Raw genomic sequence first — 71,662 nt, forward strand, 5'->3', positions numbered from 1 at the left:
ATACTTTATCAGTTACACTTCTTTCCCCCCTTTTGGTCAGGATCGAATTGTTGGTCCCACGATGCCAGGGCCGGACTCATCCCTGGGAGTCATCTCTCCCACTCCACCTGGGAGACTTTCACCCCTGTTGCCGGCTGATTTGATGGCCTGTGCATTATTGGGCAGAAGGGGGAGAGGAGGTATGGATGGCCAAGGGACAAGGCTTCCAGGTTTGATGCTCATACCAGCGCCCCCCAACCCCCCCAACCATACCCCCACCCCTAGCCCCCGGCCCCCGCACAGCCTCGGGACCCGCCGAAGCCCTCAGGCGGGGCAGACGAAGGAGAGGAGCATGTCCACCTCGTTGCGGACGATGAGCCGCCCTGGGTGGATGCTGTCCGGCAGGGCCAGGCTGGACGTCATTTCCCAGGCGTCCACCCAGGCCACGGGGAGGTCGGCGAAGGCGGCGCGCAGGAGCCGGTTGAGCTGGAGGGTGAACCAGTCGCTGCCGTACGCAGACTTGTAGCCCGTGTTGGCCAGTTTGACGACCACGAGCGTGCGGGGCGCGCGGGCCAGCAGCGCAGCCACGGCCGCCCGGATCCCCGCCAGCCGCCGGGCGAAGACGGACGGAGGGAACGTGGTGAAGTGGGCGCCCAGGCCCAGCACCACCACGGTGTGGGGGCCCCCGGCCAGGCCCCCCAGCTCCCGGGTCACGGAGTGCAGGGAGGCCACGGGCGTGCGCAGGGAGCGCAGGGGCCAGCCGTGGGCCCTCCAGTGCAGCACGATGCCCCGGGAGGTGTCCACCGCCATCAGGGGCCCGGTCTGATAAGTGACATGTAGATCCACCGGTTTCAGGGCTGTGGGGGGGGGGGGGGGGGGCGAGAGGGGAGGTTAGTAATGGGCTGTGCATCCTCACTGAATACCAAAGCTCTACCGTGCCTTGCCTTTTTGGGCACTTTTATGACCCAGATCATTTGATTTGTCTCCACCCAGTATGGCCAGTGACTTCCTAATTCCCAAACCTGAAGCATTACTCTCAGTCTTCATTCTCTTTGGCCCCTCTTGCAGCATTTTGCCTCATCGGGTTTTCCTAACCTTTTATCCTGAGCTGCCATCTATCCTTGAAAACATCTCTGGCTTGAGGAACTCATCCACTCTACCATGCGCGGAGCACAGTTATCCCAAAGCTCACGGCCGTTGCCTGATCACTGATTTAGCTGGTTCCTGAGCTCTTCTTTCTCCCAGAGGCGGGCACTGCAGCCAGGCTCCAGCTCCAGTGAGGCTAGGGGCCTGGATCCTTCCAGAAGGAGAGTACATGGCATTCCAAAGGCCTCTCCGGGTGGGGGGCAACTGGTGTTTTCAGATAACCCCTGTAAACAAATGGTAGCCCAAATCCAGACTGTTTCATGGGATTTCCTTCACCCTTGTAGGTAAGAAGGGAATGCGGTGGGAGGAGCAGAGTTTCCCACAGAGACCAGCACCCGCCCCCACCCCCACCCCAGCACTGTCTATGGTGTGATGGGGGGAGGGGTTGCTCATGTTCTTTCTTCTCTCCTGCGTCCTTGGATCATTTGTTTCCCCTTTCTCCCAGAAAGTATACTCCTTAATCCATGCTTTGTTGTATTGTAGAATTTGTTCTAAATCCTGGTGCATGAAAGACTCAGACGGGACTCCGTCATATGACAATCTTCCCTCTTTGATTAACTTTCATCCTTAGACAATACCTACCAAAATTTTGTTTTCAGTTCTTACCCATGAAGGGTTTTAAAATAAATATTATACCATCTTCCTCCATCCTCCCCTGCCACTACATCCTGTCACTCACCCTAGTACTTTCCATTTCATGTTCCTTTCCTCAGGTATCCAGTCATCCTCCTTCATTCTTGAACCATGATACTATTTCTTTACCAATTTATCCTCTCATTACCTCACTTGTTGACTCTACAGTTGTCTCATAACTGGATTTTGATCTTGCTTTTCACTCCAATCCACCCTACAAACTCAAGACTCTGCTCAAAAACACTCTGGGTCACCTAATGGCCGCAAGATAACCCCTAAACCCTGATTTCCCTACAATTCCTTTCTGAAATTCCAACTCTATTGCTTCACTCCCCCCAAACAAATCGTCACTTCCATTCAAGCTTATTGATTCATTGTTCTCCAAACACACCTGCTCTCCTGTGAGAGCTGTTGATATCCTACTAGATTGTGGTGATTATGCACAATCCCTAGCACAATGGATTCATCCGGCAGCCTGTTCCTCAGCCCTCCCCCTGACCCAAACCTAGGGGTCCCTCCCGCTCTTCCACGTCACTCTCCTGAAGTCCAGGCCTTGTGCCCCATTGACAAGGGACATGTTTTCTGCCTTCTCAAAGCCCTGCTTCTCTTCTTCTATTAGTAATCCAAAGCCCCCCGCCTGCCCCCGCGGCCACTCACAGGGCACAGTGTCACGCAGGAACTCCCACCACTGCCGCAGCGTGGAGTCCCCCATCATGTGGACCACGCGGCCAGCCAGGCAGCCCAGGATGCTGTCGGCCGTGGGGAAGGAGCGGCTGGAGCAGGACAGCGAGTGCCACATGGCTTGGTGGTAGAAGCCGGAGGGCTTTGAGGCCGGGAGCCCAGGGTGGCACGGGGGCCGCGGGGACAGGGCTGTAAGCAGTGGGGACAGAAGAGCCTAATGGGATAATTGCTGCTTTTTGAAAAAGCTTTTATTATTTTTTATTGTAAAACTTCATTTTGAAATAATTTCAAACCTAGAGGACAGTTGCAAAAATAATATAAAACTTAGGCAGGGAACTCCAACATGCCTCCCTCCCCCACCCCAGATACCCAGATCCACCAACTTTTAACATTTTGCCACATTTGCCATATCATTCCATCCATCCATCTATCTATCTGTCTATCTATCTATCTATCTGTCTGTCCATCTATCTATCTGTCTATCTATCTATCTGTCTGTCTGTCTACCTACCTGTCTGTCTGTCTACTTAACATTTGATAGTAGGTTGTATACATCATGCTCCTTGAACACTCAATACTTCTATATATATTTCCTAAGAACAAGGATTTTTCATTTAGGAATTAACCACCTTAAGTACAGTTGTCAAACTCAAGAGACTTAACACTGATATAAAGCTTACAGTGTATATTCCAGCCTTTCATATGCTCCAATAATGTCTTCTTGGGCATTTTCTACTCCATGAATAGATCCAGTCCAGGGTCATGGGTTGTATTTAATTGTCATTGTCTCTTTAATCACTCTCTCTCTCTTTTAATTGTGCAAACATTTATTTTCCACACTTTTTGAAAAATTTTCAACAATTTTCCCATCTGTACCACTCCCAAGCCTATCACTCAGTACATGAAGCCGTCTCTGCAAGCCCCAGCACCACTTACCCAGATCCCTGCCGCTCTCCTTGGCCACCCAGATTGGAATAAGTCCCTGAGCGAGGATCTTGTCTGTCACATTCCTGCAAAGAAACAATGGACAAGAAGGGGGTCCTCAATGAACGTGGATGAGGGGAAGGAATCCTGGGTTAAGATGAAACGGAGGTTCTTGAGGGAGAAGAGGTTCTCAAAAGCCAAGGGTTTCTGCTCCAGCATCAGCCTTCCCGGAAGACAGTGAGGGATTGGGTGGGGGTGGGGGTGGGGGTGGGGGTGGGGGTGGGGAGGGTGGAGGCAGAAAAGGGGTTGGAAGATGGAGTTCAGTCCAGGTTCTTCCTAGTTCCTTCCTTCAGGATTTCCTCAGCTCAGAAAGCAGAAGGTGTCAGGAGCTTTTTGTAAAACATCTTATCTCTTCTGTCTGTCTCACTGAGCCCAGTCCAGCTGGGCTCTCACTCCCTCCACTCCAGTGAAATGACTAAATCCAACGTCAGTTCCCATTTCTTGCCTTCCCTCATCATCATCAGCCTCTGGCCTGGCTGATCGTTCCCTGAGATACACTCTTCACCTGGCTTCCACGAAGCCACACAGACGCAGAGCCCCTCCTCCTTCCCTGGTGCTCCTTCTGTCTCCTTTTGCGACTCCTCTCCTTCCCTCTAACCTCTCTATCAGACTTTACCCCTTTTTGCTGTTTACACCCACTCTCTTGGTGATTTCACTCAGCCTCCTGGCTTTAACTTCCACATTTATATCTCCAGCCCAGAATTCTCTGCAAAATTCCGAATTTGTATAGCTAATTCCATACTCAATATCACCATTTGATGTCTAATATGCATTTGCAAACCTGGATTCCTAATTTCCACCCCCAGTTGCCTTACCTCTAATGTTCCCCATTTCAGTTGATGGCAACTCCATCCTTCAGCTGAAGACCCCAAACCCTGCAGCCATCCATGGTTTCTCTCCTTTTGTCACATTCTGCATTCAGTCTATCAGGAAATCCTATGGACTTTGCCTTCAGGATGTGCCCAGAACTGTATCACTTTAAACCACCTCCCCTGCTATATGATATACCATCATTTCTGTCCTGATTACTGGAAAACCTATCTACCATAACTCTGCTTTTCCCTTAACCTTCTGCAGCTCATTCTCAGCACAGCAGCCTGAGTGGCCTTTTAGAATGTAAAAAATCACGTCATACCCCTCTTCTGCTCAGAATCCTGCTGTGGCTTCCTTTGCACTGAGAGGAAAAGCCAAAGTACTTACAAAGCCCTTCCTGGTAGCTCCATGCCCTCCCCTTGATGTCACTGATCCTCCCTCCGTCTTCTCTCCATCATAACCATTTATCTTCCTTGCTATGCCTCATAAGCAAAAGGTAGGTTGGGGAGACTCATACTTTTATAGCTTTGCCATCACTGTTCTCTCTGCTCCAAAAGTCCTTGCTTCCTCCATACTTTTCTCAACTCCTAGCTCTCCTTCAAGCTTCAGTTCAGTTGCCACCTGACACAGATGGGTTAGGGAGCCCTTTCTCTGTGTCCTCAAGCCACTCAATTTCTACCGTTGTTAAGCACTTATCAAATTGCATGTTTTAAAAAGTCATGTGCCCCCAACTTAACTATAATAGAGAAGACTGATTGGACTTTCTGGGGATGTGGTACCCCAGATATGTTTTCAGGGGTGGAGATGGAGATGGAGAGAGTGCGAGCAAGAGAATATACCAGCAATCTGGGAAGATGCCCAAGGGGAGTGGGGGCTGCCCTGGGAGTATCCAGGCCCACGCCCCCATAGAGAATCAACTATAGGATGATTCCAGCTATTATATATGAATTGTGCCTCCCCCAAAGAAAAGTTTAAGTCTCCTCCTCCTTCTGTGAATGTGACCTTATTAGGAAATAGGGTCATTGCAGATAAGTTAAATTAAAATGAAGTCACATTGGATTAGGGTGGACCCTTGATCCAATATGACTAGTGTCCTTATAAGAAGAAGAGAAGAGAAACAGACAAAATACACACAGAGACAAGAAGGCCATGTGATGAGGAGGCAGAGATTGGAGTGATGCATCTGCAAGCTGAGGTACACCAAAGATTGTTGGCAACCTCCAGAAACTAGAAGAGGCAAGGACAGGTTCTCTCCCAGAGCCTTCAGAGGAGCACAGCCCTCCCCACACCTTGATTTCAGACTTCTCGCCTCCACAATTGTAAGATCATAAATTTCTGCTGTTTTAAGCTACCCAGTTTGTGGCACATTTTTTTATGGCAACCCCAGAAAACGAAGACACCAGGGAAACTGGACCCAGGTGGAGATTCCTGAACACCCCACAGTGGCCACACAGGCTTGGAGAAGGGGGCCCTTTGGGGTGACCAGTGTAGCGAGGACTAAAGGAGACCCCTGATGGACAAGGTGTCAGTTCCTTTGCAGGGCCCGAGGTGAAAGGAACCCTCCACCCAACACCAGAAAGCAGAGGACCTCAGGATTAGATTAAAGTTGACGTAAAGAAAACACTTGACTTTGGCATTGCAAAATTCATTTCCATCGCAATTGGCCACATGTCTAATCATTTGTTTAATGTCTACCCACAGACTGTTAATTCCCACAGGATAAAGCCACTTCTGCTCTCCCCTCCCCATATGCCCAAGACTGGCAGGACCTTGGACAGTGCCAGAATTGTCCCAGACACCTGCGATGACTGTGTACTAGCGCAGTCAGAGCCTGTGGTGCACTGGCCCTGCTGGAAGCACATTAACTACCACAACTCTGTGCGGTGGGTCTTGTTACTATCCCTATTTCACAAATGAGAAAACTGAGGCCGCAGAAGGTCAGTATCGTGTCAGAGACCAAATAAACAGTAACTCTGATCTTGGTTGCCTTTCTGGTAGGACACCTGCTTCGAATCATTCAATTTATTCCCGATCCACTGGTGCAAAGGGGACATGTAGTTCTCATTTTCTGACCTGAGGGGGCATAAAAATCTTGTCTGTAAAGACCAAGGTTTCCTGGTGCAAAATTCTCAGATCAGGAAATGGATGTTATTGGGCAACCCCTCCCAGGCACAAAGGGCTGTGGAGAACCCCCAAAGATGGGCGTCTAGCATGAGATGGGGCCACGAGTGTCTCCAGCTCTGCATGCCTCAGTGCTATGGGCCCACTCCAGCTAGATCGCTCCGTTCCTCATAGCAGCAAGTGATAAACCTGTATGCTTTTTGGAGTTCACTTCTTCCCAGTGTCCCTTCCCTTGTCCTCTTCCCACTTCACAGGTCACAGAGCAGTGACCATCTCACCTGCCAGCCCTCTCACCTGCACCCCACTGCCTCTCTGACAGTCCCTGCTCCCCAATTTCACCTTGGAGGGTATGGTCCTTTACTTCTGCTCTGCCCCCTCCCGGCCATGCCCTGTGGACCTGTTTTTGCCTCTTTCCCCTTTGCCTTTAACAGGAGACCACATACCTTGGTGTATTAGTCAGGGTTCTCTAGGGAAACAACCAACTGGAGATATCTGCAAATATGAGATTTTATATATGTGTCTCAAGCGACTGTAGGGATGCATGAGTCCAAGTTCCATAGAGCAGGCCACGAGCTGACAGGTCTGATAAAGCTCTTCAATGAATCACCCAGGAGGGGCTGGCTGCCTGAAGCCGAGAGTGAGAGTCTCTCTTCTGATTTCTCCTTTAAAGCCTTCCGCTGATTAGATTAAACATCGCTAATTGCGAAAGGCTTGGCCGGCCGCAGATGTGATCCACCACGGATGCAAGCCATATGCTGCTGATTTAATAAACCAGCCTTCCGGTTTTAACCAGCCGCAAAAGGTGCTTGCAGTAACGATTAGGCCCGTGCTTGCTTGACAATACAGCTGGGTGCCCTCTGGCCAAGTTGACACATAAACCTAACCAACACACTGGTTTTCCCATCTTAAAAAAATGCCTCCCTCGTCTTCAGGGTCAACTCCAGCCCTGGTCCGGCTCCCCTTCCAGTCTGTGATCAGCCTCTGCTCCCTTGCCCTACTTCTGACCATCTGGGGAGATGGACTTCACTGAGACTGGACTCGTCGCAGCCCTTATTTTGCCCGACTTCCAGTCTGCAGTCTCTGCTCCCCACATGGGGTCACACCGAGCCTTCCCTACTCCCTAACCGCCTCCGTGCAGACTATTGGCAAATCAGCATCTCTCCTTGCAGGGGCCATTAGAAGTTCAGGGAGGATTGAGACCCTTGTCTTCTTCCAGAGGCCAGTAATGTAACAATGGAAGCTGACAGGCAATTGTCTGCACCATTCCAAGTACTTTGTCTGTGCTAACATATTTCTTTCTCACAATGAACCTATAAGGTGGACTTTATTTTTAATCCGCATTTTACAGATGAAGGCACTGAGGCTCAGAGCAGAAAATGAATTTGCCCAAACACAGAGCCGGTGGAAGCAGGACTGGAGAGAGCAGAGTGTGTCCCAGACGCTGGGTACAGGTGTCAGTGATTGGAGAACAACTGTGCAAGTGGGAGCACCTAGGTCTCCACTAGACTAAACTTGGTCTCCTTAGAGAAACCTTAAAAGGCAGCAGAACAGGGTGTCAGGCCCAGAAGGAAAAACACGGTGGTATATCTTAAATGTTTGTATCTAAGATACAGACACTTTTAACACACCAATATTTAATGCACCGACATTACGACTCTATGTTTAAAGTCTTTAAGGAATTCTGCCATAAGTCCTAATATGAGGCCTGAGAAAGAGAGGCCAGGCCAAGGGTTCTCCTGCCCCCCCACTCCTAGGCTGATGCTGGGATTCAAATCTTTCCTGTTAGGGTCCTTTTGTTCTCTGAGGCAGCAGAGCAGGGTGACTCTGAAGTCAGACTTGGCTTTAAATCTTACTAGCTCCATGACCCCAAAGAAACCACTTAACCCTTCAGAACTTGAGACTTTTCGTTGATGAAACAGAGATGACCATAACCATCTGCAGCATCGTCGTCAGCCCTCAGCGATATGCCATCTCTCCAGTTCCGCCCAGTGTCCCACCTTCATAGCAAAAGGTCCCAAACAGCAACCATCCTCAATGGCTCCTATGGTTGCCAACATCACCTCCTGTGGCCAAAGCCAGGGTTATCCTTGATTCTTCTTTCCTCCCTGGTCCCCCAGAGTCTACCAGTCACCAAGCGCTACTTGGTCTTCTCCCTTCACCTTTCATGAATCTTGCCCCTTTACTGTCTATCCATTGCCACCAGCCGAGCCCAAGTCTCCAGAATGGGCTCTTCACCAGCCGCCCTGCCTCCACTCGGATCCTGCCCAGTCCATTCTCCACATTGCAGCCAGAGCGAGCTGTCAGAAATGCCAACCTGGTCTTAACACTTAAGACTCTCTCATGGCTTTCAGTTGCTTTCAGATCAGCACCTTAACTCCTTAGCATGTGGTACAGGGTTCCCCAATATCTGAGCCCTGCCTACACTTCAAGCCTCATCACTTGCACAATTGTTCTCCAGTCTCTGACACCTGTACCCAGCATCTGGGACACACTCTGCTCCCTCATACTTCCATAGCTTTGCCCTTTACCATTCCATCTATTCCCAAAGTCCTCACCTCCCAGCTACACCCCTCAACTCCTAGCGCTCCCTCCAGCTTCAGTTCAGTTGCCACGTGCCCTGACCATCATAGGCAGGTCGGGGAGCCCTTTCTCTGCATCCTCAAGTCACTCAGTACCTACTACAGCTAGGCACTCATCACACTGCATGTTTTAAAAAGCCGTGTGGGGAGCATAAGGGTAGTTCAGTGGTAGAATTCTCGCCTGCCATGCGAGAGACCTGCGTTCGATTCCTGGTCCATCCACTTCCCCCCAAAACAAACAAGCAAGCAAAACAGACGATCAAAAAATAAGCAAACATTCGGCATTCCAGTGCCTGCCCAAGCAAAAATAAAGAAAGAAATAAGCAAACAAAAATTCAACAAATGGTGCTGCAATAACGGGACACTTACATGGAAAAATAATGAAATGTGACCCCGCCATAGAGCATGCAAAAAAAAAAAAAATAGTCGTATGCCCCCAACTTATCTATAAACAGCATTTAGCATGAGGCCCGGCATAGAGCAATTGTTCTCTAGAATAGAAGTGTTCACTCATAGAAGGGAAGAAATGAATGATGAGAGGAGAGGTTCAGGCGGGACAGCCACAGGACCAGGATTCAGGGGTTAGGGTGTGCGTCCCAGTTGAAAGCTGGGCTTCTTACCAAGCCATCAGGGCCTCGTCAGAGGATGTGATCACTTTCCAGTAACTTCCACCTGAGTGCTCGACCAGCGAGTTGCAGGGCAGGGTAGGGGGCCTGGCACAGAACCAGAGCTCACCTGAATCTTCATCCCTGTAGTGACAGGTAGACGCTTCCTTCCCGATCAGCAAGGGGTTAACATTGCAAATTGCACTTTCTTCATATCCTGTGGGTCCCCGGAAATACCCCTTAAAATCAACGGTGGCTCCTCTCTCTCTCCAGATTCTCCGCAGAACCCCGACTGCCTCGCTGGAGTGAACCAGCCGCACTTGCACCCGGGCCTGCCCAGCCCAGAGCAGGGCAAAGGACAGCAGGTATGTGCCATTCTCCAGATCCTGGATATCCCCGGGGACCCCTGTCTTCCGGCCAGGACCCAGCAGCTGCGCCCGAAACAGATCCCCACCGTGGGTCTTGGGCCTGCCCCGGTGGTCTCTGGCCACCAGCACGGCCTCCAGGTAGCCCCCCAGGGCATAGCTGTCCTGGGCAGGTCCCCTGAGGTGGTAGGTGGAGGTCTGGGGGCTGGTGGAGGCCAGAAAGTCTCCCCTGTCGCCCGGGGTCGGAGGCCAGTACAGCAGGTGGGTCAGGTTGAAGAGCCCCTGGGGGAGGGAGCTGGGGGACTGGTAGGCGGGGCGGGGCCTTGGAGGCAGAGGGATGCTGCTGTCAGGCCAGGAAATCTTGAAACAGAAGACCTGCAGATAGAGAAAGAGGTGTCCTTTATTTTCCTTCTATTCACCAAACTTGGTCCTTCTCTGCCCGGGGAGTCTCAGGCAGGAGGCCAACCCTTGTGCTAGCATCTGAGTCGCCACCATGCCCATCTTCAGGGACCATGCCTTGCTTAGAATTGTATAGCTGGACACTGTGCTAGGACCAAGAAACTAAAGCACATCTGTTTCTTGGTCCCTGTCAGCTTTTGTCCCACCCGGATGCCAAATGTCCCATCCTGAGAGTGAGACCCCCCAATGCCACCAGAGTGGAGTCTAGGTTTGGACTCAACCTTCCAGTCTCTCTTTCTTTCCCCACCCTTACAAGTCCTGCTTCTCTCTCTGGATGCCAAAACCCTGAGTAAATCTTTCCACCCCTCCTATCTCCTTCAACCCACCTCCACCCTTTCTCTTCTGGATTTAGAATGAGGAGATCCTTTACACACAAGAAAAAGGAGCTAGCTTCACAAAAGAGTGAAACTGGTCATCTGCTATCTGGAGGATTCCCTGCACCACAGGCAAAAAAGAAAGAGTGTGTGGGAAGACACACAACCCCCAAAAGGAAAGGCTGTATAAATGCACAGATCTAAGGAAGAGTCAGCAAGGGAACGGGCTGTGGCACTTGCTCTAAGCCACCAACCAAAACACAAGTCTCAGGTTAGCACAAGCCCTAAGTTGGCCTTGCCTCATGGGAACGATGCCCATATAGCTCAAAATCACAACACACGCGCTCAGCAGTTCCTTCCAGGGAAGGAAGCTGTCTTGTCCCAGGCTTGCGTGCATGGCCTTATGAATTCCCCAACCCCTATTCACACAGATGCCATGTGAAAACTCAGTCTTTCCCCCTGGTCTCAGGCACCATATTGTGTGTCTTAATCCTTTGCCACAAGCAGGCTGCGCTTGGATTGTTTTTCTGCAATATTCTAGCTGCCCTGTGAGCCATTTCTACTTCTAGAGGAAATTCTGGGACCAGCGATAGAAGGACAAGCAGCCTGGTTCAGTCCTTCAGGCTGCCCCCAGATGGACCGATGCAGACAGATGTGCACCCAATATGCAAATAACGGCATTCTGCTCCCTCCAGAACTGGGACTGGAGATCTCCATTGGGAGCATGGGCTAGCTCCACCCCGAGCTGGGGAAGGGGCCAGGGAAGAGCCTGCAAAGGTGCCATGGGTTTTTTCTGCTGTTTTTAAGTTGCCTTTTTCTTTGATTTGGTGCTCGCCCAGTTGCTGCAACCATTAATTGTTTTCTGGAGCTCTGCAAAAGATCATTTTGCTAGTTTGGGCTTGTTGTTCAAAAATTCTGTGGGTAAACAGAACCCTGCCGTCTTGCTGATGTCATCACCCTAATATCTTTTTTTTTACTGAATCTTTCAGGAATGAAGGAAAAACGCTTCTTTCCTAGTACTTAAAGGGATCCTGCTCGTAACTCTGGAGGTGTGTTACATTGTTAATGTATCCATATAGTATATATATTGTAAATGTATCTATATAGTGCATTTCCCTAATGTTAACCACTCATAAAATATTAAAATTCCAGACAACTAGGTGAATTGAAGGGGTATCTCAGGATTAAAAGTAAGAAGTTATTTCTATACTCACCTGCAGATTCAAGCTTGAGAGAGGAAAATCATGTATGGAAATCCCCTCATACACAGTAGATCTTAGACAAATGTTAATTCCCTTCTTAGCCACACCTAACATCTACTGAGGCCCTACTATGTGCTGAGAATTGGTGATACAAAGATGAATGGGAAATGGCTCAACCAAAGGTAACAGGCAGGAAATCTGTGCTTACAGTGTAAGATGATGAGAGAAGCAATGAGGGTGTGAGGCAAAGAGTCTGTAAGGATGACAGCATTCTCACTGAGCTGGGAGAGAGAGACAGAAGATTTGCCGAGAGGTAGATATCAGCAGCCAAAACTCGGGCAAGTTCTGGATGCTGACATAAGACAGTAGATGAGGAAGATGAATTTCATGTTAAGATGAAACACCTGGTCGATGGGATGTAAAGGAAAAGGTCAGAAACAGAGGGATGCAGGAGGAGAGCACAGCTTTGGGGTGCTATTATCTTCCTACAGGGCTCAGATCCCCAAGAAATACAACTTTGGGGCAAACGTACACTCCATTCTGAAGTAACGCTTCTTGACCGAATACCCACCTTCCATTCTCTGATAGAGACCTTAGTTGGACTAGAAAACAAGAAAGGGTTTTTGGGAAAAGACTTTTAGTTTCACCAGAAATAGTCACAGCTGCCCCATAAACTGACCTCAGGTTAAACACTGAGAACTTTGAACTAACACCCGGAAGAAGGAGCTGTGGGGGCCATTCTGTTTGCCTCCACTTGCTATTTATCTTAACATATTCGTCCTCTTGAAATGCATAGATTACTATCTTTGAGGTTTCTGTTACTCTGTTTCCCTATTGTATTCCTGTTAAAGCCCCATTTTGAAGAATTACAATTTTTGTGTGTGTGGCAGAACCAAGGGGAATAGGAAATTTCCACATTTGCATAGAGATAAGGTATCGAGGCAATGGTGCCTTCTTAGTTTAAAAACTGGAAAAGAGCCAGCTGAGCTGGAGCAGAAATATAACAGCTTGGGGGAAGAGAAAACATGGACAGCTTTGACTTTCTAATACCTTCCTCTCAGACAAACTCTTCTGGGCTTGTGCGTTGGACTCCCTTTCGGATGTGCTCATTCTTTTGCTAACTTCTTGTCCCACCCTGACAAGTAATTCCTGAATTAGAAGCAGGAAATTCGGATGAGGAGACACATTCCCTCCACCTCCTTCTCTCAGATTAAACCAAGCAGAGTAACCAACCCAAACCCTGCGGGTGGACAGAGATGGAAAGAAAGAGTAGCGCTCACCCAAATTGCCACAGCCAACACTGCAGCCACAATCTTGCACCATTTGATCTGGCTGTTGACCAGCTGTGTAGAAGCCTGGGGTTGTTGATTAGACATCTGGCATGAATGAGGACTCTAGATAGAGAGATTTTTAAGCCCAAGAATCAATAAGAAACTGTCCACGTTGAATTTATACATCGATAATGGCAGTTTCTGAAATGTCCTGTTGCATGAAGAAATATTTAAAAGCTATACTCAGCAGTGTGGCCCATGTCTGACTGACCCCATTATATCCAGTTCCTGCACCACCCTCTTGGAGCCCCAACCCCTTGGAAAGCTTCATAACTGAACTCTGAGCTACTCTGATACATTTCTGAGTATCTTCAAGGACTCAGTGTTATAAAAATGCTGATCTTCCCCAAATTACTCCATAGATTCAATACAATTGAATATTATTATAAAATGTATATGGACATGCAAAGGGGACAATAATAGCCAAAACAATCTTGAAAAAGACAAAAAAATGGTAGGACCCACACAACGGGATATCAAGACCTGTCATAAAACTACTGTAATTAAGAAAGTGTATTAGTGGCTTAAGGAAAGTCATATAGGTTGATAGAGTGGAGCAGAGTTCAATCATTACAAAAGAAAGATTGTGAAGTGAGCAAATTGTCTCCAATGTGTTTGTGTGAGGATTGCATATGTTGTGTAAGTGCAGTGATAATTAGGAGACCCCATAAAAGTATATAGCACCTGGATGCGTCACTCCTACCTCCTTGTACCTAAAATGTTGGACGGACTTCTTCAGGATCCCAGGTCCTCCGACACTGCTCTGCTGAATCCAGCCACCCTCCGCCATCAGGCATCTGCCTCCAGCATTACTGTCACCACATCATGTATATTCAACGTCTTATCAAACCCGAAGTCAGTCTCTTCAGCTTGAGACAGGGCCAGAAAAGAGGACAAATTGATCTCTTCTTTGGCTTTTAAAGCAGCCGATGCCCACTTTCTAATTCCTACCCCCTCCAGTGCTTCCTTTAATAGGGAGCTTCTGTCCTTCCTTTAATAGGGAGCTTCTGTCCTTCCTTTGATAAGGAGCTTCTGTCCTTCCTTTAATAGGGAGCTTCTTGTCTCAGGGCTACTGGAAGGCCCAGGAATCCAGACCCTTAGAAACTCCAAACATCTTACCTTTCATGATTCTTTTTATTCCTGCGACTAGGTTGAAGGCTCCATATTCTCTCCCACGCAGCCCTAGGACCTAGGCATATGCATTCAGCTACAGCAGACCAAGAAGAGGAATGAATCTACCTAATTATAAATGAGCCCAGGTCAGAGTCAAGTTGGCTTCACAACCTAAACCCAAAGAGGAGCTTGTTTGGCCAATGGATGAACAAGTCACTGCTATACTTAGACCTGAACTTACTGTTGGTCTTTTTTTAAAAAAACTGTTGTTTATTTATTTATTTATTAAACATAACAACATACAAGCACCAGCATTCTTGCCATATAATTCCACCCTTGATATAAAATCAATAACTCACAATATCATCACGTAGTTGTATATTCATCATCATGATCATTTCTTAGAATGTTTGCATCAATTCAGAACGTTTGCATCGATTCAGAAAAAGAAATGAAAATAAAACAGAAAAAAATTCATGCATACCACACCCCCCTACCCCTCCTGTTTATTGATCACTAGCATTTCAATCTACTAAATTTATTTTAACATTTGTTCCCCCATTATTTATTTATTTTTAATCCATATGTTTTACTTGTCTGTCAATGAGGTAGATAAAAGGAGCATCAAACACAAGGTTTTCACAATCACACAGTAACATTGTGAAAGCTGTATCATTATACAATCATCTTCAAGAAACATGGCTACTGGAACACAGTTCTACATTTTCAGGCAGTTCCCTCCAGCCTCTCCATTACACCTTAACTAAATAGGTGATCTCTATTTAATGCATAAGAATAACCTCCAGGATAACCTCTCCACTCTGTTTGGAATCTCTCAGCCTTTGACACTTTATTTTGTCTCATTTCTCTCTTCCCCCTTTTGGTCAAGAAGGTTTTCTCAATCCCTTGATGCTGAGTCCCAGCTCATTCCAGGATTTCTGTCCCATGTTGCCAGGAAGGTCCACACCCCTGGGAGTCATGTCCCACATAGAGAGGGGGCAGGCAGTGAGTTTGCTTGTGGTGTTGGCTGAAAGAGAGGCCACATCTGAGCAACAAAAGAGGTTCTCTCAGGGGTGACTCTTAAGCCTAATTTTAAGTAAGCTTAGTCTATCTTTTGCAGGATTAAGTTTCATACGTACAAACCCCAAGATTAGGGGCTCAGCCTATAGCTTTGGTTGTCCCCACTGCTTGTGAGAATATCAAGAATTCTCCACTTGGGGAAGTTGAATTTCCCCCCTTTCTCCCCATTCCCTCAAGGGGACTTTACTTTGGTCTTTAGGTGATACCTAACATGGACAATAGAGGCAAAAGTAAAATGGGAACCATAGTGACTGAGCTCCTTGCCATTGCCCAAAGCCATCCCCTTTCTCGTCTGGCCCAGCTCGTGGTCCACAGAGTACAGGGGTGGGCAACAGAACCACAGGGCCAGCTCTGGGTCTATTGTTGTAGCACCACACCCCGACACCTCAGCCACCATCTCTGACTCTGCCTAGTTAGACACTGGTTACTGGCTTCTGGGTTGGTCACTCAACATCCTATCCTAGAGATACTCTGCATCCTCTAGCAAAACAAAAGATCTGGCCCACCCAGCACCCACCTACCCCCACCCCAATCATGAATCTACTCCCTGCTCTCCTCAAGGTTGCCAATTCTAATTGTCATCTCCCAGGGCTTTTAATTGTTTATCTTTCTTAAGTTGTCAGCAGTGTTTTAAACATTGATCATGTTCTTTCCTAAGCCCTTTCTCATTCTTATTTTTATGACTACCTGACTCACCCATCTTCCTGACCACCCAGACTCAGATTCATGCCTCCATCTGTGAGCATTACCCAGAGTTCTATTTTTTTAAGCCCTGCATGAATCACTCTCAAAAGCAGGCACTGTACCTTGTACTCTTCTTTATATTCCATAGAGTATTAAAGACAGTAATTTGCCCAGATTGTGTGATATGTAGATGTAAGGGTCCTGTTTCCTAAACTTGAGTCTGCCCAGGTGTCTGTGTCCTATGCTTACATTTCCCTACTGAAGCCTAAGTCCTTCTGCGCCATCATGGGGTGCCTCTGAAATCTTGTCCTTTCTCCCCACCTCTATAAAGTTAAAAGGATCTAGTTTTCTTGGATCATAGCAACTCACAAGGCAATGTCTCCAGTGCTTCAACTACTGCCAAAGTATGGCATCTCCAAATACCTGGATGTTGTGGCCAGTCGGACACCCAGGATGAGGTCAAATGTGGAGAAAGGGCTGATGCTGTAGGAGAGAGAACTCTGCTTCCTAGCAGAATCAGCTTAGAGACTGGGACTGCAACAGCAAAGAAGAACTGTGGGAATAAATCGACAAGCAAGAGGAGCTTAATTACTGGAGAACGTTATGGTCCAAACTCCCAGGCAAGGAATAATAGCCTCCTTCTTCCACCCACCAGCAAAGCTCTTTCTATTGGATGTTTGAGGAATGAAGCAATGCCTTGAGGGCAGTTCTTATTTCTGGAAAGAAATTAGACTTGAAGTCAATACCTGGCTTATGAGGGAGATGAGCAGGGCATGCTTTATTGCATTCTTGTTTGAGAGACTGCATGCTTTTTTCAGCTTGGGTTTTCATTGCCTTCTATGTAGCATTCAAAGGAGAAGGGAGGCTCAAGCTGGGGGTGGGTGGGGAGAAGGCGGGTAGGAAAAGGATTCCAAATGCCATGGCTTTAAGCAATGAGCAAGAGTCCGGGAAGAAAAAGAAACTTTGAAATCCAGAGTTTACATAGGAAACCATTATTTTTACTCTACCTAATTCCAAAATAAATTATACAAAGTAATTGATTGGACAAGGCAGTGAAGAACGATTTGCAAAAAAAAAGAAAACTCAAAAAGAAGAGAGGGCTGTGTGTCAATCAGGGTCCAGTCAGGAGACCAAAATCACACCAGAGGAAATTTAATATAAAGAATAGTTATCTGGGCCTACAGGGCTGTTAATAGGTAACGGAAAAAGTAGGAAGAGAAACCTAAGGCATCATGAAGGTAGCATCTGCAGGAAATGACTACTGCCCCTGGGGCTGAGGAGATAAAGGGAAGATGTTAGAATTATTAACACTTTGAAACTCACAGGAGAGGTTCCATGGAGCTAAAACCCAGACCCCTGTGGAGGCTGCAGCTCAGCTGGTTCTGCAAGTGTTGGAAAAAACACAAACTGAATTCAGCTTCTGCTCCTGGAAGGAGCAGCTGCTGTGCGTGTAAAGACTGCTGGGGTGATGCTCACAGAAACGGGACACAGGCAGGAATCCCAAAGGAAGCAGACAGGAAAGAGCAAGCCCCTTTCTAGTTCCTTCAGCCTTGCAGTCTTCTTCCAGCATCCCCAGTTGGAAGAGCCTAGTACAGAACCAACTGGTAGAGCAGAAAGTCACATTGCAAGTCCCAGAGTCCCAGCCCCAGCATCACAAAATAGGGCTTAAAGGGTGGATTTGGAGCTGAGAGACAATATCTTAGTTACTGGGAGAGGAAGTTCTACTAGCATTTGAACTGGGATCTTAGAAGACCATACTTGCTTGCAATTAGCAGTAAGGCTCAAGTAAAAGGACATAAAATATTTTCTTTTCCAGTACAAGTGTGTCTGGAGAAAAACTCCCAGTTAACTAGATTGTGGAAGACACAAGGAAGGAAGGAGGATGGTTTGGGAAGAACTCAAGACAATAAGAGACTTGAGGGGAATGTTGTTTGGCTGAGCAGGGTCCTGGATTCCTGGACTGAGGAAGGAGAATTGTGCTCAGGGGGTTGCAAAGGGGAGTCCCAGCACGCTGGTTTCTTTCCAGGTCAGTCGATCTCACTGTGGACTCGGTCTCCTTCAGCTAGCGTGTTCAGGCCGATCTGGGAACCGAACATAAAAACAAGACCTCACCTGAAGCCGTAGCCAGGTCGTGTCCTCAGGGTCCACATGGCTTTGGTCATGCTACTAATCCAAGAAACAACTTTACACAAATTAGAAAAAGCTACTCCTTCCTCCAGGCACTTTATTTCCGTTTGCCAAGAGATCACCTTGAAAACGAACAAGGCTTTTTAGAGAATCAAGCCTGAACTCCAGGTGAGAAGCTAAGGGACCCGGACCTGGCAGCCGCCCCACTGCTGTGGCTGCCCGGAAGTGGGCCTGGCAATGACAACAGCAACGATGACACTGAAGATGCTTCGGTGTTTGATGCCGAAGAGGAGACTACAAATAGGCAAAAAAAGAAAAAAAAGAAAGAAAATCAGACACCCAGTGGCATAATTTCTCCATCTATTCTTCTGAGTCAGTGCAAGGATAGGCTGTCTCCTCTGGGAATCATTCAGCAGGAGCTTGATTGCCTGTATGGTGACAGTTATCTTTGTTGCTGTCATATGGCTTTTGGGCAGTGAAGAGCATCACAGGAGGCTAATGGTTGGCCTTCGGTGGTGGAATCATCACGATGAAGACAGAGAGAGCCGTTGGGGCTCTGAGTCCAGGACGGCGTCCCCTCCAGGGAATGCAGCTGTTTTGGAGGCTGAATCAAGAATCTTTGGGTTAGGATTTATTAGCTGTCCGGGGCTGTGGGTGATCTCGTCCTTCAGCGCTCTCTTCTCCTTCCGAGTGAAGTGGTGGGTAATGGGTAGTGTTGTCATTAGCCTGGTGCTCCGAGGTGCCAACCTGTGTCTCTGTGGCTGCATCAGGGGTAAAGTGGGGAGCAGAAAAAACTTGACCAGCATGGCACCGTTTGTTGAATTTTTTTTTTTTTTCTGGGAAGTTTACGGGCCGGGAATCGAACCCGGGCCTCCTGCAATGCAGGTGAGAATTCTACCACTGAACGATCCTTGCACCTGCGGGAAAACAGTTTTTAAGACAAAACGTGGAAAATTATCAGACTATCTGCAGAGAGACAAAGTTTATGTATTTTATTACAGTGGGGAACAATTGAAAAGATTCTCGACTCTGAACCATTTAGAGCTCAGCACATGTTGCAAAGAGAAGGGCTGGGTGTTTCTCTGTTTTAAAAGCTGTTTTTTTTAAAGGAGGAAAATAGTTTTTGTATTGTTTGTTGTTTTTCTTTCTAGCTTGGAGTTATGGCATCGCTAGAGATATTGCCATAATTTATTTCCTGATGTACTTAGGGAGGCACAGAGTCTTGTAACCTCCATATGTCTCAAATTAATGAAAGTGTCTGTTTGCATTCATACGCGTGGGTAATGGAGAACTTTGCATTTTGATCTGAGTTATTCATAGATGTTCTTCACCTACCTTAAAACGATGTTTTTACATATTATTTCTGTAGATAATTTTCAGAAGAAAGTTTTCTTGCCATGGCTCATGTTTAACTTAGAATTAATTATTAATTTTACAACCGACTATGTACTTCATGGTGAAACATCTTATCCTAGACGTACACAAGACAGTAAAATTCCCAAATCTTATGATTTGGGAATGAATATACACATCCAAGTCACTCAAAAAACTCCAAATAGGTGTGACTATATAATATATATCAATAAAAAGTTTTAAAAAATTAAGTAGAAAAAAGGCTTAAAGAAAAAAAAAAACTCCAAATAGGACAAACAGAAATAGACCCATGCTATAGCATACTATGATAAAACTGTCAAATGCCAAAGATAAAAAGAGAATTATGAAAGCCAAACAATACGTCATGTAAAAGGGAGCCTCAGTGAGATTAAGTGCCAATTTCTCATTGGAAACCATGGAGGGAAAGGCCTTGGGAAGAGATATTTAAAGTACTGAAAGCAAAAATAAATCACCTACAAATAATTTTATATTTGGCAAAGCTGTCTTTAAAAAATGAGGGTGAGATTAAGACATTCCCAGGTAAACAAAAGCTGAGGAACTTCATCACTCCCAGTGCAGCCTTACAAGAGATGCTAAAAATATTTCTGCAGTTTGAAAGGAAAGGACAATAGACAATAAATCAAAGTTGCAAGAAGAAATAAAGACCTCTGTTGAGTTTAATGATATGGATAAATATAAATGCCAGTACTAGTGTGTTTTTTATTTGTAACGCCACTTTTTACTTCCTACAGTATCTAAAAGGCAAAGTCGTAAAATGTAATGAGATGTCAATGGTTTTGGTCTCATAATGTATAAACATGTAACAGGGTCAAGAACTACATAATGGTGGGGGGACAGAGGGGTAGAGGGACATAGTTTGTGTATATTACTGAAGTTGTTAAATTTGTGTCAAAGCAAATGAGATGATTCATAGATTTAGAATGCTAAATTTAAACCCCATAGTAATTACAAAGAAGATATCAGAGAATTTGCAAGCTCATAGAGACAGAAATTAGAATACATGTTCCCAGGGGTGCAGGGAAAAGGGAAGTTAATGCCTAATGGGTGTAGGGTTTCTGTTTGGAGAGATGGGAAAGTTTTAGTAATGGAAGATGATGAGGGTATCACAATATTGTGAAATGATTAACCCCATTGAGTAGTATGCTTGGGAATGGTTGCGATGGGAAAGTTTATGTTGTATATATTTTTCCTCAATCTTTTTTTTTAAAAAAGAGCACTTTAAGTGACAATGACAATTAAGTGCAATACACCAACCTGGATGGGGTCCAGCAAGGAAGGAGAAAAAGCTCTAATGGGTGTTATTGGGAAACATGAAAAAACTGGAACATAGTTTTTTATCAATGTTAAATTTATTAAGCTTAACTGCTTTTAAGGTGGTTACTTAAGTGAATATCCTTGTTCTTAGGAAATATACATGATAGTATTAAGTGTTCAAGGAACATGATGTGTACAACTTAAGTTCAAGTGTTGAGAAAATGGATTGATAGACAGACTGGATGAATGGATGGATGGATGAATGGATGGATGGATGAATGGATGGATGGATGAATGGATGGATAGGCAGAAGGGTAGACTGGTATGGAAAATGTGACAAATATCATAATTAATGAATCTGGGTATTTGGGCAGGTGTGTCAGTGTATGTTTGACTTCTCATATGGAGTTTGTATTATTTTTTTTCATTTTTAAACATTTTTTATTCTGAAGTATAACATATATACAAAAAACCCCAATAATTTTTAAAGTACATTTTAACAAGTAGTTACAGAACAGATTTCAAAGTTTGGTATGAGTTACCATTCCACATTTTCAAATTTTTCCTTCTAGCCGCTCCAAAACACTGTAAGCTAAAAGTAATAGCATTATAGTGATTCAACAGTTGGCTAAATCTTATCTTCTCTGTCATAACTCCTCCTTTTTTACATTTTTAACTTTTTTATTGTATAATATGACATATCTATATAAAGCAAACAAATTAAAAAGCAATAGTTTTCAAAGCACTCTTCAACAAGTAGTTACAGGACAGATCCCAGAGTTTGTCATGGGCTACCATATGATCTTCATATTTTTCCTTCTAGCTGCTCCAGAATATAGGAGGCTAGAGGGTTAAAAAAAAATTTTTATCATCACAATCGACATTTTTCCTTCTTTTTTTGTGAAACATAACATATATACAAAAAAGCTATAAATTTCAAAGCACAGCACCACAATTAGTTGTAGAACATATTTTAGAGTTTGGCATGGGTTGCAATTCCAGAATTTAGGTTTTTACTTCAAAGTAGGTTGTTGGAATTTTGATTGGTACTGTGTTGAATCTGTATATCAATTTGGGGAGAATTGACATCGTAACTATATTTAGCCTTCCTATCCATGAGCAGGGAATGTCTTTCCACCTATTTAGATCTCCTTTGATTTCTTTTAGCAATGTTATGTCTTTTGCTGTGTACAATTCTTTTATGTCCCTAGTTAAGCTTATTTCCAAGTATCTGATTCTTTTAGTTGCTATTTTGAATGAAATTTTTTCCTTAACTGTCTCCTCAGCTAGGTCATTGCTTGTGTATAGAAATGTTACTGATTTTTGCACATTAATTTTATATCCCACCACCTTGCTGAATTTATTAGCTGAAATAACTTTGCTGTAGGTTTCTCAGGATCTTTCATATCATCTGCAAATAATGAGAGTTTGACTTCTTCCTTTCCAATTTGGATGCCTTTTATTTCTTTGTCCTGCCTGATTGCTCTAGCTAGAACTTCTAGCACAATGTTGAATAATAGTAGTGACAGTGGGCATCCTTGTTGTGTTCCTGATCTTAGGGGAAAGCTTTCAGGCTCTCTTCATTGAGTATGATGCTGGCTATTGGTTTTTCTCTCAATCCCTTGATGCTGAGTCTCAGCTCATTCCAGGATCTCTGTCCCACATTGCCAGGAAGGTCCACACCCCTGGGAGTCATGTGCCACGCAGAGAGGGGGAGGGTGGTGAGACTGCTCATCGTGTTGACTGGAGAGAGAGGCCACATCTGAGCAACAAAAGAGGCTCTCTTAGGGGTGACTCTTAGGCCTAAATTTTAAGTAGACTTGACCTATCCTTTGTGGTGTTAAGTTTCATATGAACAAACCCCAAGACTGGGGGCTCTGCCTATAGCTTTGGTTGTCCACACTGCTTGTGAGAATATCAAGAATTCAATTTCTCCCCATTCTCACCATTCCCCAAAGGGGGCTTTGCAAATACTTTTCCATTCACTGATCGAATCACTCTGGGATTCATTGGGGTATCACTCTGGACAAACCAACGAAATCTCATGCCCTACCTGAGATTCCAAGTACTTAAACTACTTGAACTGGCATTCACTCAAACTATCTACATAAGTTGTATTTGGAAATGCACTAGTCAAAATATAAATTTTGTAACAAATAAACATTTTTTGCCTTAGTCTCACACATAAGGTGACATTTTAAAATATTAATTACCATCTATTTTCAGCACCCTGCAATAATGACATTCCTTTGTTCTTCCTCATGCAAAAACATTTTTAAAATTTGTACATTGTGCATTTCACTATTATTATACACTCTAGGCATTCCTAGATTATACCATCTCAATCTTTACTGGCTATTGGTTTTTCATATATTCCCTTTATCATATTGAGGTAGTTATCTTTGATTCCTATCCTTTAGAGTGTTTTTATCAGAAAAGGATGCCAAATTTTGTCGAATGCTTTTTCAGCATCAATCGAGATGATCATGTGGCTTTTCCCTTTCAATTTGTTAATGTGCTGTATTACATTAATTGATTTTCTTGTGTTGAACCATCCCTGCATTCCTGGCATAAACCCCATTTGGTCATGGTGTATAATTCTTTTAATGTGTTGTTGGATTTGATTTGCTAATATTTATTGAGAATTTTTGCATCAATGTTCATTAGGGAGATTGGCCTGTAGTTTTCCTTTCTTGTCACATCTTTACCCAGTTTTGTATTAAAATTACATTAGTGTCATAAAATTAGTTAGGTAGAGTTCCTTTTTCCTCAATTTTTTGGAAGAGTTTGAGCAGGATTGCTGTTAGTTCTTTTTGGAATGTTTGATAAAATTCCCCTGTGAAGCCATCTGGCCCTGGGCTTTTCTTTGTAGGAAAATTTTTGATGACGATTGAATCTCTTTACTTATAATTGGTTTGTTGAGATCTTCTATTCTTCCTGAGTCAGTGTAGCTTGTTTGTGTGTTTCCAGGAATTAGTACATTTCATCTAATTTTGTCTAGTTTGTTGGCACATAGTTGTTCATAGTATCCTATTATGACTTTTAAAAATTTCTTCAGGGTCTGTGGTAATGACCCTCCTCTCATTTCTGATTTTGTTTGTTTGTATCCTCTCTCTTTTTTTCTTTGTCAGTCTTGCTAGTGGCCCATCAATTTTATTGATTTTCTCAAAGAACCAACTTTTGGTTTTATTGATTATTTCTACTGTTCTTTTGTTCTCCCATTCATTTATCTCTGCTTTAATCTTTGTTATTTGTCTTCTTCTATTTGCTTTGGGGTTAGTTTGCTGGTCTTTTTCAAGTTCCTTCAGGTATGTTGTTAAGTCCTCAATTTTTGCTCTTTCTGGTTTTTTAGTATAGCATAGGGCAATAAATTTCCCTCTCAGCACAGCCTTTGCCACATCCCATAAGTTCTGATAAGTTGTATTCTCAGTTTCATTCATCTCCAGACAGCTACTGATTTCTCTAGTAATTTCTTCTTTGACCGACTGGTTGTTTAAGAGTATGTTATTTAACCATATATTTGTGAATGTTCTCGTTCTTTGGTGGTCATTGAGATCCAGCTTCATCCCATTGTGATTAGAGAAAGTGTTTTCAAATTTATAAAGACCTGTTTTGTGTCCCAGTATATGATCTATCCTGGAGAATGTTCCATGAGCACTAAAGAAGAATGTATATCCTTGTGCTTTGGGGTGCAGTGATCTACATATGTCTGTTAGGTCTAATTCATTTATCAAATTATTTAACTTCTCTATTTCCTTGCTGCTCTTTTGTCTGGTTGTTCTATCTATAGAGGTGTGCTGGTTTGGAAGGTGATGACATGTTTCCACCCATTTGGGTGGGTCTTGATAAGTTTCTGGAGTCCTATAAAAGAGGAAACATTTTGGAGAATGAAAGCGATTCATAGAGAGCAGAGCAGATGGACATAGCCACAAGAAGCAGAGTCCACCAACCAGTGGCCTTTGGAGATGAGGAAGGAAATGCTTCCTGGGGAGCTTCATGAAACAGGAAGCCATGAGAAGAAGCTAGCAGATGACACCATGCTCGCCATGTGCCCTTCCAGATGAGAGAGGAACCCTGACTGTGTTCACCATGAGCCTTACCAGATGAGAGAGAAACTGTGACTGTGTTCATCATGTGCCCTTCCACTTGAGAGAGAAACCCTGAACTTTATCAGCCTCCTTGAACCAAGGTATCTTTCCCTGGATTCTAAGATTGGACATTTCTATAGACTTGCTTTAATTGGGACATTTTCTCAGCCTTAGAACTATAAACTAGCAACTTATTAAATTCCCCCTTTAAAAGTCATTCCGTTTCCGGAACATGGCATTCTGGCAGCTAGCAAATTAGAACAAGAGGAGAGTGTTGTATTGAAGTCTCCTACTATTATTGTTGAAACATCTGTCGTTCCCTTCAGTTTTGCCAATGTCTGTCTCATGTACTTTGGATTTCCTTGATTGGAAGCATAAACATTATGGTTGTTATATCTTCTTGGTGAATTGACCCTTAGTATATAGTGTTCTTCTTCATCTCTTATCATATCTTTACATTTAAAGTCTATTTTGTCCGATATTTAGTATAGCTGCTCCTGCTTTCTTTTGGTTACAACTTGCATGGAAATTCTTTTTCTATCCTTCCATCACTCCAGAAAAAGAAATTAAAAAAAAAAAAGGAAAAATCCATGCGTCCCATACCCCTTACCCCTCCCTCTCATTGATCACTAGTATTTCAATCTACCTAATTTTATTTTACTCCTCATTCCCCCCTATTATTTATCTGTTTATTTTTCCTTATTTTTTTTACTCATCTGCCCATATTCTGGATAAAAGGAGCATCAGACACAAAGTTTTCACAAACACATGATCACACTGTAAAAGTTATATAGTTATACAGCTTCTTCAAGAATCAAGACTACTGGTACACAGTTCGACAGCTTCAGGTTCCTCCGTCACCCACTCCAGTAAACCATAAACCAAAAAAGGGGGTATCTATACAACGCATAAGACTAACCTCCAGGATAACCTTTCAACTCTGTTTTGGAATCTCTCAGCCATGAACTCCATTTTGTCTCATTTCTCTCCTCCCCCTTTTGGTCGAGAAGGTTTTCTCAATCCCTTGATGCCGAGTCCCAGCTCATCCCAGGATCTCTGTCCCACATTGCCAGGGAGATTTACATCCTTGGGAGTCATGTCTCGTAGAGAGGAGGGCAGTGAGTTCACCTGTCAAGTTGGCTTAGAGAGTGGCCACATCTCCAGCAGACTTTTTAGCAGACATGGAAAAGCTGGTTTTCAAATTCATATGGAATGAGAAGGACCCCAAATAGCCAAATTACTATTTAAAAAGAACAACAATGGAGATCTCATGCTTCTCAATTTCAAAATTTACTACAAAGCCACAATAATCAAAACAGTGTGGTACTAGCATAAAAATAGGTATATAGACCAATGGAATGGAATTATATGTCCAGAAAGGAACTCATACATCTGTGGCCAACAGATTGCCAGCAAGGGCATTAAAATGAGGGAAGGAATAGTTTCATCAACAAATAGTTTCAGGAAAACTGGCTGTCCACATACAAAAAAAAAAAATAAAAATGAAGTTGGATCCTTACCTCACACCACATACAAAAATGAACTCTAAATGGATCAAGGACCTAAATATAAGAGCTAAAACCATGTTATTCTTAGACAATAACACTGAGGAAATCTTTCATAACCTTGGATTTGGCAGTGATTTCTTAGTCATGACACCAAAAGCACAAGCAACAAAAGAAAAATGGAAAAACTGGACTTCAACAAAATAAAAAACTTTTGTATATCAAAGGATACTCTCAAGAAAGTGGAAAAATAGGGCCATGGTGGCTCAGTGGCAGAGTTCTCGCCTGCCATGCTGGAGATCCGGGTTCGATTCCCTGTGCCTGCCCATGGGAAAAAGACTTGAATAAACCTTTCTTCAAAAAAGATATACAAATGGCCAATAAACACAAGAAAATACGCTCAACATCATTGGCCATCAGAGAAATACAAATCAAAACCACAGTGAGATATCACTTCACACTCATTGGGATGGCTATTATTTTCCTAAAATCAGAAAATAGCAAGTGTTGGCAAGTATGCAGGAAGTTGGAACCCTTATACATTGTTGGTGGGATGGTAAAAAGGTGCAGCCACTGTAGAAATCAATTTGGCAACTTTCCTTGGAAAGTCGAACACAGAATTACCGTATGACCCAACAATCCTGTTTCTAGGATTGAATTAACAAAGAATAGAGGGCAGTGCAATGGTGGCTCAATGGCAGAATTCTCGCCTGCCATGCTGGAGACCCGGGTTCGATTTCCCGTGTCTGCCTATGGGGGGAAAAAAAGAATAGAAAGCAAATATCTGAACAGATAATTGTACGGCAATACCCATCCGCAATAGCCAAAAAGTAGAAATAATCCAAGTGTCCATCAACAGAATAATGGTTAACCAAAATGTGATATATACAGGCAATGGAATATTCAGTTGCAGAATGGAATGAAATTCCAATACATGCTACAACTTGGTTGAACCTCCTAGATATCACATTCAGTGAAATAAGTCAGACACAAAAGGACAAATATTACATGATCTCACTTATATGAAATACCAAGAGTAAGCAAATTCACAGAGACAGAAAATAGAGCACAGGTTACCGGGGGTTGGCTGGGGGAAGGGAAATGGAGAGTTATTGTTTAATGGGTGCAGAGTTTTCTGTTTGAGATGATTACAAGGCATTGGTAATGGATGTTTGTAATGGTAATGTAGCGCGAAAACCAGGATTGAGGCCGCAGGCCTCCAGGACCATTCCGAGAAATTAGAGCAGGCTGAGACCAAGGGTCTGCAGTTTCAGGAAGCAAGTGATTTTTAGCTCGTGCGCACGGGGCTCAGCTGAGTCACCTCGAAAAGTCTGAGCCCTGAACAAAAGGCAACACCGGTTTTTATAGACACTATTACATGCTACAGATAGGGCAAGCCTAATACAGTAAATAGCAATATTAAAGGAAAGATAATTGGTCGGTTTAAGGCACAAAGCAAATTGCAGAAGCAAATGAGCTGTTAGGGGAGGGTCCCCATCCCAGGTGTCTTATCTCATTTGCCTGCAGTTTTACCCAGTCCTGAAGGTCAGGAGAGGGGGTTTGGGGATTTTTACAGAAAGGCAGCTCAATTAAGGGAGAGAAAGGGGGGCCTGCTTGCTACAGTTCTCCCCTTTGATGCTGTGCTGGTTGGAAAGGAAGCGTGCCCCCTCAGAAAAGCCATGTTTTAATCAAAATATCATTTCGTAAAGGTAGAATAATCTCTATTCAATACTGTATGTTTGGAACTGTAATGAGATCATCTCCCTGGATGATGTGATTTAGTCAAGAGTGGTTGTTAAACTGGATTAGGGGACGACATGTCTCCACCCATTTGGGTGGGTCTTGATTGGTTTATTGGAGTCCTAGAAAAGAGGAAATATTTTGGAGAATGAGAGATTCAGATAGAGTAGAGCAGAGTGAGAAGCCACTAGAAGCAGAGAATCCACCAGTCAGCGACTTTTGGGGATGAAGAAGGAAAACGTCTCCAGGGGAGCTTCATGAAACAGGAAGCCAGGAGAAGAAGCTAGCAGATGACGCCGTGTTCACCATGTGCCCTTCCAGCTGAGAGAGAAACCATGACTGTGTTCACCATGTGCCTTCTCAGATGAGAGAGAGAGACCCTGAACTTCATCAGCCTTCTGGAACCAAGGTATCTTTCCCTGGATGCCTTAGATTGGACATTTCTATAGATTGCTTTAACTGGGACATTTTCTCAGCCTTAGAACTGTAAACTAGCAACTCATTAAATTCCCCTGTTTAAAAGCCATTCCGTTTCTGGTATATTGCATTCTAGCAGCTAGCAAACTAGAACAGATGCTTACCCTGACTTAATAGGGAGGGGTTATAGCATCACCTTAAATTTGATGGTTTGTACCTTCTCATTAGGGGGATTCGTGCTGTGACTCGCTGGGCTACAGCATTTTCAATGAATTTGATGAGGGCTCTGATTGCACAGGGACCTTTGGTGATTAATATGGTAAATAGGGGACCGGCTAGCGGATCCAGTTAGTCCAGTTTTTTTGTTTGTTTGTTTGTTTTATGTCCCGGTTTCGTACCCACTTTCTCTGTTCCTGAATTTTAGCAGCACTTATGCCAGACTGGTTTACAAAGAAACAGCACTTTTTCCCTACAAAGATACATATCCCTTTATAACAGTTGCTGCCGGTGGGAGGCTACCGCTGCTCATAAACCTTAGAAGGGCACACAGGATAAGATACAGATGCATCCTACACAACACAAGTATGTTAGAGCAAGCAGGACCTTTTCCAGCAAATTCCAGTCTGGGGGAGCTACTGCTGCTAACCCAATACTAAATAATAGAGCGAGGAGCCCAATTGAGAGCAGGAGCCAACAATTCATCTAGCCTTATAAAGAATACTGGGGGCTGTGGCTAGGGAAGCACAGGGGAGTTTAGGGAGTGTGCTGAAAGTTCAGGGGTACTTATGAGGGGAGGGAGGGGATACTCAGGCTGGTTTGCAGCTCCTCAAGCTTCGGCCATGCATAGATCAGTCAGCTTCCGGGGGTGACTGAGGCAGGGCTTGACTATCTCCTCAAGCCTCTGCCGTGCATGGGTCAGCAGATTGCAGTTGGGCAGGAGGGGGACGCGGTGGCTTTCGGAGAATGATGCGGGTCGGGATGGCTTTCGGAGAATGATGCGGGTCGGGTGTCCAGGGACAGGGGTATACTCCCAGGGCTCGTCTGCTGTGGCTCTCTTCACCCAGGAGTGGTGGATCCATGGAATGATCTCTGCGACTTTGACAGCTGTAGGGGTAGCTAAGACAACACAATAAGGGCCTCTCCATTGAGGCTGGGGGGAGCCTTTTTTCCAGTCCTTGACCCACACTAAATCCCCCGGCTCAAATTCACAAACGGGAGGGTAGATGCTGAGAGGTTCGGACACTGCCTCCAATGCTTTCCCTTTTAACTCATTCAAGACCCGTCCCAGCTGCACTAGGTGTTGATTCAGACTTAGATTTCCAATTTCTCTGAGGTTTCCCTGTAGAACCCGAGTAAGGGGTGGCAGCCTTCCATATATTAATTCAAAGGGAGAGAATCCTGTTTTTTTAATTGGGGCAGATCTGATTCTAAATAAAGCTATAGGGAGTGCCTGTACCCAGGTCAGTTTCGCCTCCTGGCAGATCTTCCTTAATTGTCCCTTTAGAGTTTGATTCATCCGCTCCACTTTCCCACTGCTTTGTGGTCGGTAAGCAGTGTGGAGTTTCCAAGTTATTTGTAAAGCTTTTGCCAGCTTTTGAAGGGCTTCAGCCACAAAAGCAGGGCTGTTGTCAGAGCCAATGGTAAGTGGCATCCCATACCGAGGAATGATGTCCTTCAGGAGGGCTCATGTCACTTCCTGTGTAGTCTCTGAACGTGTGGGATATGCTTCTACCCATCCCGAGTAGGTGCAGACAAATTCCAGAAGGTATTGATATCCCTGGGCCGGCAGCAGCTCTGTGGAGTCCACCTGTAGATTTTCAAATGGGCTGAGGCCAGCCAGCTGGTTGTTCAGACTCCCCAGTTTTGCGCTGGGCTGCTTGGCATTCTTCTTTTGACAGGTAATGCATCTCTTGCATGCTAGTTTCACCCAGGAGGGAAGCCTAGGTATGTAGAGGTGGGCGCTCAGGCTGGCAGTAAGAGCTTTTTCCCCGAAGTGAGTCTGGTGATGGACATGGTGTACGAAACGCCATGCTAAGTTTCCAGGAATTACAATGCATCCATCGTGTAATATCCACCATCCCTCATGATTTATTTTTCTCTCCTTGCATAACCAGTTGCTTTCCAGCTTTGAGTACGTTGGTGTTTTCTTCCACCACTGTAATGGATGGGGGATGAGAGGGGCGACAAGAAGCTTGTCTTTTGCGGGAAGCGTTAGGTGCCCTAGTGCGGCCTGCTTGGCAGCTGAATCTGCTTTTCAGTTGCCTCTCGCCTTAAAGGAGTTGCCTTTTTGATGACCGCGGCAATGAATAACCACCACAGCGGTGGGGGCCCATACAGCTTCCAACAGAGTTAGAATTTCTGGTCCATATTTAACATGCTTTCCCCCGGCTGTCATTAGTCCCCGCTCTTTGTATAATGCCCCGTGTACATGTAGGGTTGTGAACGCATACTTTGAGTCAGTATAAATATTAGCCTCCTGTCCTGCTGCCAATTGTAGACCCCGAGTGAGCGCTATGAGCTCAGCTTTCTGGGCTGATGTTCCCGCAGGCAGGGCTTCTGCCTCTAAAATGTCTGCTAAAGTAACGATGGCATATCCTGCATAGCGCACTCCATCTTTTATTATACTGCTCCCATCAGTGAACAGTTCGACGTCAGGACATTTTAATGGTTGGTTTTTAAGGTCAGGTCGGCTGGAGCAGACTTGACTACAGTTTCCACGCAGTCGTGTTCTGGGGCTCCTGGCCCCACAGGCAGCAGGGTGGCCGGTCTATGGGTCTGACAGACTCCAAGCTGTAAGTTTGGGGTTTCACATAAAGTAGCCTGATACTTGGTGAGTCTTGCATTTGATAGCCAGAGATGCCCTTTTTGTTCCATGAGGCTGGTGACTGAATGGGGGGCCAGCACAGTTAGCTTCTGCCCGAATGTAAGCTTCCCGGCTTCGTGGACCAGGAGGGCAGTGGCTGCAACAGCTCTCAGGCAAGACGGCCACCCCAGTGCTATACTGTCTAGCTGTCCGGAGAGATAGTCGACAGGCCTTTTCCATGATCCAAGCGTTTGGGTTAAAACCCCAATGGCCGTTCCGTCCCGCTCATGGACAAACAAGGTAAAAGGTTTTTCTAAGTCTGGGAGGCCTAAACTTGGGGCTTGCATGAGCAATGTTTTTAGACGTTGGAAAGCATGCTCCTGCTCAGTTCCCCATTGGAATGGGTCCTGATCGCCCCCTTTAGTGGTTTCATAGAGGGGCTTGGCTAAGAGCACATAGTTCGGAATCCAGACTCTGCAGAACCCAATGGCTCCTAAAAATTCTCCAATTTGTTTTCGGGAGGTTGGTGTGGGGATTGTACAAATTACTTGCTTGCGCTCTGGCCCCAGGCTTCGGGTTCCTTGTTGCAAGTAAAAACCTAGGTATTTAACCTGCTGTTGGCAGAGTTGGACCTTTTTACGAGACACACAGTAAACCACCTGATCTAGGTGGCAGAGGAGAGGCTCTGTCCCTAGCTTAAAGTCATTGAGAGACTCGGCACCAGGAGGTCATCTACATACTGCAGGACACTACAATTATAATTTCTGGTTTGGAATGATTGTAAGTCTTTCCCCAGTGCTTGTCCAAAAATAGTGGGAGAATTCTTAAACCCTTGAGGCAGCCAGGTCCAGGTGTATTGCCTTTTGTTTCCCTCAGAGGGCCTTTCCCATTCAAAGGCAAATATCTCCTGACTCACAGGGGCTATTCGTATGCAGAAGACATCTTTTAAGTCCAAACAAAAGAACCGATTAGCTTTCCCTGGGACCAGGCTGAGGAGGGTGTATGGATTTGGAATCACAGGACGGATGGTCTCTGCGGCTGCATTAGCTGCTCGCAGGTCCTGGAAGAGTCGGAATTCCCCAGTTTGAGCTTTTTTCACAGGCAGCAGTGGAGTGTTCCATGGAGAGTTGCACGGTCGGATGATTCGGTGTGCTTCTAACTGCGCCAAGTGGCTTTGAATCCCTTTGAGAGCCTTTTGAGGGATCGGATACTGTCGCACTGCCATGGGGTGAGTCATGGGCTTCAAAGCAATTACTACCGGAGGGCAGTTTTTTTTTTTTTTTTTTTTTATTAATTAAAAAAAATTAACATAACATTTAGAAATCATTCCATTCTACATATGCAATCAGTAATTTTTTTTTTTTTGGCTTTTAAAAAGGGGGATTTAATAAGTTATAGTTTACAGTTTCAAGGCTGTGAAAATGTCTCAATTAAAACAAGTCTATAGAAATATCCAATCTAAGGCATCCAGGGAGAGGTACCTTGGTTCAAGAAGTCTGAGGAAGTTCATGGTTTCTCTCTCAAGTGAGAAGGCACATGGTGAACACAGTCAGAGTTTCTCTCTCATCTGGAAAGGCACATCATGAGCACAGCATCATCTGTTAGCTTCTCCTGGCTTCCTGTTTCATGAAGCTCCCCAGGAGACATTTTCCTTCTTCATCTCCAAAGGTCGCTGGCTGGTGGACTCTGCTTCTCATGACTATGCCATTCTGCTCTGCTCTCTCTGAATTTGCTTTCATTCTCCAAAATATTTCCTCCTTTATAGGACTACAGAAACTTATCAATATCCACCCAAATGCGTGGAGACATGTCATCATCTAATCCAGTTTAGCAACCACTCTTGACAAAATCACCTCTCCAGGGAGAAGATCCGATTAATTTCAAACATACAGTATTGAATAGAGATTATTCTGCCTTTATGAAATAGGATTTGGATTAAAACATGGCTTTCCTAGGGGACATACATCCTTTCAAACCACCACAATTGAGTTGTTTGTTTTGTTGAATTGTATGATTTCTTTATGTATGCAGGATATCAAACCATTACAGAATTCATGATTTCCAAATATTTTATCCCATGGTGTTGGCAGCCTCTTGACCTTTTTTTTTAAAAAAATTTTTTTTATTAATTAAAAAAAAGATTACCTAACACAACATTTAGAAATCATTCCATTCTACATATGCAATCAGTAATTCTTAATATCATCACATAGATGTATGATCATCATTTCTTAGTACATTTGCATTGATTTAGAAAAAGAAATAGCAAGACAACAGAAAAAGAAATAAAATGATAATATAGAAAAAAAATAAAAATACAAAATACAAAAAATATATATAAAACAAACAAACAAACAAACAAAAACTATAGCTCAGATGCAGCTTCATTCAGTGTTTTAACATAATTACATTACAATTAGGTAGTATTGTGCTGTCCATTTTTTAGTTTTTGTATCTAGTCCTGTTGCACAGTCTGTATCCCTTCAGCTCCAATTACCCATTATCTTACCCTGTTTCTAACTCCTGATGGTCTCTGTTACCAATGACATATTCCAAGTTTATTCTTTAATGTCGGTTCACATCAGTGGGACCATACAGCATTTGTCCTTTTGTTTTTGGCTAGTCTCACTCAGCATAATGTTCTCTAGGTCCATCCATGTTATTACATGCTTCATAAGTTTATTCTGTCTTAAAGCTGCATAATATTACATCATATGTATACACCACAGTTTGTTTAGCCACTCGTCTGTTGATGGACATTTTGGCTGTTTCCATCTCTTTGCAATTGTAAATAATGCTGCTATAAACATTGGTGTACAAATGTCCGTTTCTGTCTTTGCCCTTAAGTCCTTTGAGTAGATACCTAGCAATGGTATTGCTGGGTCGTATGGCAATTCTATATTCAGTTTTTTGAGGAACCGCCAAACTGCCTTCCACAGTGGTTGCACCATTTGACATTCCCACCAACAGTGGATAAGTGTGCCTCTTTCTCCGCATCCTCTCCAGCACTTGTCATTTTCTGTTTTGTTGATAATGGCCATTCTGGTGGGTGTGAGATGATATCTCATTGTGGTTTTGATTTGCATTTCTCTAATGGCCAGGGACATTGAGCATCTCTTCATGTGCCTTTTGGCCATTTGTATTTCCTCTTCTGAGAGGTGTCTGTTCAAGTCTTTTTCCCATTTTGTAATTGGGTTGGCTGTCTTTTTGTTGTTGAGTTGAACAATCTCTTTATAAATTCTGGATACTAGACCTTTATCTGATATGTCGTTTCAAAATATTATCTCCCATTGTGTAGGCTGTCTTTCTACTTTCTTGATGAAGTTCTTTGATGCACAAAAGTGTTTAATTTTGAGGAGCTCCCATTTCTTTCTTTCTTTCTTTCTTCAGTGCTCTTGCTTTAGGTTTAAGGTCCATAAAACTGCCTCCAATTGTAAGTTTCATAAGATATCTCCCTACATTTTCCTCTAACTGTTTTATGGTCTTAGACCTAATGTTTAGATCTTTGATCCATTTTGAGTTAACTGTTGTATAGGGTGTGAGATACGGGTCCTCTTTCATTCTTTTGCATATGGTTAGCCAGTTCTCTAGGCACCATTTATTGAAGAGACTGTTCTGTCCCAGGTGAATTGGCTTGACTGCCTTATCAAAGATCAAACGTCCATAGATGAGAGGGTCTATATCTGAGCACTCTATTCCATTCCATTGATCGATATATCTATCTTTATGCCAATACCATGCTGTTTTGACCACTGTGGCTTCATAATATGCCTTAAAGTCCGGCAGCATGAGACCTCCAGCTTCGTTTTTTTTCCTCAAGATACTTTTAGCAATTCGGGGCACCCTGCCCTTCCAGATAAATTTGCTTATTGGTTTTTCTATTTCTGAAAAATAAGTTGTTGGGATTTTGATTGGTATTGCATTGAATCTGTAAATCAATTTAGGTAGGATTGACATTTTAACTATATTTAGTCTTCCAATCCATGAACACGGTATGCCCTTCCATCTATTTAGGTCTTCTGTGATTTCTTTTAACAGTTTTTTGCAATTTTCTTTGTATAGGTCTTTTGTCTCTTTAGTTAAATTTATTCCTAAGTATTTTATTCTTTTAGTTGCAATTGTAAATGGAATTCGTTTCTTGATTTCCCCCTCAGCTTGTTCATTGCTAGTGTATAGAAACGCTACAGATTTTTGAATGTTGATCTTGTAACCTGCTACTTTGCTGTACTCATTTATTAGCTCTAGTAGTTTTGTTGTGGATTTTTCTGGGTTTTTGACGTATAGTATCATATCGTCTGCACACAGTGATAGTTTTACTTCTTCCTTTCCAATTTTGATGCCTTCTATTTCTTTTTCTTGTCTAATTGCTCTGGCTAGAACCTCCAACACAATGTTGAATAATAGTGGTGATAATGGACATCCTTGTCTTGTTCCTGATCTTAGGGGGAAAGTTTTCAATTTTTCCCCATTGAGGATGATATTAGCTGTGGGTTTTTCATATATTCCCTCTATCATTTTAAGGAAGTTCCCTTGTATTCCTATCTTTTGAAGTGTTTTCAACAGGAAAGGATGTTGAATCTTGTCAAATACCTTCTCTGTATCAATTGAGATGATCATGTGATTTTTCTGCTTTGATTTGTTGATATGGTGTATTACATTAATTGATTTTCTTATGTTGAACCATCCTTGCATACCTGGGATGAATCCTACTTGGTCATGATGTATAATTCTTTTAATGAGTTGCTGGATTCGATTTGCTAGAATTTTGTTGAGCATTTTTGCATCTATATTCATTAGAGAGATTGGTCTGTAGTTTTCTTTTTTTGTAATATCTTTGCCTGGTTTTGGTATGAGGGTGATGTTGGCTTCATAGAATGAATTAGGTAGCTTTCCCTCCACTTCGAATTTTTTGAAGAGTTTGAGCAGAGTTGGTACTAATTCTTTCTGGAATGTTTGGTAGAATTCACATGTGAAGCCGTCTGGTCCTGGACTTTTCTTTTTGGGAAGCTTTTGAATGACTGATTCAATTTCTTTACTTGTGATTGGTTTGTTGAGGTCGTCTATTTCTTCTTGAGTCAAAGTTGGTTGTTCATGCCTTTCTAGGAACTTGTCCATTTCATCTACATTGTTATATTTATTAGCATAAAGTTGTTCATAGTATCCTGTTATTACCTCCTTTATTTCTGTGAGGTCAGTAGTTATGTCTCCTCTTCCATTTCTGATCTTATTTATTTGCGTCCTCTCTCTTCTTCTTTTTGTCAATCTTGCTAAGGGCCCATCAATTTTATTGATTTTCTCATAGAACCAACTTCTGGTCTTATTGATTTTCTCTATTGTTTTCATGTTCTCAATTTCATTTATTTCTGCTCTAATCTTTGTTATTTCTTTCCTTTTGCTTGCTTTGGGGTTAGTTTGCTGTTCTTTCTCCAGTTCTTCCAAGTGGACAGTTAATTCCTGTATTTTTGCCCTTTCTTCTTTTTTGATATAGGCATTTAGGGCAATAAATTTCCCTCTTAGCACTGCCTTTGCTGCGTCCCATAGGTTTTGATATGTTGTGTTTTCATTTTTATTCACCTTGAGATATTTACTAATTTCTCTTGTAATTTCTTCCTTGACCCACTCATTGTTTAAGAGTGTGTTGTTGAGCCTCCACGTATTTGTGAATTTTCTGGCACTCTGCCTATAATTGATTTCCAACTTCATTCCTTTATGATCCGAGAAAGTGTTGTGTATGATTTCAATCTTTTTAAATTTGTTGAGACTTGCTTTGTGACCCAGCATATGGTCTATCTTTGAGAATGATCCATGAGCACTTGAGAAAAAGGTGTATCCTGCTGTTGTGGGGTGTAATGTCCTATAAATGTCTGTTAAGTCTAGCTGATTTATTGTAATATTCAAATTCTCAGTTTCTTTATTGATCCTCTGTCTAGATGTTCTGTCCATTGATGAGAGTGGGGAATTGAAGTCTCCAACTATTATGGTAGATGTGTGTATTTCTCTTTTCAGTGATTGCAGTGTATTCCTCATGTATTTTGGGACATTCTGATTCGGTGCATAAATATTTATGATTGTTATGTCTTCTTGTTTAATTGTTCCTTTTATTAGTAGATAGTATCCTTCTTTGTCTCTTTAACTGTTTTACATTTGAAGTCTAATTTGTTGGATATTAGTATAGCTACTCCTGCTCTTTTCTGGTTGTTATTTGCATGAAATATCTTTTCCCAACTTTTCACTTTCAACCTAGGCTTATCTTTGGGTCTAAGATGTGTTTCCTGTAGACAGCATATAGAAGGATCCTGTTTTTTAATCCATTCTGCCAGTCTATGTCTTTTGATTGGGGAATTCAGGCCATTAACATTTAGTGTTATTACTCTTTGGGTAGTACTTTCCTCTACCATTTTGCCTTTTGTATTATATATATCATATCTGACTTTCCTTCTTTCTACACTCTTCTCCATACCTCTCTCTTCTGTCTTTTTGTATCTGACTCTAGTGCTCCCTTTAGTATTTCTTGCAGAGCTGGTCTCTTGGTCACAAATTCTCTCAGTGACTTTTTGTCTGAAAATGTTTTAATTTCTCCCTCATTTTTGAAGGACAATTTTGCTGGATATAGAAGTCTTGGTTGGCAGTTTTTCTCTTTTAGTAATTTAAATATATCATCCCACTGTCTTCTAGCTTCCATGGTTTCTGCTGAGAAATCTACACATAGTCTTTTTGGGTTTCCCTTGTATGTGATGGATTGTTTTTCTCTTGCTGCTTTCAAGATCCTCTCTTTCTCTTTGACCTCTGACATTCTAACTAGTAAGTGTCTTGGAGAACGCCTATTTGGATCTATTCTCTTTGAGGTGTGCTGCACTTCTTGGATCTGTAATTTTAGGTTCATAAGAGTTGGGAAATTTTCAGTGATAATTTCTTCCATTAGTTTTTCTCCTCCTTTTTCCTTCTCTTCTCCTTCTGGGACACCCACAACGCATATATTTGTGCGCTTCATATTATCATTCAATTCCCTGAGCCCCTGCTCAAATTTTTCCATTCTTTTCCTGATAGTTTCTGTTTCTTTTTGGATTTCAGATGTTCTATCCTCCAGTTCACTAATTCTAGCCTCTGTCTCTTTAAATCTACCATTGTAGGTTTCCATTGTTTTTTTCATCTCTTCTACTGTGTCTTTCAATCCCATAAGTTCCGTGATTTGTTTTTTCAGACTTTCCATTTCTTCTTTTTGTTCATCCCATGTCTTCTTCATGTCCTCCCTCAATTTATTGATTTCGTTTTTGAAGTGGTGTATTAGTTAGGGTTCTCTAGAGAAACAGAACCAACAGGGAACACTTGCAAATATAAAATTTATGAAAGTGTCTCACGTGACCGTAGGAATGCAGAGTCCAAAATCCACAGGGCAGGCTGTGAAGCCGATGACTCCAATGGATGGCCTGGACGAACTCCACAGGAGAGGCTCACCAGTCAAAGCAGGAATGCAACCTGTCTTCTCTGAGTCCTCCTTAAAAGGCTTCCCATGATTGAATTTAGCATCACTAATTGCAGAAGACACTCCCTTTTGGCTGATTACAAATGGAATCAGCTGTGGATGTAGCTGACGTGATCATGACCTAATCCTATGAAATGTCCTCATTGCAACAGACAGGGCAGAGCTTGCCCAATCAGATGAACAGGTACCACAACTTGGCCAAGTTGACACCTGTCCCTAACCATGACAGTCCACCCCTTGTCAACTTGGCACATATATATATATATATATATATATATGATATATATATATATATATATATATATATGATATATATATATATATCACCTTAAACCATACTTAATTTCCAAATGAAAACAAATAAGCACACATTTTTTCTTTTACCTGACAATACTCAACTGTCCTGCATATAACTGGAAACACATTAAATCTCTCCAGAATAGCGTGCAAATCCTTGGGCAACATTCATTCTTAAACTTGATATCTTACAACTTAAATAGTATAACACAAACAAAACAGCATTACAGTCCTCGTTTCTGTAACTGATCACGTGGTCGAAGTTCATATTTATCACTACCTTCTTCCACTACCCATTCCATGTTCCCTTTCCCCTCAGCAAGCACTTCAGCTGGCCATGGTTCTTTGCCTGGTGGTGTGACCCAAACCTTCATTCCTGAAGTCTCAGAGCCATTAGTGGTCCTGCCTGGATTGTGTTGTTGCAGTTTTCCATTGATTTTAATCACAGGGCATGGTAATACTAATAGACGCCCCAGGGGATCTCCTATATTCCAAGAAAACTCTTCTTTACCTCCATTATGTAGTTGCAGTCCCACTTCCTTCTGATAGTCAGGGTCAATTACCCCAGACAATAATGTAATCCCCTTCTTGGTGTGTTGATCCAGAGGCATAAGTAGCCCAAAGTGGCCAGGTGGCAATCTTAACTTCCAGTTCAGTGGTATCACTGTTGTTTCTCTTGGAGAAAGCACACCCCATTTTGGAACTAAAACCTGTAGACCAGCAGAACTCAGGGTAGCAGGGACAGGAAGCAAAAATTTTCCTAGTGGATCACTAGGAGTAATAGTGAGTGGCACCACACCCATTTCCACCCCTTGGTTCCTGGACCCATGGATCCTGGCTATGGGAGAAACAGCACCATACAGTGGACGCTGATTCAGAGCATACACAGCTTCCTGGAGAACATTACCCCAGCCTTTCAAGTTTTTGCCACCTAGTTGGCACCATAATTGAGTTTTCAAAAGGCCATTCCACTGTTCTATCAATCCAACTGCTTCTGGATGATGGGGAACATGGTAAGACCAGAGAATTCCATGAGCATGTGCCCATTCCTGCACTTCATTTGCTGTGAAGTGTGTTCCTTGATCCGAAGCAATGCTCTGTGGAATACCATGACGATGGATAAGGCATTCTGTAAGCCCATGGATAGTAGTTTTGGCAGAAGCATTGCGTGCAGGGAAAGCAAACCCATATCCAGAGTATGTGTCTATTCCAGTTAGAACAAATCGCTGCCCCTTCCATGAAGGGAGTGGTCCAATGTAATCAACCTGCCACCATGTAGCTGGCTGGTCACCTCGGGGAATGGTGCCATATCGGGGGCTGAGTGTGGGTCTCTGCTGCTGGCAGATTGGGCACTCAGCAGTGGCTGTAGCCAGGTCAGCCTTGATGAGTGGAAGTCCATGTTGCTGAGCCCATGCATAACCTCCATCCCTACCACCATGACCACTTTGTTCATGAGCCCATTGGGCAATAACAGGAGTTGCTGGGGAAACAGGCTGACTGGTATCCATAGAACGGGTCATCTTATCCACTTGATTATTAAAATCTTCCTCTGCTGAAGTCACCCTCTGGTGTGCATTCACATGGGACACAAATATCTTCATGTTTTTAGCCCACTCAGAAAGGTCTATCCACATACTTCTTCCCCAGACCTCTTTGTCACCAAGTTTCCAATTATGGTCTTTCCAAGTCCCTGACCATCCAGCCAAACCATTAGCAACAGCCCATGAGTCAGTATACAAACGCACCTCTGGCCAGTTTTCCTTCCAAGCAAAATGAACAACCAGGTGCACTGCTCGAAGTTCTGCCCACTGGGAGGATTTCCCCTCACCACTGTCCTTCAAGGACACCCCAGAAAGGGGTTGTAATGCTGCAGCTGTCCACTTTTGGGTGGTACCTGCATATCGTGCTGAACCATCTGTAAACCAGGCCCGAGTTTTCTCTTCCTCAGTCAATTCACTGTAAGGAACTCCCCAAGAGGCCATAGCTCTGGTCTGGGAAAGAGAAGGTAATGTGGCAGCAGGAGTGGAAACCATGGGAATTTGGGCCACTTCTTCATATAACTTACTTGTGCCTTCAGGACCTGCTCTGGCTCTATCTCGTATATACCATTTCCGCTTTACAATAGAGTGCTGCTGTGCACGCCCAACTTTATGGCTTGGTGGGTCAGACAACACCCAACTCATGATAGGCAACTCAGGTCTCATGGTAACTTGGTGGCCCATGGTTAAGCGTTCAGTCTCTACTAAGGCCCAGTAGCAGGCCAAAAGCTGTTTCTCAAAAGGAGAGTAGTTATCTGCAGCAGATGGTAAGGCTTTGCTCCAAAATCCTAAGGGTCTGCGTTGTGATTCTCCTATAGGGGCCTGCCAAAGGCTCCAGACAGCATCTCTATTTGCCACTGACACTTCCAGCACCATTGGATCTGCTGGATCATATGGCCCAAGTGGCAGAGCAGCTTGCACAGCAGCCTGGACCTGTCGCAGAGCCTCCTCTTGTTCAGGTCCCCACTCAAAATGAGCAGCTTTTCTGGTCACTCGATAAATGGGCCGGAGTAGCACACCCAAATGAGGAATATGTTGTCGCCAAAATCCAAAAAGACCCACTAGGCGTTGTGCCTCTTTTTCGGTTGTGGGAGGGGCCAGATGCAGCAATTTATCTTTCACCTTAGAAGGGATATCTCGACATGCCCCACACCACTGGACACCTAGAAATTTTACTGAGGTGGAAGGCCCCTGTATTTTTGTTGGATTTATCTCCCATCCTCTGGCACGCAAATGCCTTACCAGTAAATCTAGAGTAGTTGCTACTTCTTGCTCACTAGGTCCAATCAACATGATATCATCAATATAATGGACCAGTGTGATGTCTTGTGGGAGGGAGAAACTATCAAGTTCTCTGTGAACAAGATTATGACATAGGGTTGGAGAGTTGATATACCCCTGAGGTAGGACAGTGAAAGTATATTGCTGACCTTGCCAGCTGAAAGCAAACTGTTTCTGGTGGTCCTTACTAATAGCTATTGAGAAAAAAAGCATTTGCCAGATCAATAGCTGCATACCAGGTACCAGGGGATGTATTGATTTGCTCAAGCAATGATACTACATCTGGAACAGCAGCTGCAATTGGAGTTACCACCTGGTTGAGTTTACGATAATCCACTGTCATTCTCCAAGACCCATCTGCTTTCTGCACAGGCCAAATAGGAGAGTTGAATGGGGATGTGGTGGGAATCACCACCCCTGCATCTTTCAAGTCCTTAAGAGTGGCAGTAATCTCTGCAATCCCTCCAGGAATACGGTATTGCTTTTGATTTACTATTTTGCTTGGTAGGGGCAGTTCTAGTGGCTTCCACTTGGCCTTTCCCACCATAATAGCCCTCACTGCACGAGTTAGAGAACCAACGTGGGGATTCTGCCAGTTGCTCAGTATGTCTATGCCAATTATACATTCCGGAACTGGGGAAATAACTACAGGATGGGTCCGGGGGCCCACTGGACCCACTGTGAGACGGACCTGAGCTAAAATTCCATTGATCACCTGGCCTCCATAAGCCCCCACTCTGACTGGTGGTCCAGAGTGACGTGTTGGGTCCCCTGGAATTAATGTCACTTTTGAACCAGTGTCTAATAATCCCCGAAATATCTGATCATTTCCTTTTCCCCAATGCACAGTTACCCTGGTAAAAGGCCATCGGTCTCCTTGGGGAAGACTTAGAGGAAGGTTAACAGTATAAATTTGTGGCAGTGTAACAGGTTTCTTCCCCATAGGGACCTGGCCTCCCCTTCATTCAAGGGGCTCAGGGTCTGTAAACTGTTTCAAGTCTGGAAATTGGTTAAGGGGCCGTGACTCTGTGTTTTTGTAATTCAGGTTAGACTTCTGTTCCCTTGACCTAGAACTCTTTTGTTTATACAGCTCCAACAAGAATTTAGTAGGCTGCCCTCCTATTGTATTTCTAGGCACCCCATGATTTACTAGCCAATGCCACAAATCTCTGCGTGTCATATAATTTTGATGCCTCCTTTGAGTTTGTTGTCTATTATAATACCCACGTGTACCCTGTCTTTGGTGATTAAGTGCTGCCACCTGGCTTCTGCCAACTCGGGATCCTGTCATCCCCATTGTGTTTAAGGATTCCAGCTCAGTGACAGCAGTTCCTACAGTAATATCTGACCTACAGAGAAGTGCAACCACAGAGCTCTTGAGGGATGATGGTGCTAGTCTCACAAATTTATTTCTCACTGTTCTGGTAAAAGGTGCATCCGTTGGACATTCCTGGGGTGTAAGAGCAGGCTTTGCATGATAAATCCACTCTAACATCCCAATCTCTCTAAGCCTCTGGATCCCCTCATCTACATTATACCAGGGCAGTTCTGGCATTTCAACCTCAGGTAATGTTGGCCACCTTTTGATCCATGTTTCAACCAACCACCCAAACAAGCTGTTAACACCTTTTCTAACTGCTCGAGCTATAACGTTGAATGCAGAATCTCTGCTTAGTGGGCCCATATCAATAAATTCAGCCTGATCCAGCCTTATATTCCTCCCACCATTATCCCACACTCTTAAAATCCATTGCCACACATATTCCCCTGATTTCTGTCTATATAAATTGGAAAACTCACACAGTTCTTTTGGAGTATAATGTACCTCCTCATGTGTGATACTTTGTACCTCACCTTTAGGGGCCTGTTGGGACTTTAGTCTAGTTATAGGTCTAGAAGAAATGAGGGGTGGTGGGGGTGGGTCATGAAAAGAATTAGAAATATCTTCCAAGCCATTTGCTTCAGGGCTTTCATTTGCAGTTTCATCTGGTGAAACAGGATTAATAACTCTAGGGCTAATCCCTTCAGGAGGAGGTTGGGTAGCCAATTCCTCAAGGCAGGCTGGAGGTGGGGCGGCTACGTCCTCAGGCCAGACTATTACAGGGTTATCTAAAGAAGGCTCAGCATGGTCTAGGGTTTCAACCTCACCCCCAACATCATTATCAATCCATATGTCACCATCCCATTTTTCAGGGTCCCACTCCTTTCCAATCAATGCCCTCACTTTAACGGCAGACACCATGCAAGACTGAGATTTCAGTTTACGTTGTAAAGTTGCTACTCTAACAATAAGATTCTGAGTCTGATTTTCAGAGATCTCAAGTCTACGGCTACAGGAAATAAAATTTTCCTTCAGGATACTCATAGAAACCTCTACATCTTTCAGAAGGCACTTAAGCTTCTTGTTTGAAGCCTTAAGCCCATCCCTTTCACCCTTTAATGTAGACAGTGTATCTAACAACAACCAACCAACATCTCTATAACTCTTATTCCTACAAAACTCTGTAAAGGTGTCAAAAACATTATCCCCCAGAGTCTGGCTTCGTACAAGCGAAGCATTAGGAGAATCGAATGATGATATTTTGACTATCTCCTTTGCCAGCTCAGTCCATGGATTGGGAGTGTCATTCTGATTACGGGAATCAGAGTCCTTAGTGTCTCTGAGCCCAGTCAGAGTAGAAAACCATTCATAAAAACCCATTTTTAAGATTCTGTTCCTTAAGAACCACTCCTGGTACCAAGATGTATTAGTTAGGGTTCTCTAGAGAAACAGAACCAACAGGGAACACTTGCAAATATAAAATTTATGAAAGTGTCTCACGTGACTGTAGGAACGCAGAGTCCAAAATCCACAGGGCAGGCTGTGAAGCCGATGACTCCAATGGATGGCCTGGATGAACTCCACAGGAGAGGCTCACCAGCCAAAGCAGGAATGCAACCTGTCTTCTCTGAGTCCTCCTTAAAAGGCTTCCCATGATTGGATTTAGCATCACTAATTGCAGAAGACACTCCCCTTTGGCTGATTACAAATGGAATCAGCTGTGGATGTAGCTGACGTGATCATGACCTAATCCTATGAAATGTCCTCATTGCAACAGACAGGGCAGAGCTTGCCCAATCAGATGAACAGGCACCACAGCTTGGCCAAGTTGACACCTGTCCCTAACCATGACAAGTGGTTTTCCATTTCTGTTCGTATATTCAGAATTAGTTGTCTCAGCTCCTGTATCTCATTTGAGCTATTGGTTTGTTCCTTTGACTGGACCATATCTTCAATTTTCCTGGTGTGATTTGTTATTTTTTGCTGGCGTCTGGGCATTTAATCAGATTTCCCTGAGTGTGGGACCCAGCAGGTTGAAAGACTTTCCTGTGAAGTCTCTGGGCTCTGTTTTTCTTATCCTGCCCAGTATGTGGTGCTTGTCTATCTGCGGGTCCCACCAGCAAAAGATGTTGTGGCTCCTTTAACTTTGGAAGACTCTCGCTGCTGGGTGTGTGGTGGAGACAGAGGAAAGGTTGTAGGTTGGTTTTAATGGCTTCAAATTGTGAAGTCCTGGGATCTGAATTCCTTGAGAGAGGGATTCCACCTGAGTTGCGTTTCACCCCTCCCGCGGGGAAGGTTCAGGTGATAGAGAGCTTTGAAAGTAGCCTGTTTCTGCATTTGGGGCAGTTGCAACCTGTGTAATCCCAGCGCTGAGCCCAGAGGTAACGAAGCCTCCACAGAAACAGCCGCAGAAGGCTCTGTTTTGCCCCCTTTCCTCTTTTTCAGTTAGCCCAATCGGTGACTTCCGCCTTGATCAGTTTCGCCTGAGCTGAGGGCCTATTTTTAGTAGTCAGAAGTTGTTCATTAATGCCACTATTGGTGTTAGGTTGGGCTCAGTCTCTACTACTGTTGGAGACTCTTTCCTTTCCCTCCGGGAATTCGCCTGTGGGGGAGGGTCGCCAGCCGACGCGGCTTGGGAAACCGCTGTTCTGAGGCTCCCAGCCGGCCCGGGAAGCCGCGTGTGAGAGGGCCGCCGCGGATTGGGGAACCGCCGATCCGAGGTTCCCAGCCGGCCTGGGAAGCCGCGTGTGTGGAAGGGGCTCTGGTCGCCGGCCACCGCGACTTGGGGAACCACCGATCCGAGGCTCCCAGCTGGTCCGGGAAGCCACGCGTGGGGGAGGGCGGAGGGCAGTTTTTTGCTAAACCTGGTGGGCTATGCTTTGCCCAGACACTTGGTATGTCTGGGAATGGTAGTTTAGGGGAAATTTCCCCTCTCTTTTCGGGCTTCTCATGCAGTCACCACTCTTTTCGTGTAGGTGTAGTTAAAGACAGGATTTTCCGTGGGCCGTTAATTTTCAGTGAGGCTTTTCCTCCAGGGCCAAAGTTAATCTGGGCATGCAGCTTCTTGAGGAGGTCTCGCTCCAACAGTGGCAGTGGGCGTTCAGGCATATACAGAAACTGGTGGGACACAGAGTGGCCCCCAATGCTGCACACTCTGGCTTTCAGGAATGGCCTTCTTCGTATTATACCTGTGGCACCCACAACATCTCTCATTCGGCCAGAAGATGGGCAAGTATTCCCGCGGGGCTGAGTCACTACAGAGTGCTCAGCACCAGTATCCACCATGAAGTTCATTGTTTGGTCCCCTAATTTCACTTCAACCATGGGTTCCCAGGGACCTAAAGATATGGAACCTGCTCTGTCCTAGTCGGAGAGTTCATCAGCAACCACGGCAATGGTGTCGGGGTCCAGACGAGGTCTGGGGCTAATGTTCTGCCTCCTTGTACCTGCTAGTGAGGCAGTTTTATTGGGACACTCGTTCTTCCAGTGCCCCTCTTCTTTGCAATAAGCACACTGACTCTGACCTAAGGGTGCTCGGGCTTGCTGCATTTTTCTCGATCAGGGCCCTTGATCCCGCTTCTCAAAGGCAGCAGCAATTATTTGAGCTTTCTCTCTGAATTCTTGCTTCCTTTCTTTAGCTTCTACCTGGTCTCAATTGACAAATACTTTTGTGGCCACCTCTATCAGTTGACTTGTGTTCATACCTGCAAACCCATCCAGATTTCGGAGCTTACGCCAAATGTCAGGGTCTGCCTGCCCTACAAAAGCAGCATTGATTAGCATTTGGCTGTCTGGGGTTTCAGGGTCAAATGGTGTGTATTGGCGGAAGGATTCCATCAGGCGCTCAAGAAATTCGCTCAGAGGTTCATCCGGCTTCTGCAAGACCTCTTTGATCTTGGTCATGTTGGTGGCTTTTCGGCTGCCCTTCCAGAGGCCCTGGATTAGGGCTTCGCGGAACCTTTGGAGGGACTGCAACCCCGCATCAGTGTTTGGGTCCCACTCTGGGTCCTCTCCTGGAAAACTGCGGGCGGCCTATTGGGCTGTGTCTAGGGTGCCATCAGGAGCATTCTCCTCCAGGTATTTCCGTGCCACCACTACCACACGCCGACGCTCCGCAGCGCTGAGAAGAGTTACAAGTAGCTGATTGCAGTCAGGCCAAGTGGGCTGGTGGGTCTGGATAATGGACTGGAACAGGTCAGTCATCGTCTGGGGCCTCCCGGTGTAGGATGGGGTGTGATTCTTCCTGTTTAGCAAGTCAGTCGAAGCGAAGGGGATATATACGAAGTTTCTTCTCTCTTCCTGAAAGCCTCCCTGGACATCGACATAGGGAGGGCCTCGGGTCTCTCTCAGAGGCATTAAGGGTGTGGCTGTGGGTGGAGCAGCTACAGCCGGCGGGTTGGGGGGGCGTCCAGGGGTGGCTGGGTCCAGCAGAGCCTCAGGAGATGCCTCTGGGCTGCTGGGGGGGTCGGGGGCTGGGCGGTGTCGGTGGTACAAAGTAAAGCGGGGGTTTTTCTTCTTCTTCCGGTGGTCTGGATAAAGCTGGAACCTTGGACTTGTTGCGTCGCTTCTTGTGGGATCCTCCAATGCCTGGGCGAGAAGCACCTGGCAGTGTCCATCAAAGCAAGTCTTTATCCACTCTGGCTTTTTCTTTGCGCTCTCCATCCAGGTGGCGATGTAGGGAAACTGATCTGGGTGTCCAGGCATCCCTGACACTATCTTATAAACTGCTTGTACTTTGTCTAAGTCAAAAGTTCCCTCAGGTGGCCAACCTACCCCAAGAATGGGCCATTCTAGCCTACAGAATTTCCTGAGTTGACCAGGGGTCAGTTTGACTCCCCTATCACTAGTAAAAGCCTCCTTAAAGTTGGACATCAAGCACCGCAAGGGTTATCTTACTAGATTCCCCCCTCCATATCGGCAGAGCCAACAGATAGGGGGAAGGGTGTACAGACAAACAACAAAGGGATTTTAGACGACTTAGCACTTCGTTCGGCCTGGCCGCTCCCCTAGCGGGGACGTTGGGCGCCTCTTGGCTTTGGTGGCCTGGTATAAACCCCCAGCTGGCTCCCCTTTCAGGGTTGCCCACCCTTAACTGTATGAGGATCGCCACGGACTCGCAGAATCCGAACTCACTTGCGGCCTGGTGCTCGGCTCCTGGGACCCAGGACTTCCATTCACTCACTCAGTCACGCACATTCAATCAACACTCCTCCCGCACCGCCCTTCCCGAAACCAAATCTGAAGACTTCCGTTTCCCTTGGTTCTCCAGATGGAGACCAGTACTCGGAGAGTCTTGGGGGTTGATCAGGCCCCCTTCCACTCAGGCTCTGGCCTTCTGTGAGTGGGCTGATAACCTGATGCACTCAAGTGCTTACCAGTCAGACGGGGCGGTGCTCCTGATGCTTGGTTCCCGAAACTGTCCCTGGGGAGCGGCGACGATGCCCTTGCCGGGGAGGTCAGGAGTCCAAGATGGGAAAATCCCGGTGCCGGCACTGGATTCTGTTGGGTCTCGGGTCTGGGCGACGCGGCCGCGGGCGAGGAAGGCAAGAACGTCGCCCCCTCTTAGATCCTGGAAGAGCCCCCAGAAGTGTAGCGCGAAAACCAGGATCGCGGCCGCAGGCCTCCAGGACCGTTCCGAGAAATTAGAGCAGGCTGAGACCAAGGGCCCGCAGTTTCGGGAAGCAAGTGATTTATTAGCTCGTACGCACCGGGCTTATCCAAGTCACCTCGAAAGCCTGAGCCCCCCCCCCAAAAAGGCAACACCGGTTTTTATAGACACTATTACATGCTACAGATAGGGCAAGCCTAATACAGTAAATAGCAATATTAAAGGAAAGATAATTGGTCAGTTCAAGTCACAAAGCAAATTGCAGAAGCAGATAAGCTGTTAGGGGAGGGTCCCCATCCCAGGTGTCTTATCTCACTTACCTGCAGTTTTACCCAGTCCTGAAGGTCAGGAGAGGGGGTTTGGGGATTTTTACAGAAAGGCAGCTCAATTAAGGGAGAGAAAGGGGGGCCTGCTTGCTACAGTGGCATAATATTGTGAATGCAATTAATACAACTAATTTGTTCACTTGAAAGCGGTTAAAAAAGGGAAGTTTTGGGTTAACCATATCTTATTACCAAAAAAAAAAACGTTTTAAAAAAATCTACCCATTTGATTTTAGATTATAATTGAAATGATTTTCATTTCGGGAGTTCTGTTTTGCTCTTTTAAAAAAATTCTTGCTCTTTATTCATATTTTAAAGCCTCTTTCTTGTTAAGACATGTTAATAATAGTTTATATTTTTTCTAGTTATTCCAATATCTGAAGTTTTTTTTTTTGGTGTAACTCTCCTGACTGTGGTTTCTGCTGTTGAGAAACAGAAAAAAAAAAAAAAAAAATAGAGAACTGATGCCTTGTTTCTGGTGTTTCCTGTCATTTGGTAATGTGAGCAGTTCCTCTTCTTTGTAGTTTTCTGTGGAAAATTCTTTGAGAGCTGGTATAAATGTGGATTTATCCAGAGATTGCATGTATTTACTTCTGTCAGGTGTCTGGTGATATCAGTTACATTAAATTTTAACTAGAAATTTTTTGAGCCACCCAAGTGGTGTCAGATCAGGTGCAAACTGGCATAAGGGCTGACTTAGGGCTGTGAAGTTTTATGGATTCTTTCCCTCATTCTACATGCTAAGTTTCCCAACAGGTAGATTTCCTTGTGTTCCCCTAGGTGAGGAGGTGGATTTCTGGAACACCCTTAGCCTGAGTGTATGGGCTTTTGAGAGTCCAACTTAAGCTAGGGCTCTCCTCTTTTTTTTTTTAATTAATTAAAAAATTTTTTTTAAATACCAAAAAAAAAAAAAACCACAAACACAAACATTGGCTTGATCATTCTGTTCTACATATATAATCAGTAATTCACAATATCATCACATAGTTGCATATTCATCATCATGATCATTTCTTAGAACATTTGCATCTATTCAGAAAAAGAAATAAAAGGAAAACAGAAAAAAATTCATACATACCATACCCCCCACCCCTCCCCCTCACCGATCACCAGCATTTCACTCTAAATAATTTTAACATTTGTTTAGAACTCTCCTCTTAGACGTCCCACATTGGATAATCCCCTGGGCTTGGTTTCTTTCCTCTGCAAGGCTACAAAACAGATGCTAAAGAATTAAACCTAAACATAAACACATGGTAAAATTATGTAAAACTAAACACACACACACAAATGAGTAAAAGTAAAATGGAGAAAGCTGAATACGATTGGTGGATCGTACACAGGTTGTGATAGTGTATGTGTTGGTTTGAAAGAATTATAGGCCCTAGGAAAACCGTATTTTAATACTGATCCAATTTGTGGGAGCAACCATTTCTTTTAATCCCCATTCAACAAGGCAGGCTGGAATCTTTTGACGAGATTATCTCCACAGAGATGTGGTCGCCCAACTGTGGGTATTATCCTTTGGTTAGATGGAGATGTGACTCCACCCATTCCAGGTGGGTGCTGATTAGGTTACTGGAATTCTCTAAAAAGAGGAAACATTTTCGGAGAAAGCTTTAGAGCTAGGAGAGAAGACAGCCATGAGAACCACAAGAGCCATTGCAGCCAGAGACCTCTGGAGAGGAAGAAGGAATACGCCCCCCAGGGAGCGTCATGAAACAAGGAGCCTGGAGAGAAAGCCTGCAGACTTGCCATGTTCACCATGTGCCTTTCCAGTTGAGAGAGAAACCCTGAACCTCATGAGCCTTTCTTGAGTGAAGGTGACCTCTTGTTGGTGCCTTAATGTGGCCATTTTTCAAGACTTGCTTTAATTGGGACATTTCACTGCCTTAGGAACTGTAAACTTGCACGTTAAAAAGTCCCCCTTTTAAAAGCCTTTCTGTTTCTGGTATATTGCATTCCAGCAGCTGACAAACTAGAGCATTCTAGAATAGTTAGCCAAGATGTCACCACTGGGAGACACTGGGTACAACAACATACCGGATCTCTCTGTATTATTTCTTGCAACCACATGTGAATCGACAATGATCTTAACACAGATTTCAATTTAAACAGAATGAAGAAGAAGGCTCGTGAAATTATACATGTATGTGTTGTGTTGTGGACAGGCATATGAAAGAATGGTTGCCAAAATGTTATCCGTGGTTAACCTAGGAGGTTAGATTTGGGGCAATAACTCTTTTCTGAATCATTGGTAGTTCAAGGTCCCATCATGACTGCGGTTCTCTTGACAACCATGGCCAGGCCCCACCCCCCCAGGCCTGGGACCCGCCGAAGCCCTCAGGCGGGGCAGACGAAGGAGAGGAGCACGTCCACCTCGTTGCGGACGATGAGCCGCCCTGGGTGGATGCTGTCCGGCAGGGCCAGGCTGGACGTCATTTCCCAGGCGTCCACCCAGGCCACGGGGAGGTCGGCGAAGGCGGCGCGCAGGAGCCGGTTGAGCTGGAGGGTGAACCAGTCGCTGCCGTACGCAGACTTGTAGCCCGTGTTGGCCAGTTTGACGACCACGAGCGTGCGGGGCGCGCGGGCCAGCAGCGCAGCCACGGCCGCCCGGATCCCCGCCAGCCGCCGGGCGAAGACGGACGGAGGGAACGTGGTGAAGTGGGCGCCCAGGCCCAGCACCACCACGGTGTGGGGGCCCCCGGCCAGGCCCCCCAGCTCCCGGGCCACGGAGTGCAGGGAGGCCACGGGCGTGCGCAGGGAGCGCAGGGGCCAGCCGTGGGCCCTCCAGTGCAGCACGATGCCCCGGGAGGTGTCCACCGCCATCAGGGGCCCGGTCTGATAAGTGACATGTAGATCCACCGGTTTCAGGGCTGGGGGGGGGTGGGGAAGGCTAGGGTTAATCTCCAGCTGCATACCATCCTTTTGCACAAATTAAGATTCCAGCCCCCACTAACTTCCCAGGACATAGCCATTCTTTTCCTGAACCCTAGCCATTCTTTTCCTGAACCCTAATGCTGCTCCCCCAGGTTTTAAGATTGCCAAAGACCTCACTATTTTCAATCCAAACCCTTTATTGTTCACTTTTCCCTCTCTGTTGCATTTGACTTCCCTGCACTGCTTAAACCTATCCTTGAAATCTTCTTTTCTTGACTTCTGTAACACTACGTTATTCTATCTTTTTCTCCTTTTCCGATCATTGCTCAATTATTCGCTCTATACTTTCCTGGCACACTGCAAATTAAGGTAATCCCTAAAATTCTATCACTAGCATCTACTTTCTTAACTATCTCCCCCATGGGGAAGCTGTATTTACTTTTACTTCTTGGATTTTTGTTTAAGATGACTTCCAAATCTCTCCTGCTAGCCATGATTTCTTATCTCAATTTCAATCCCATACTTCCATGTACCCAATCAACGTTTTCTCTTAGATGTTGCACCATTGCCTTGAACTCAATATGTAGGAAATGAATCTATCATCTCCACATAAATCTTGCTCTGTACTTCCTAAACTTTCCCTACCGCCCCATCCATCAGCTATCACTGTTGATGACCATACAACATTTTATCCTTTTCAATCACCTCTCCATAATTAGTAATTATGGAGTAATTATGGAGTAATTATGGATTACTAAGAGCCCTTAGTAATCTCTGATGTCTCTCTGTCTTAATCTAGAGGGAAGCCATTCACAAAATCCTATCCATTCTTCATTTTTAAGTGTCCTAAGTCCAACTCTTGCCTCCAACTTTTAAAAAACTTTTTTATCATATACTATAATATATATAATGCAAAGAAAGAAAAAAGCAAGTTTTTGAAGCACTCTTCAAAAAGGTACAGGACAGATCTCAGAGATTGTCATGGGCTACCATACCGTCATCTCAGATTTTTCCTTCTAGCTGCTCCAGAACATTGGAGGTTAGAAGGAATATATGTATTTTTATTATCACTTTTTTTCTTTTTTTGTGAAAAATAAAATATATACAAAAAAGCAATAAATTTCAAAGCACAGCTCAACAGATATCAGAATTTAGTATGGGTTACGATTCTACAATTTTAGGTTTTTGCTCTTAGCTGCTCTAAGATACTGGGGAACAAAAGAAATATCAATATAATGATTCAGAAATCATACTTCTTGCATCCAACTTTTAGTCTAGGGTCTTAATACCTCTCAGCTACATTCATCTAACTATATTTCACAAATACAAATTGAGGTGCCATCTATATCTCACAGGCACTGTGCTTAATACTTTTGTATATGATGGTGAAAAGAATATGTCAATACTTGCTTTCACAAAGCTTATAGATTCTTAGGAGAGAAAGATATATCCTCAGATATATTTCCTGAGAAAAAAGATGTTGGAAATATTGTGGAAGTGACAAAAAGTTGGTGTTCCTTGAGCATTTTGAATGGCGTGAGATGAGGTTAGCTATGTAGGCAGGATTGGGCCGTGTAGTTCCTTGTACATCACGTGAATAATTTTGGGTTTTGTCCTAAGGAAAATGGCCCAATTTGCATTTTAAAAACTCATGCTTGGGTGGGCCACGGTGGCTCAGCAGGCAGAGTTCTCACCCGACATGCCGGAGACCCGGGTTCGATTCCCAGTGCCTGCCCAAGTTAAAAAAAAAAAAAGAAAGAAAGAAAAAAAAGCACACAAACGGACATTTGCACACCAATGTTTATAGCAGCGTTATTTACAATTGCAAAGAGATGGAAACAGCCAAAATCTCCATCAACAGAAGAGTGGCTAAACAAACTGTGGTATATACATACGATGGAATATTATGCAGCTTTAAGACAAGATAAACTTATGAACCATGTAATAACATGGATGGACCTAGAGAATATTATGCTGAGTGAATCCAGCCAAAAACTAAAGGACAAATACTGTATGGTCCCACTGATGTGAACGGACATTCGAGAATAAACTTGAAATATGTCATTGGTAACAGAGTTCAGCAGGAGTTAGAAACAGGGTAAGACAATGGGTAATTGAAGCTGAAGGGATACAGACTGTGCAACAGGACTAGATACAAAAACTCAAAAATGGACAGCACAATAATACCTAATTGTAAAGTAATCATGTTAAAACACTGAATGAAGCTGCATCTGAGCTATAGGGTTTTTTTTGTTTTTGTTTGCTTGTTGGTTTGTTTGTTGTTGTTGTTTTTTACTATTATTACTACTTTTATTTCTTTTCTTTATATTAACATTTTATATCTTTTTCTGTTGTGTTGCTAGTTCCTCTAAACCGATGCAAATGTACTAAGAAACAATGATCATGCATCTATGTGATGATGTTAAGAATTACTGAGTGCATATGTAGAACGGTATGATTTCTAAATGTTGTGTTAATTTCTATTTTTTTTTCTTTCCGTTAATAAAAAAATAAAAAATAAAAAATAAAAAAAATAAAATAAATAAAAAAAAAAAGCAATGCTCATGCTTTGTGAAAACCTGGGATGAAGAAGTAAAATGAGAAGCCCGGTGTAAAGGACTTTACAATAGATTTGACAATGGTTATGGATGGAAAGAAACGGAGATAAAGAGAAGAGAGTGAGTTCCAGGTATTTCTGAAGTAGAGCGGGCAGGACTGGATGATTAATTGGATTCTGGTACCAAAGAAGAGGATGTACTAATGAGTTCCAGATTTCTGATTTAAGCAGTTGGGAGATAACCATACTTACTATACTTTAGGAAATCTGGATTGTGTTTCAGTGTTGGGGAAGGAGGAGGGCCATCCAAAGATCAGTGCTATATTGAATTTTTGGATCCTTGAAAGGCATCTACATGGCGATATCAAGTTAGCAACTGGAGTTCAGAAGAGAGGCCCAGGCCAGGAAGATAAATTTGGGATTCATTATTATTCTGGATAGTATCAGAGCTATAGACATGGGAAAGATCCTTCAGGAATAGGATGAGGAAGGAGAAGAGAAGAGGGCCCAAGAATGACTTTGAAGAACTTCATTATTCAGAGGTTGGAGACTACAGGAGGAGGGGACTAAGAAGGAAGACCGAAAAAAAAAAAAAAAAAAAGAGGAAACCAGGTGCAAGTGATGATATGAAAGTCAATAAAAGAAAGTGTTTATATTTTAATGAGTTGGATTTCTCACCTATTCATTTGAGAGAAAAATAAAAGTTTTCAGTAATAGTCTGTTGAAGCTGTTGAGGAAACAGAAATTTTCATTCATTGCTGTGGTAAGTGTAAAATGGGAGAATTTTGGCAATGTAAAGTGAATTTACATTTACATTTTTTTTTTTTACATGGGCAGGCACCAGGAATCAAACCTGGGTCCTCGGGCATGGCAGGCAAGCATTCTTACCTGCTGAGCCACCGTGGCCCGCTCTACATTTACATTTTTTATTTGACACCTACAACTGCTAGAACTTTATATTACAGGATCATTGAAAACATACCAAGTGCTACATTCACTGTGGCATTGTTTGTAAGAGCAAAAATTTGAAAAAGGCCCGGTGTCCAGAAAGAAAGGATATCCCTATGAGTCTTGTACAGCTTTACAAAAGAATGATGATGACCTCCGTATACTGATCAAGAGACATCTCAGATGGTTCTAGCAAGTGAGAAAAAGGTACCTAACAGTCTATGTAGTATGTTACCTTCTAATCATGATAGACCATGAGATTTAACCCAACTACTTGATGAAGACTATCATAAATGGTAAAAAAAAAAAAAAAAAATCAAGTACCAAAGACATTATATGATAGTGGAGAATTATCAGGTTAGAACCAAAGCGTTAGAGCTCAAAGAGACAGATTACAGTTGCTTCTGAGCTGGAAATGTTTGTGAGTAAAGTCAACAGAGATCTGCTTTGCCACTCTCAAGAGGTAAAGGGAACTGGGCCAACATCTTTTGGCAACCAAAAGACTTTAGTGAAACACATTCTGCTCTTGCCTGGGACTCTTGAGATTGACTTAGGATAATTTACCAATCCATACGCGTTCATTGGAAGGCAGTATGTATTTTTGGTGGCTTCATGAGCAGCCCTTGATGATTATTGTCTAGATCTATTAATTCACTAGGGGTTGCAAAATGGTGACATTCTAATGTGATCATTCTTTCTTAGCTGGAAGCTATTTTTTTTTTTTTCAGCTGGAATCTTTTTATAAAGAGAAATTTCCCCTGACCAACCATTTGTTGCGCAGGAAACGCAGGATACAGATTTGCTTCTTTCCCTTTACTTACCAGTTTTTAAAATAATAGGTTGGCTGCCTAAAATTCTCCAAAACGTCATCATTATAAACTCATGTATTTAAATGTATCTGTTGCGCTTTAATCCATAACTTATCATCACTGTACACTGTAAATGTGCAGCTTATTGCTGTCATACCTAATTAGACAGTTTAAAATAAAGGGGGGAGGGGGTGTGAGGGTAGTTCAGTGGTAGAATTCTCACCTGCCATAAGGGAGACCCGAGTTCGATTCCAGGTCCATGCACTTCCCCAAAAAACAAACAAACAAGCAAAACAAACAAAAACCAACCAACCAAACAATTCAACAAATGGTGCTGCAACAAGGGGCTACTCACATGGAAAAATAACGAAATGTGACTCCACCATACAGCATACAAAAAAAATAAATGAATAAAATCAAGGTGGGGGGACATCGAATTAGGTCTAATGACTAAGAGTGACAACACTTATTTCTAAGCTTTGTACAAAGACAGGAACGTTTCTGAGTTTCCGATCTGAGATTGGAGGTAATATGCTTAGGTGGACTTCTCCCAGGAACAGGGTAAGCGAGTGTTACATTAAACTTTGATATTTTTATAGTTGAGCTTACATTCAGAGGTCATGGCTCCTGAACAGTCGACCCAGTCTGGCGAGCATTCTGTCTTGCTTTTCTTTTTCTACTTTCCTACTCCTTCGTTATCTCCAGGACCCAGTGAAGTCTTTGTACTAGATAACTGCTGCTTAGAATATCATTTTGCTTAAAATAGCTGTCATAGACGCGAAGGGCTCACTTTTGTTTTCCAAATGGAGGATTACCCGCCAGCCCTGCGATGGTTTTATGTTTTCTGCTCATACTGATTGATTAGAAAAATGATACACGTGGAAAATGTAATTTTGGAAGAAAAGACACACATTCAACAGAAGTCACTCAGGTCTTAGCCTATAAGGAAACCCTCTGCCCTCCAAGCTGCTGATCAAGACCCAGTGGCAAGTCCTATGAAATTAAGATGGGGTGGGGATGGCACAACAGTTTGAACTTTATTTCCTTTGCATTTGGATTCTATTTAAGAAGAAACTTATTTTATTTTATTGCTGTATGGCAGGGTCACATTTCATTATTTTTCCACTTGTGTATCCTGTTATTGCAGCGCCATTTGTTGAATTTTTGTTTGTTTGTTTGGTTTTGGGGGAAGTGCATGGACCGGGAATCGAACCCGGGTCTCCCACATGGCAGGTGAGGATTCTACCACTGAACTACCCATGCAGCCCCTAAGAGGAGATTTTATTTGGAGACTAACCAGGGATATTATTTTTAGAGTGTCAAAAAATCATATTATTTGCAAAGACTTGTGTTGTCACTTGAGCTCATTCCACAACTTCTGGCTCACCGAACCGGAAAGGCAGCTGGATGGCATTGTTGACATTTACCCCAGGTCCGGCTTTTCTGCCCACTTGCCCTGCCCAAAGCATCAGCACCTGCGCTGGACAGTCTCCACCGCAAATGTCCAAGTCTCATCCTTCAAAGGCCTTCCTTGTCACCTCTTCATTTCTGAGGCTCTAGGAGCATTACACACATCGCCCCCCCCCCCCGCGGCCACTCACAGGGCACAGTGTCACGCAGGAACTCCCACCACTGCCGCAGCGTGGAGTCCCCCATCATGTGGACCACGCGGCCAGCCAGGCAGCCCAGGATGCTGTCGGCCGTGGGGAAGGAGCGGCTGGAGCAGGACAGCGAGTGCCACACGTCTTGGTGGTAGAAGCCGGAGGGCTTTGAGGCCGGGAGCCCAGGGTGGCACGGGGGCCGAGGGGACAGGGCTAGTGGAAAGACAAACACAGAACAGGCCAAATCATGGAAAGAGCTAGCACCAGGTCACTTAACAATATGCTAGGCACTCTTCTATGAGTTGACACGTATTGTTTCATTGACTCCTTTGCAAAAACCCAAGCAGTGCAATGATCGTCTCCATTTGACAAGTGGGAACACCGAGGCACTGAGAACTTTAATTACCCACAGTCAAGTCCAGTGACTGGCACAGGGTGTGTTTGAACCCCAGGCAGTCTGGTTTCACTGCCCACACTTGGAACCACCACTGCGATTAACTGCCCTACCAGAGAGGCCAAACTCCCAGGCAAGGATGGAAACCCTGCCAAGTCTGTTACCCCTGGCAGGCATATCCCAGCCCCACTCACCCAGACTGCTGTTCCCTGCCGCTGCCGTTCTGATCTGGATTGCAGAAATGCCCTGGGGCAGCACCTTGTCTGTGACCTTCCTGCCAACATACCAGGCGACAATGTAAGGATTTGAGGGAAGGTGACGAGGTGAGTCCAGCATGGGCATTTGATGATTGACTTGTAACCTCTACTCTGCTTAGGGCTTGAGGCAGTCACAATACAATCAGAGCATTTATAATTTGGGGGTAATTATAATCAAGTGTGAGAGAAATGGTGCAAGGAAGAGAATCTTATCCGGAGGCTGGGGGAGGGACTGTGCAAATTAACCATGCATTTGTGCGCAGCTCAAGGTCCAAAAAGGACAGCCAGGCTGGACCGGGTAGTTCCCCTTTTCTGATAAAAGGAAGCACACCAGCATGCCTAGCAGAGACACACTTTTCTTGGCACTAAATTCTGGAAGGAACACGGAGGAGAATAATTTTCTGTTACATAAAAATGCAGACGATGAGAAGCAAAATTCCCCACTCCTTGAATGTGGGTAGCACTCGGTGACTTGCTTCCAAGGAGGACAGCTTGGAAAGGGAAGAGGGTAACCTTACGTTGGGGAAACCTGACAAACACCACTTCAGCCAGGAGGTCAAGGTCAACTTCAGCAGTCCTTTGTCCTGCTCGTAGCATGTACTCTTGAGAGTATGTGATGAAGATGAAATTTCACCCCTATGGTCTTTCACCTCTAAACCATAACCCCAGTCTAACCATGAGAGGAAACATCAGACTATTTCTGGTTTGGTGGTGGTGGTGATGGCGGGGGTGTCTTACAATATATCTGACCACAACTGCTTAAAACTGTCAAGGTCATCAAAATCAAAGGAAGTCTGAGAAACTGTCACAGCCCAGAGTTGCCTAAGAAGGCCTGACAATTGTAATGCGGTGTCCTGGATAGGAGTCTAGAACAGAAAAGGGCATTAGGTGAAAATGAAGGAAATCTGAGTAAACTATGGGCTTTAGTTAATAATAACGTACCAATGTTGGTTCATGAATTATACCTAATTACTGTAAGAATAGGGGAAACTGGCCGTGGCAGGGGAATGAAGAGAGAAACTCTGTGCTAACTGCCCAATTTCTCTGCAAATCTAAAACTGTTATAAAAATAAATATTTAGAATAAATACATATTTATTAATACATATTAATATATATATTTTAACCTAACAGCTCCACACACAGATGTTTACCCGAGGGAAATGAAAATATTTGTCTACAAAAGTCTTCTACACCGGCGTGCACAGCAGCTTGCCAAAACCTGGAAACAAATCAAAAGTTCATCAAAAGGCAGAGTGCGGAATGTCATTCAATTATTCAGCAATAATAAAAAAGGAAAAACTACTGGTACACATATCAGTAAAGAAGAATCTCAAAAACATGTAACTGGAGTAAAAGAAGCCAATATCAGCGTGCATACTGTATGATTTCATTTTTCTGAAATACTAATTGCACAAACTGATATATACTGTCAGAAAGCACATTGGTGTTTTTCTAAGGCTGTTTTGGGTGGGCTCGGGTGCTGGGGAATGTGGGAAGGGACACGGGGACCTCTAGGGGTGGTGAAATTCTCTACATCTTGGTTGTGGTGGCAGCTCCATTCATGTTTACATTTTTCAAAACTCATTGACCTGTACATTTGAAATAGGTCCGTTTCACTGTGTGTCAGTTATATTACATTACATTTATATGATATAATATATATAACTATGCTATATTATATATTAATTATAAAGTTGATTTAAACAAAATTTAAATCAAAACATAAAACCTCAGGCAATATGATTACGAGCTGCTGAGGAACGCCAGAATTGAACAAAATAGCTAATAAATGACCTAATAAATATTTTTTACATGAATATATGAACCATTGTCTCCAAAATTTGTGGGTTCCAATTCTAAGGAGGCTGGAAATGCTGGAATCTTCTGTGTGTTTCCAGTTAGATATCTCTCCTACTCCTGAAAGCTATGTTTGGTAGCTTGTCTCATTTTTCTCTCTTCACTCCTGGGGATGGGGGAGAGAGGGGCAGGGCAATGCCTTTTACTTTACAGATAAGCTATCTCATCATTAAATCCCCTTACCAGAAAAATATATCTACCTCTGTACCTACCCTCACTTCTTTGCACCACTCAAGAGAAGAGGTGACACTGTACCTGTGCCCTAATGTTGCCTCCTTCTGTACCTTTTAGATTGTGTCCCATTCATTTCTTTCACCACCTGCGGTAGATTAGGGTTAGATACCCCAGTTTAGAGGTGTTCTTAATCTTAATCCTCATTCCTGTGCGTGTGAACCCATTGCAAATAGAAGCTCTGGAAGATACTACTTCTATCTAAGCTGTGGCCCAGCTGAATGAGGGTGCGTGTTGATTTGGATCACTGGAGGCCATAGAAAGAGAAAGCTACAGGGAAGGTACCAGAAGCAGGAAGTCAGTGGGAACCCAGAAAAGAAAGGGAAGAACACGACCATGTGACAGGAAAGCCAAGGAACCCCAAGGATCGCCCGCAGCCAGCACCAGAACACGACAGCCTTCTGGGAGAAAACAAGCCTTGCCAATATCTAGACTTTGGACTTGTCCTAGCCTTACGATGATGAGCCAATAAATTCCCATTGTTTAAAACCACCTATAATATGGTGTTTGTGATAGTAGCTTAGGCAAACTAAGACACCTTATTCGTCCATTGAGTCCTTTTTATTTTTTCAGAATATATCACATCTGCTCCATTAAATAAAGCCCTTCTTCCATTACTAGTCTTCCATTATTTCTATCTTCTTTTCTCATTTCCTAGTCACACTTTTTAAAGTTATTTTACTTTACCTGTTGGGACAGTATTACCCACATCCTTATCAGACCGTAATACTTTGCCAGATTTGAATCAGATCTTTCTTTATAAACAAATAGATAGAAGGCTAAAATTAAAAAGAGCATTTTTTTTTAAAAAGAGCATTAAAGGCGGGCCGCGGTGGCTCAGCGGGCAAGAGTGCTTGCCTGCCATGCCGGAGGACCCCGGTTCGGTTCCCGGCCCCAGCCCATGTAAAAAACAAACAAACAAACAAAATATAATAAAACAAGAAAATGTTTAAAGATGTTTCCCTTTCTTCCTCCCTTCCATCCTTCCTTCCTTCTCTCTGTCTTTCCTTCCCTTCCTCCCTCTCTCTTTAAAAAAAAAAAAAAAAAAAAAAGAGCATTAAAAAAAACATCCTCCAGTGCTGGGGAGGATGCAAAGAAACTGGATTGCTCATACATTGCCAGCGGGAATGTAAAAATGGTACAGCCACTTGAAACTAGTTTGGCACTTTCTTATAAAGCAGGACATTCACTTATCACATGATGTTGCAATCACACTCGTGGGCATTGAGTCCCAAGAGATGAAAGCTTACATTCACATACACACACACACACACACACACACACACACACACAACTGTGTGTATGAATATTCATAGCACCTTTACTCATAATAGCCCCAAACCTAGGACCAATCCAAATGCCCTTCAACCAGTGAATGGTTAAACAAACTCTGTTTAAGTCCATGCAATGGAAAAAAGGAATAAACTATTGATACGTGCAATACCTTGGATGGATCTGAAGGGCATTATATTTAGTGCAAAAGGCCAATTTCAGATGGTTATATTCTTTATGATTCCATTTAAATAATGTGACATTCTCAAAATGACAAAACTATAGAGATGGATAATGGTTGCCAGGGGAGGTAGTCAGTGGTAGAATGCTCGCCTTCCATGTGGGAGACTCAGGTTCAATTCGCAGACCATGCACCCCCCACCCCTCCAAAAAGAAACAAGGTTGCCAGGTGCCAGGGATGGGGGAACAACCATAAAGGAGTAGCAAGAGGAGTTCCTTTATGGTGATGGAGCATTTCTGTATCTTGGTTGCCGTGGTGATTAATCAAATCTATAAATGGGATGTAACCACGCAGATGCACGTGTGGGCACACAAGGAATTCGTGTAAAAGTGAAAACTGAGTAAAGTTTGTAATCTAGTGAAGAGTATTGTATCAGAGTCAATTTTCTTGATTTGATATTGTGTTATAGATAGATGACATGCTGCCATTGGGGGAAACTGGGTGAAGAGTTCACATGACTCTGTGTACTATTATTGCTACTTCTACGAGTCTATAATTATTTCACAACAAAATATACATTAAAAAAGGAAAGAAATAGACCACTACAGGTGTCACAGATGCATTCTCTGTGTATCGCATTCTGCTTCCTCCAAGGATGGAGTCACTGTCATGAATTCAGTGTTTATGATTCTCATCCGTGTTTCACACATTTGATATATATTTCTGTAACTAAATATTATGTTACTTGTCAGGTAGTTTCTAATATTTTGCTCTTACAGATAATGCCTGAAATAAACATTCTTGTACACTTCCCTTGGAGCACATGGGAGAAAGTTTCTCTACAGTTTAAAACTAGAATGAAAATCTCTGGCTTGTAGGTTTTATGCATCTTCAACAATGCTAAGCATCATTGAATTAATCTCCAAAGTCATTATACCAACTTACACTCCCACCAGCAGTATATGAGATTTTCCATGTCTACAATCTTCATTACACGTGTTTTCATCATATTAAAAAGTTTAAATATTGGGGCGGGCCATGGTGGGTCAGCAGGCAGAGTTCTCACCTGCCATACCAGAGACCTGGGTTTGTTTCCCGGGGACTGCCCAGGGGAAAAAAAAAAGTTTAAATATGGAAATTATTAAAAGATATAATATTGTGATGTTGAGTATATTTTCCTATTTGTATTCACCATAGAAGTTTTTTCTTCTGTGATTTCCGGTTTATACCTCTGGCCTATTTTCCTATTGGGGTGTATGATTTTTCTTATTGTTTTGTAGAATGTCTTCATCTGTTCTGAACCCAGCAATGTCTGTCATCTGGTAGAACAGGCATGTGCTGAATGAGGGCAGATGTAAAGGAATGGTGTAGACTGGACAGGGCCATTGGGTCACAGGGTCAGGCTTTAGCAGGAAGGATGTGGCTGAGTGTTGGGGCAGGAATCCCAGCTGCGGGGTTTCTTACCATGCCAGCAGAGTTTCATCGTGCAGTGTGGTCACATTCAGGTAACGTCCACTTGAGTGCCCAACTAGAGCGTCACAGGGCAGGGTAGGGGGGCGAGCACAGTACCAGAGCTCACCTGACTCCACATCTCTGTACTGGCAGATGGGCCCTTTTGCTCCAGTCCACTGGGGCTCAACATTGCACACCACAGTCTCTTCAGCTTTGGTTTTCCCATGGAAATACCCCTTAAAATCAACGGTGGCTCCTCTCTCTCTCCAGATTCTCCGCAGAACCCCGACTGCCTCGCTGGAGTGAATCAGCCGTACTTGCACCCGGGCCTGCCCAGCCCAGAGCAGGGCGAAGGACAGCAGGTATGTGCCATTCTCCAGATCCTGGATATCCCCGGGGACCCCTGTCTTCTGGCCAGGACCCAGCAGCTGCGCCCGAAACAGATCCCCACCGTGGGTCTTGGGCCTGCCCCGGTGGTCTCTGGCCACCAGCACGGCCTCCAGGTAGCTCCCCAGGGCATAGCTGTCCTGGGCAGGTCCCCTGAGGTGGTAGGTGGAGGTCTGGGGGCTGGTGGAGGCCAGAAAGTCTCCCCCGTCGCCCGGGGTCGGAGGCCAGTACAGCAGGTGGGTCAGGTTGAAAAGCCCCTGGGGGAGAGAGCTGGGGGACTGGTAGGTGGGGCGGGGCCTTGGGGGCAGAGGGATGCTGCTGTCAGGCCAGGAAATCTTGAAACAGAAGACCTGCAGGTAGAGAAAGAAGAACCCATCAGTGGTTTGTGTTTCCCTCATTTTCTTCTGGGAAGGTTTCCATTCACCAAAACTAGCTCCCTCTTCCAAGTAGGGTTCGGGTGTCTCCATCCTGCCTGCATTCCACTGCCTCCAAACCCCAATCCCGGGTGCTGAGCTGCCACCACATTTATCTGGAAGGAATATTTCATGTTGGAAAGGTGAATTTGGCTTAGCTCAACTGTCTTCTTATCTCAGTTTCTCATTCCCTCTACCTTGCCCCCCAAACACATATGCAGTGAGTTATGGGAAGACCTGGACCCAGTCATCACATCTCCAGCTTTTCTTATCCTTGAAAATCCTGTTTCCCTCCAAGAGCCTGGAATTCTGAGCAAGTTTCCCTTTTTTCTCCCCCTATTCCCTCTCTTTACAATTCCATCCCCATAGTCTCCACCACAGATGTCCAATGTCCAATTTACTCTTTGGTGTTAAGAGTTATAGAAAAGTAGATAAGAACATTCCTCAGTGAGCTCCCTCTCTAATTGGGCTCAGTTGGAGGGAAGAAGAGTCTAACCCTAGAATGCAAGGAAAAGTTAAAAGCTGTAGAAAGGCAGTGTTTTAGCTTGCTAAAGCTGCCTGAATGCAGTACACCAGAAATGGATTGGCTTTTATAAAGGGAACTTAAAATTTAGTGACAAATTTACAGTTCCTTGGAGGAAAGGCAGCTGACTTTCTTCTGGGTTCCTCTGTCACATGCGAAGGCACACAGTGTCATCTGCTGGTCTTCTCTCCTGGTTTCTGTTTTCAAATAGCTTTCCCCAGGGCACCTTCTCTCTGCATCTTCAAACGTCTGGGTCTGTGTCGGCTCTGAGCTCCCACTCTTCTGATTTCTCCTTTTACACCTCCAGCTGATTAGATTACATGTCACTTATTGGGGGGGGCACTCCCCTTAATTGACTGTAGATGTAATCAGCCATAGATTAAATCAGTGTGCTGATGATTTAGGTCCACAGCAACAGAACAATTGGGCACCGTCACCTGGCCAAGTTGACATCTGAATCTAACTATCACATGCAGACACAGGTGTGGGATGGAAAGGATTTGGCAGATTCTTTTCTAGGAAGATACGGCATCTGCTATGGAAAAGAATCCCCGCAGGAGCCCAGATAAATTTGGTCTCAGATCCTGAGAAATACCTGGTCACAAATACAGAACAGGGGAATGTAAGCATCCCAACAGAAAGGAAGAGGCTGTGTTTCCTGTGATAGCTGAGGTCAGGGGTGGGGACAGAGTGGTAAATGGGGGAAGGGAATTAATGTCTAACAGATAGACACCTGCACCCATCAATAGTGCCTTCTACTCAGACAACTGTGATTCAGAAATAAAGCATTCCACTAATACATCACAAATTCTGATCTGTGGGATGACTGCCAACATCCATGATGTGAATTTATACTGAAATTAGAAATGTGAGCTTTAGAGACATCATCTTGTATTGAAGAAGCCATTAGTTCAAACTAGTTAAACATTCAGTACATATTAAGCAATTGTTCTCCATTCTTTAGCCTCATTCTATATCCTGGTATAACCTATATTCTATATTTTATGTCTATGGGCCTACATATTATAATTAGTTCATGTCAGTGAGATCATACAACATTTGTCCTCCTGTGACTGATTCATTTCAGTTAACATAATGTCCTCAAGGTTCATGTTGTTGCGACATACTTCAAAACTTTATTCCTTCTTACTGCTGAATAATATGCCATCACATGCATATACCACATTTTGTTTATCCATTCATCTGTTGATGGACACTTGGGTTGTTTCCATCTTTTGGCAATTGTGAATTATGCCACTATGAATATCATTGTGCAAATGTCTGTTCTCATCCCTGCTTTCAGATCTTCTGGGTATATCCTGAGTAGTGGGATTGATGGGTTGTAAGGCAAGTCTATACTTACTTTCCTAAGGAACCACCAAAGCATCCTCCTACAGCAGCCGTGCCATTTTACATTTCCACCAACAGTGAATAAGTGTTCCAATTTCTCCATATCCTCGCCAACACTTGTAGTTCCCTGTTTGTTTAACAGCAGCCATTCTAGTAGGTGGGACATGATATCTCATTGTGGTTTTGATTTGCATTTCCCTAATAGCTAATAAAGAAGAGCATCTGTTCATGTGCTTTTTAGCTCCGTGTATTTCCTCTTTGGAAAAAATGTCTATTCATGTCCTTTAACCCTTTCTTAGTTGGATTGTTCATCTCTTTATTTTTTAGTTGTAGAATTTCTTTATATATAGTCTGGATATCACACCCTTATCAGATATATGGTTTCCAAATGTGTTCTCCCATTGAGTCAGTTGCCTTTTCATTCTTTTGACAAAGTCCTTTGAAACACTGAATTATCTCCTCTTTTGAGGAGATCCCATTTATCCATTTTTTTTTCTTTTGCTGCTTGTGCTTTGGGTGTAAAGTCTAAGAAACTACCACCTATCACAGGTCTTGAGATGTTTCCCTATGAAATGCATCACATTTTGCTTCATATATTTTGGGGCTCTGTTGTTCAGTGCTTATATGTGTATAATTTTTAATTTTTTTTTTTTTTTTTTTTTTTTGCTCGGGCAGGCACCAGGAATTGAATCCAGGTCTCCCGCATGACAGGTGAGTATGCTATACATTCTTGATGAATTGACTCTTTTATCAATATATAACATCCTTCTTTGTCTCTCATAACAGTTTTTGACTTAAAGTCTATTTTGCTTGATTTTAGTATAGCCATCCCAATTCTCTTTTGATTTCTATTTACATGAAATATTTTTCCATCCTTTCACTTCAACCTATTTGTGTCATTGAATCTAAGGCGGAATATCTGAGGGGCCAAGATGGCGGCTTAGCAATGTGCGCATTTTAGTTCGTCCTCCAGAACAACTACTAAATAACCAGAAACAGTACAGAACAGCTCCCGGAGCCACGGTAGTGACTGGACACACAGCGTACCCCAGTCGGGACCAGCTGGACCAGCTGCAAGCCTCCCCAGAACCGTGAGTTCCCCAAGCTGCGACGGTCGGCGCCTGGCACCCCTCCCCCACAGGCGGCTTCCCAGAGGGAAGGGAAAGAGCCTCTAAACCTGGTCAAGGCAGAGGTCACTCATTGGGCTCACAGAAAAAGAGGAAAGGGGAGGAAACGGAGGTTTTAGTGGCTGTGTTTCTATGGAGACTTGGCAGCCTATGGATTCAGCAACAGGACTTCTCGGGCTTCAGCTGCCCCAAGCATAGGCAGAAACAGGCTGCTTTCAGGGCTGTCTCCCACCTGTGCCTTCCCCAGGGGAGGGGTGAAGCCCAACTCAGGTGGAATCCCTCCCTCAAGGAATTCAGACCCCAGGGTTTGGCAATTTGAAGCCATTAAAACCAGCCTACAACCTCTCTTTTGTCTCCACCAAGCCCCCAGCAGGGAGAGCCTTCCACAGTTAAAGGAGCCATTACATCTTTTGCTGGTGCGACCTGCAGGCAGACAAGCACCACATAGTGGGCAGGATAAGAAAAACAGAGCCCGGAGACTGCACAGAAAAGTATTTTAACTTGCTGGGTCTCACCCTCAGGGAAAACTGATGCAGGTGACTCCTTCCCCCTGACAGGAGGCCAGTTTAGTCTGGGAAAACCCGGCTGGAGTCTATAATATCTACGTAGACCCTCCTAAGTGTGGGGAGGGAAAAGGCACCATACAATCAGGAAACAAGAAAACAAGAACTGAAAAATTATCCTCTGTTGAACAAAACCTAAGCTAGAGGTCCAGAAAAAGCTGAATTGAAGGTCAAAGAACAGATAGACAACAAACTCATCTAGCAAGAAAACTCTAGGTAAGAGAAGTGAAAGCAATCTCCAGAATAAACTAATTAAGGTAATTAAATGTCTAGACACCAGCAAAAAACAACAAATCACACCAGGAAAATTGAAGATATGGCCCAGTCAAAGGAACAAACCAATAGCTCAAATGAGATACAGGAGCTGAAACAATTACTTCAGAATATATGAACAGACATGGAAAACCTCATCAAAAACCAAATCAATGAATTGAGGGAGGATATGAAGAAGGCAAGGAATGAACAAAAAGAAGAAATGGAAAGTCTGAAAAAACAAATCATGGAACTTATGGGAATGAAAGGTACAGTAGAAGAGATGAAAAAAACAGTGGAAACCTACAATGGTAGATTTCAAGAGACAGAGGTTAGGATTAGTGAACTGAAGAACGGAACATCTGAAATCTGACAAGAAACAGAAACTATAGGGAAAAAAATGAAAAAATATGAGCAGGGACTCGGGGAACTGAATGATAATATGAAACGCACAAATATACGTGTTGTGGGTGTCCCGGAAGGAGAAGAGAAGGGAAAAGGAGGAGAAAAACCAATGGAAGAAATTATCACTGAAAATTTCCCAACCCTTATGAAAGACCTAAATTTGCAGATCCAAGAAGTGCAGCGCACCCCAAAGAGAATAGACCCAAATAGGCGTTCTCCAAGACACTTACCAGTCAGAATGTCAGAGGTCAAAGAGAAAGAGAGAATCTTGAAAGCAGCAAGAGAAAAGCAATCCATCACATACAAGGGAAACCCAATAAGACTATATGTAGATTTCTCAGCAGAAACCATGGAAGCGAGAAGACAGTGGGATGATATATTTAAATTGCTAAAAGAGAAAAACTGCCAACCAAGAATTCTATATCCAGCAAAATTGTCCTTCAAAAATAAGGGAGAAATTAAAACATTTTCAGACAAAAAATCACTGAGAGAATTTGTGACCAAGAGACCAGCTCTGCAAGAAGTACTAAAGGGAGCACTAGAGACAGATACGAAAAGACAGAAGAGAGAGGTGTGGAGAAGAGTGTAGAAAGAAGGAAAAATTAGATATGACATATAAAATAAAAAAGGCAAAATGGTAGAGGAAAGTACTACCCAAACAGTAATAACACTAAATATTAATGGATTGAACTCCCCAATCAAAAGACATAGACTGGCAGAATGGATTAAAAAACAGGACCCTTCTATATGCTGTCTACAGGAAACACAACTTAGACCCAAAGATAAACATAGGTTGAAAGTGAAAGGTTGGGAAAAGATATTTCATGCAAATAACAACCAGAAAAGAGCAGGAATAGCCATACTAATATCCAATAAATTAGACTTCAAATGTAAAACAGTTAAAAGAGACAAAGCAGGACACTATGTGCTAATAAAAAGAACAATTCAACATGAAGACATAACAATCATAAATATTTATGCACCGAACCAGAATGCCCCAAAATACATGAGGCAAACACTGCAAACACTGAAAAGAGAAATAGACACATCTACCATAATAGTTGGAGAATCTAAGGCAAGTCTCTTGCAGATAGCGTACACTTAATGTTGTTTTATCCATTTTCCCAATCTCTACCTTTATATGGGAGAGTTTAATCCATTTACATTTAAAGCAATTACTGATGAGGAAGAACTTACTTCTGCCATTGTGCTATTTGTTTTTGGTATGTCATGTTTTTCAAGTACCTCATTTCTTCCATTACTGCCTTCTTTTTCATTAATTTTTTTTTTTGTAGAAATTGTTTTGATTCTTTTTTCCTTTCCTTTTGTGTATTTATTTTAAAGATATTTTCTTAATGGTTTCAGTGGGATTACAATTAAAATTTTTAATTTATAACAATTTGGCTTGAACTAATAGCTATATAATGTCAATAGCATACAAGAACTCTGATCCTATACAGTGCTGCAATTCCCCCATATATTGTTATTGTCACAAATTATATATTTATACAATGTGTGCCTGTTAACATAGATACATAATTTTATGCATTTGCTTTTAAGATCACGTAGAAAACAAAAAGTGAAGTTCTAAACCAAAAATATAATGATACTGGCTTTTATGTTTACCTATATGGTTATCTTTTCAGAGATCTTTATTTCTTTGTAGGGTTTCAAGTCACTGTCTAGTGTCCTTTCATTTCATCCTGAAGGACTCTCTTTAGTATTTCTTAAAGGACAAGTCTTCTGGTAATAAATTCCTTCAGCTTTTGTTTATATGGGAATATTTTAACTTCCTCTTCATTCTTGGAGGATAGTTTTGCCAGATATAGAATCTTGGTTGACAGGTTTCTCTTTCAGCACTTTAAGTATACACATCTTACTGCCTTCTGCCCTTCATGGTTTCAGATGAGAAGTTGGCTGTTAATCTTATTGGGAATCCCTTGTATATGATGAGTCACTTCTCTCTTGCTGCCTTCAAGATTCTCTGTCCTAGAAATCCTGGAATGAGCTGAGAATTAACATCAAGGGATTGAGAGAACCTTCTCGACCAAAGGGGGAAGAGTGAAATGAGACTAAGTGTCAATGGCTGAGAGATTCCAAACAGAGTTGAGAGGTTATCCTGGAGGTTATTCTTATGCATTAAGTAGATATCACCTTGTCGTTCAAGATGTAGTGGAGAGGCTGGAGGGAACTGCCTGAAAATGTAGAGCTGTGTTCCAGTAGCCATGTTTCTTGATGATGATTGAACAATGATATAGCTTTCACAATGAGACTCTGTGAATGTGAAAACCTTGTGTCTGATGCTCCTTTTAGCTACTATATCAACAGAAGAGTAGAACATATGGAATAAAAATAAATAATAGGGGGGAACAAATGTTAAAATAAATTTAGTTTGAAATGCTAGTGGTAAATGAAAGTGAGGGGTAAGGGGTATGGTATGTATAATCTTTTTTTTCTCTATTATCGTTTTATTTCTTTTTCTGTTGTCTTTTTATTTCTTTTTCTAAATCGATGCAAATGTTCTAAGAAATGATGAATATGCAACTATGTGATGATATTAAGAATTACTGATTTATATGTAGAATGGAATGATATCTTAATGTTTTGTTTGTTAATTTTTTAATTAATAAAAAAAAGTTTTAAAAAAAGATTCTCTGTCTTTGTTTCTCAACAGTCTGATTATAATGCATTTTAGTGTGGATTCTGAGTTTATCCTACTTGGAGTTCATTGAGCTTTTTATATATGTAGGTTCATGTTTTTCTTCAAATTTGAAAACTTTGACTATTGTTTCTTCAAACATCTTTTCTGCCCCTTTCCTTCTTTTTTCTCCATTTGGACTTTTATAATGCGCATGTTGGCATGCTTGATGGTGTACCACAGGTCCCTTAGGTCCTTTCTTCATTCTTTTTTTTTTCTGCTCCTCAAAGAAGA

At 43.5% G+C, this 71,662-nt stretch overlaps 2 protein-coding genes, 1 non-coding gene and 1 pseudogene across 3 annotated transcripts; 1 reads left to right on the forward strand and 3 right to left on the reverse strand.

The window, feature by feature from the left end:
* Nucleotides 1-303: 303 nt before the first annotated feature.
* Nucleotides 304-14,166, reverse strand: LOC143666659 (NXPE family member 3-like). Its single transcript, XM_077140274.1, has 6 exons — nucleotides 13,916-14,166; nucleotides 13,162-13,275; nucleotides 9,557-10,281; nucleotides 3,376-3,449; nucleotides 2,416-2,628; nucleotides 304-836 (listed from the first exon to the last, which is right to left on the reverse strand). The coding sequence occupies exons 1-6, from the start codon at nucleotides 14,000-14,002 to the stop codon at nucleotides 304-306; spliced, it is 1,746 nt and encodes a 581-aa protein (XP_076996389.1). The 5' UTR covers nucleotides 14,003-14,166.
* A 2,208-nt stretch (nucleotides 14,167-16,374) lies between these two features.
* On the forward strand, nucleotides 16,375-19,231 carry LOC143666660 (Golgi apparatus membrane protein TVP23 homolog B pseudogene; annotated as a pseudogene).
* A 30,975-nt stretch (nucleotides 19,232-50,206) lies between these two features.
* On the reverse strand, nucleotides 50,207-64,764 carry LOC143667023 (NXPE family member 3-like). The gene is made up of 4 exons (XM_077140726.1): nucleotides 63,723-64,764; nucleotides 58,653-58,732; nucleotides 58,065-58,277; nucleotides 50,207-52,145 (listed from the first exon to the last, which is right to left on the reverse strand). The coding sequence occupies exons 1-4, from the start codon at nucleotides 64,562-64,564 to the stop codon at nucleotides 51,613-51,615; spliced, it is 1,668 nt and encodes a 555-aa protein (XP_076996841.1). The 5' UTR covers nucleotides 64,565-64,764; the 3' UTR covers nucleotides 50,207-51,612.
* Nucleotides 57,656-57,726, reverse strand: TRNAG-GCC (transfer RNA glycine (anticodon GCC)). The gene has a single exon. It is a non-coding gene; the product is annotated as a tRNA-Gly (tRNA).
* Nucleotides 64,765-71,662: the final 6,898 nt, after the last annotated feature.

This window comes from Tamandua tetradactyla, chromosome 23, assembly GCF_023851605.1.
Source record: "Tamandua tetradactyla isolate mTamTet1 chromosome 23, mTamTet1.pri, whole genome shotgun sequence".
NCBI lineage: Eukaryota > Metazoa > Chordata > Mammalia > Pilosa > Myrmecophagidae > Tamandua > Tamandua tetradactyla.

Bases quoted from the DNA above. Each gene is read 5' to 3' on its own strand.
- LOC143666659 (XM_077140274.1), bottom strand. From the start codon at position 14,002: ATGGCGGAGGGTGGCTGGATTCAGCAGAGCAGTGTCGGAGGACCTGGG. The intron at 10,282-13,161 runs GTGAGCGCTACT...CTCTATCTGCAG, and splicing joins TGTTGGCTGTGGCAATTTGG to GTCTTCTGTTTCAAGATTTC. The intron at 2,629-3,375 runs GTAAGTGGTGCT...CACTGCTTACAG, and splicing joins GGAGAGCGGCAGGGATCTGG to CCCTGTCCCCGCGGCCCCCG.
- LOC143667023 (XM_077140726.1), bottom strand. From the start codon at position 64,564: ATGGAGACACCCGAACCCTACTTGGAAGAGGGAGCTAGTTTTGGTGAA. The intron at 58,278-58,652 runs GTGAGTGGGGCT...TCTTTCCACTAG, and splicing joins GGCAGGGAACAGCAGTCTGG to CCCTGTCCCCTCGGCCCCCG. The intron at 52,146-58,064 runs GTGAGTGGCCGC...ACCCCCCCCCAG, and splicing joins CCTGCGTGACACTGTGCCCT to CCCTGAAACCGGTGGATCTA.